General features: G+C 39.5%; 1 protein-coding gene across 1 annotated transcript; it reads right to left on the reverse strand.

Annotated features, from left to right (window-relative positions):
* Positions 1-31,345: 31,345 nt before the first annotated feature.
* On the reverse strand, positions 31,346-56,828 carry LOC136878839 (BTB/POZ domain-containing protein 2). Its single transcript, XM_067152367.2, has 5 exons — positions 56,444-56,828; positions 56,215-56,351; positions 50,151-50,352; positions 43,532-43,697; positions 31,346-31,838 (listed from the first exon to the last, which is right to left on the reverse strand). Exons 1-5 carry the CDS (start codon positions 56,555-56,557, stop codon positions 31,573-31,575), a joined length of 885 nt encoding a protein of 294 aa, XP_067008468.1. The 5' UTR covers positions 56,558-56,828; the 3' UTR covers positions 31,346-31,572.
* Positions 56,829-72,089: the final 15,261 nt, after the last annotated feature.

Consider the following 72,089-nt stretch of genomic DNA (forward strand, 5'->3'; position numbering starts at 1 on the left):
CACTTTTCAAACATTTTCTTCGCTTCCTCAGTCCACTGAATAGGTCTATTGTCCTTCTTTCTTGCTCCCTTAAGGTAGTCGTGCAGAACGGCTTGAGTTTGTGCAGCGTCTTTCAGGTAACGTCTGTAGTAGTTGACGACACCAAGAAACGTACGGAGCTCATGGATTTTGTCAGGTAACTTGTAATCCAGAATTGCTTGCACTTTCTGAGGTAGGGGACGAGAGCCCTCTGGCGTTATCCAATATCCAAGGAAGCCTAATTCATTTACTCCAAATACTGACTTTGAGATATTGATACGAAGTCCATACCTAGAAAGTCGTTCCAGGACTAGTTGTAGATGTGACTTATGCTCTTCTATACTGGCTGATGCAATTAAACTATCATCCAAGTACGGGGACACGAAATCCAGTCCATATAGAACTTCATTTATAAATCGCTGAAATGTTGAAGGTGCATTTCGAAGGCCAAAACTCATAACGTTAAATTCATATAGTCCAAACGGTGTGATGATAGCAGTCTTAGGCTTATCTTTTTCAGCTATAGGTATCTGAAAGTATGCTTTGAATAGATCAATTTTGGAAAATATTTTCTTGCCTTGCAGGATACAGTGGAAATCTTCTATCCTGGGAACAGGGTAACGGTCTGGAACTGTTCTTTCATTTAATCGCCTATAATCACCACATGGGCGTACTGTGCCGTCCTTTTTGGGAACCATGTGAAGAGGACTAGCCCATGAGGATTTAGATGGCCTAATAATGCCATTGTCTATCATGAATTTGAATTCTTGTTTTGCCTCTTCCATACGTTTTGGATCTAGCTGTCTAGCCCTAGAAAACACGGGTGAACCTTCAGTGGTAATATGATGTTTGATATCATGCTTAATTTCACCAGGAATTAAATTCGGCTTAGCTATATCTGGGTACTGCAACAATAGGTCTGAAAATTTAATGTTTTGACTCATAGAACTGACAGCATTTTCTTCTGAGATTGGCATAACTTCACCCTCAGTGCAGAGCTTGGTTACACCATCTATCAATCTCTTGTTGCGCACGTCCACTAATAACTGTAATTTACTCAGAAAATCAGCTCCCAATATGGCCTTATTGACCTTTGCTACAATAAATGGCCACTGGAAATTGTGTTGAAGTCCTAAATCAATAGTACGTAGTTCAATTCCGAATGTAGGAATTTCGGTCCCGTTAGCAGCATATAATTTATAAGTTAAATCAATTTTAGATTTTGGTGTAGCTGGTACCAGTGAGACATCAGCCCCACTGTCCATTAAAAATTGCAAACCCGATTTTTTGTCCGTGACAAATAGGCGAGTTTTGCGACTATTAACTTGAGCAGCGGAATTCGCCGCTAATTCAGCTGCGATTTCCCGTTTCCCTGATCTGACCAACTACATGGAGGAGTACATTTTTCTGGTTTACAGTGGCGTCCAAATCGAAAATGGTAGTAGCAATATTTGCCTCCGGGGTTAAACCTCTTCCTGGATTTACTACGGCTATTGCTACGACGGCGATGTTCACCCCTATGCTGAGATCTACTCTGATGACCGATGGATAATGAAGATATTTGTTCCTCCAGTCCCGAAATTCGAGCCATGATGTCGTCCATCGTAACAGGGAAGGCAGGATGTTGTTCTCGGTCACCATGTTTAACTGAATATGATTCATGACGGGGATTCATTTCCATTATTTTATCGGCCATGATAGCCACTTTATCAAGTCCTTCATCACTAATAATCAAAATGTTCTTAATGGAATCAGGGAGTTTCTTTAACCACAGAGTTTTTAAGACCTTATCCGACACATCTACTCCGGCTAAAGCTTGCATTTTGCGCAATAACTGACTAGGCTTCTGGTCTCCTAGCTCAATTCCAGTAACTAGTCTCTTAATGCGTTTATCCTCACTTTCCTTAAATATATTTAATAGTCGTTCCTTAGCCAACGAGTATCTGTTCACATCACTACCCTTAATAATGTCCCATAAATTTTCTATATATTTAGGATCTAGTTGAGACACTAAATGGTTAAATTTAGTTTCTTCTGCCTTAATTTTACAAATACTAAACTGAGCCTCCACTTGATAAAACCAAATTTCCGGTCTCTCTGTCCAAAAAGGTGGAATTTTTACGCTAACCTTATTTGCTTCTGATCGATCTTCGGGCACGCTTTCGTTATTCGCCATATCTTCTCTAGATCACGTCGGGGTCACCAATATGTACCACTCTTGTTGATATTATTGTCTGGATGTGGTCCAATATAATATTCACGTCCACCTAGACCTTTTATTACTTTAAATGTTTACACTGACACTATTAACAACTCATCATTAAACAAGATTAACACGCTTGTTGCTATGTACATATGTTACTAACTTCAACAAACAAAAAACCTTAAATAGTAAAGAAAAGTAGTTCAAGACTCCGTGTCCTTACAAGCCATCCAAAGAAGATATTACTTCACGGGTGTTCAAGTACCCGCCTCTGTGCGATTCATCCAATAAGATCACAAGGACCGCAATGTAATCCAAAGTATCTGGCGAGATTTAGCGACAGAATTAGGAGCAGACGAAGGTATGCAAATAATGTTATTAAAGTGCATTTAATTTAATATTGATATTGTATTTAATTAATTTTAACTAATATTTCAAAATGTGTCCGCCTCTGTGGTGTAGTAGTTAGCGTGATTAGCTGCCACCCCCGGAGGTCCGGGTTCGATTCCCGGCTCTGCCACGAAATTTGAAAAGTGGTACGAGGGCTGGAACGGGGTCCACTCAGCCTCGGGAGGTCAACTGAGTAGAGGTGGGTTCGATTCCCACCTCAGCCATCCTGGAAGTGGTTTTCCGTGGTTTCCCACTTCTCCTCCAGGCAAATGCCGGGATGGTACCTAACTTAAGGCTACGGCCGCTTCCTTCCCTCTTCCTTGCCTATCCCTTCCAATCTTCCCCATCCCCCGCAAGGCCCCTGTTCAGCATAGCAGGTGAGGCCGCCTGGGCGAGGTACTGGTCATTCTCCCCAGTTGTATCCCCCGACCAAGAGTATGAAGCTCCAGGACACTGCCCTTGAGGCGGTAGAGGTGGGATCCCTCGCTGAGTCCGAGGGAAAAACCGAACCTGGAGGGTAAACAGATGATGATGATGATGATTTCAAAATGTAATAATTCAGTATAACAGAAGCAGAATGTATGTTTACAAAATGCAAGCACATTGAAGGTGTTTATTGTTCTATTTCTATAACAAACAGTACTGCCATGGAATTTCTCCCTCGGGACTACAAAAGTACTGTGTGAATCTCTGCCTTATCAATTTCGCTGAAGTGGTATAACGGTTATGAGCTCTTGTTACTGGAATATGGTCCACAGATGTTGTCTCATCGGGCAAATTATCTGTTGGTGTTACACCGTCATGAGTCATCACAATGTTATGAAGTAAACAGGCTACTTTAACTATTGACACAGATGTTTCTACACTTGTTTCTATAGCTGAATTAAGCACTCGCCATTTGGCTGTAAGAACTCCGAAACTGCATTCGACCATTCGACGGGCTCGTGCCAGTCTGTAACTTAATTGAAAATTGTTTCTGAATCCCCCAGTGATTTTCTCGGATATGGCCTCGTGACGTGTTCCATCAATGGATAAGCTCCGTCGGCTACAAATATGTACGGTGTTTTACATGTTGTTTCCGGTAAATACTCATCTTCAGGAATATCCAGGCAATTACTTTGTAGCTGATCGTACAAAACAGATCGTCTGAACACTCCACGGTCACTTTCACTACCATAGGCACCAATATCCAACACAGTAAATCTATAGTCCGCATCACTGACGGCTAATATGTTGATGGAATAGAACTGCTTGTAGTTATAATATTTCGATCCAGATCGAGGGGGGCACTTGATAGCTACGTGCTTGCCATCCAGGCTGCCTAGGCAGTTGGGAAAATTCCACTTTACCCAATACTGTTTTGCTATGGCAAGCCACATATCAGCTGTCGGTGTTGCAATATACATACCACTTAACAGGTCCCATAGTACATCACACGTTTCCTTTACTATTTCTGCGACAGCACTTTTCCCCATGCGAAATGAGAATGCCAGTGCCCGAAACGAACTGCCTGTAGCCAGATACCTGAAACAATTTTTTTTTTTTTTTCAGAGAACCTCAAGATGAAATGGCTTGGAATACGGGACTATTACAGAAAGGAACTGAAGAAACTGGAGAAACCCCGATCGGGTGACGGATCTGATAGCCATTCAACCTCCAACTGGCCCCTTTTCGCTCTGTTATCATTTTTGAATGATTCAATGTCTACTCGGCCCAGGACAACAAATCTTGAGTCAACAAGGAGTGAAGATTCACTGGACCCAGCGCAAGAAACTATTGAAAATGCTAGTAATGTCTCCGTTACGGAAATCAGTCAAAAAGCAGGACCCAGTCAAGACATCATACAAAACCCTAAGTCATTATCTATAGAAAGAAACACTCAAAGGCAAGACCTAAAGAAAAGAGGGGCCGATCTGTACCGGCAGTCCATGTTGGCGTTTGAGGCTAAAAATGTTAAGCTTCTTGAGAGGGACTTAACTGAGGTTGAAGATGAAGATTTATTATTCTTCAAAAGCATATTAAAAGATTTCAAATCCCTTCCGAGAGAGAGAGAAGAATGTTACTAAAGCTTAAATTTCAAGAGATGCTGTACAAGGAAATTACCGGTGGCTCAGTAGCTGACGGATTAAACCAACAACAATACTCCACGTCGCCAAGTACAACATTATCAACATGGAGTGAACAGACTGACACTAGTATGGGTGACTACCAGGCACAGTTCTCTTTTATTAATAACTAGCTGATGTACCCGTGCTTCGCTACGGAATTCTACATTGTATACAGAATTGTAGTTTAGGTAGAGTACACGTTGTCAGCAAGACTGTATTAAATTGCATAGCTCTTACTGTTACCCTAGAAACGCGACGGATAAATCACCAAACGTCTTTTCTCATATGAACACTGCGTTAGGGAATTTTCATTGTAATGGTAGGCTCGCTTGCCTACCATCATTAACAATCAGGTTGGAAAGTTTTCATTATAATGGCAGACACTCACTCTCCATCTGCCTTTTTACATCCTCAGAAAGACTGTCTTAGTGGTTTTCCCAACTGAAATGACCATAGGTCATTACAATGACGTCAGTAGGAATGGCACGAGTAAGAGCAATGATTTCACATGAAATACTCGATCAAATGAAAAACCACACGTTTTCGCACTTTTAACGAACAATACTACGCTGCCGATCTAACAGTCCAAAGTTCCAGAGCTGGAATGACCAGGCCGCAGACATCCGTGATACGTAAACACTCTTAGTCATTTTTCGGGGGCGGGGGGGGGGCGAATAGTGAAGATTCCCAGAGCAAAAACTATGCCCTTTTACTAATCTGTTTCCTAGGAGTACCCGATGAGTCGGAAAATCTCAATTCACTACACCGGCGGCGGAAAAATCTATCTGACTTGGAGGCAATTTTTTCCTCCATGCCAGAGGAGAAACCCCCTCTTCACTGCTAATTTCGAATAAAATGAATGTAGAATTTAATAAAAGTGAAGAGGTAGAAGTTCTTTTTAAGAAAAGGCTCTTTTCAGGGTTGAATTTTGAGTTACTTAGCGAATTGTGGTGCTATAATTTGGAATATACCTAAATTGTAATTCTAGACCAGGCCATACTACTACTAAGTGAGCCTTTGCCTTAACAGCGCACACTGCTCATTCAAACCATCACGTCAGGGTAGGGATCGAATAGCTGGAATACTATGATGAACCAGTGAGTTACGTACCAGCAGAACGGTATCAGAAAATGTATAAACCAGAGGAATGACATGCTAAAGAAGAAAGTTTTCTAACTCCCCAGCTATTTCCCGCCAGTATTCAGTCAGGCTGTTATACTCGGTATGCAGCAGTAATTACGTCTCTCCGAGTTGAGCGGCAGCATAAAAGACAAAGTACATCACCACAAACAATGGTCAATATAATGTTATTGTTGATCAATGTCATGCGTTTTCAATATTGTAGGCCTTCACATTTAGTTTTCTTCCGACTCTGGAATACCACTCTTATCATAGTTGGTACGGTGAAAATGAATAAAACATAAATGGTCGGAAATTGTGCAGTTCTTTTCGATAGGACCAATAACATGGGTATTTAAAAATTAAATTTTAGGTGCCTTCCCCTAAACTACAATTTCATACAGGGCGAATAAAATTCTTTATAACTTGGTCTAGTTTCTTATTCCCCAAATCTATACACCGACTTTCATTAAATTCTGCTAACCCATTTTCTCGTGGCTCGGCGTTGATATGGACTTGGCAACAAAAATACAAATTCATTAAAATCTGTGTTATCAAAGCCGGTACGGTAACAATGTATGTCATAAATGATCGAAGATTTAATTCTATATAACTTTAGGACTACTAATAATATAAATATTTGAGAATTACATTTTAGGCCTTCCCCTAAACTACCATTTCACTCAGCGTGAGTAAGATGATCTGTAGCCTAGATTGTAGCGGCTCATCCCCCGTCTTCACATACCGATTTTCATTCAATTCTCTTCAGCCGTTTTCTCGTGATGCGTGTACATACATACAGACAGATAGACAGACAGACAGACAGAAATTACGGAAAAGTAAAAAGTGCATTTCCTTGTTACTATAGACATGACCGATACAGAAATACCATTCTTTTCAAATTCCGAGCAATGTACAGACAAAACTCTTATTTTATATATATAGATGAATAACTCACAGTGAATTGCCATTATTTTGTATCTATCTGTACTTAATTTTTAAAAATAAAAAGTCAATGATAGTGAAACTCTAAAGAAAAGCCTTACCTTAATGTAACTACTAGCCTTTCCTCCGTAGAAATTGGATCACGGTAATTTAATTTGACTTTTGACAGTCTGTCTCGAATACTCTCATGAATAAAGGAGGTGCCAGCACAGCAGCAGGGCAACCTGCTCCCCAACGATCCCCAGGCCGGGAAGAGGGCCACAACCAGGACGAAGCATCCTCCCCAGCCGAGAAGAGACAGTCGCCGTCAGGACATAGACGCCGGCCCGCAAGAGGGGGCCACCCAGCCGCAACCCACGACTGCACCCAGGGTTCCATCAATCAGTCAGTAACTACTGATCTGCATTTAGGGCAGTCGCCCAGGTGGCAGATTCCCTGTCTGTTGCTTTCCTAGCCTTTTCTTAAATGACTGCAAAGAAATTGGAAATTTATTGAACATCTCCCTTGGTAAGTTATTCCAATCTCTAACTCCCCTTCCTATAGAAGAATATTTGCCCCAATTTGTCCTCTTGAATTCCAACTTCATCTTCATATTGTGATCTTTCCTACTTTTAAAGACACCACTCAAACTTATTAGTCTACTAATGTCATTCCACGTCATCTAACGTACCGCTTAGACGAGCAGCTCGCCTTCTTTCTCCCAAGTCTTCCCAGCCCAAACTATGCAACATTTTTGTAACGTTAATCTTTTCAAATTTCTATAGAACACTTTCCCGCCTTGTCAATACTTTACATATTTTATTATACCTAATACTCTTTTGTTGGAAATCACCCAGAACAAACCGAGCTGCTTTTCTTTGGATTTTTTCCAGTTCTTGAATCTAGTAATCCTGGTGAGGGTCCTATACACTGGAACCATACTCTAGTTGGGGTCTTACCAGAGACTTATATACCCTCTCCTTTACATCCTTACTATAACCCCTAAACACCCTCATAACCATGTGCAGAGATCTGTACCCTTTATTTACAATCCCATTTATGTGACTACCTTAATGAAGATATTTCCTTATATTAACAACTAGGCACTTACAGCGATCCCCATAAGGAAATATCACCCCATCAATGCAGTAATTAAAACTGAGAGGACTTTTCCTATTTGTGAAACTCACAACCCGACTTTTAACCCCGTTTATCATCATACCATTGTCTGCTGTCCATCTCACAACATTATCAAGGTCATTTCACAGATGTTCACAGACAGTCATGTAACTTATTTATTACTCTACACAGAATAACATCCAAAACCAAAAAAAAACCTTATCTCTGATTCCACTTCCTTGCTTATATCATTTATTTATATAAGAAAACATAAGGGTCCAATGATACTGCCTTGAGGAATTCCCCTCTTTATTATTACAGGGTCAGATAAAGCTTTGCCTAGTCTAATTCTCTGAGTTCTGTTTTCTAGAAATATAGCAACCCATTCAGTCACTCTTTTATCAAGTCCAATTGCACTCACTTTTGCCAGTAGTCTCCCATGATCCACCCTATCAAATGCCTTAGACAGATCAATCGCAATACAGTCCATTTGACTTCCTGAATCCAAGAAATCTGCTGTATCTTGCTAGAATCCTACAAGTTGAGCTTCAGTGAAATAACCTTTCCTAAACCCAAACTGCCTTCTATCAAACCAGTTATTAATTTTGCAAACATGTCTAATATAATCAGAAAGAATGCTTTCCCAAAGGTTACATGCAATGCATGTCAACTGACTCGCCTGTAATTTTCAGCTTTATGTCCATCACCCTTTCTATTATACACAGGGGCTAATATAGCAACCCTCCATTCATTTGCTATAGCTCATTCATGCAAACAATAATCAAATAAGTACTTCAGATGGGGTACTATAGCCCAATCCATTGTTTTTAATATATCCCCAGAAATCTTATCAATTCCAGCTGCTTTTCTAGTTTTCAACTTTTGTATCTTATTGTAAATGTCATTGTTATCATAGGTAAATTTGAATACTTCTTTAGCATTAGTCACCTCCTCTGTCTGGACATTATCCTTGTAACCAACAATCTTTACATACTGCTGACTGAATACTTCTGCCTTTTCAAGATCCTCACATACACACTCCCCTTGTTCATTAACGATTCCTGGAATGTCCTTCTTGGAACCTGTTTCTGCCTTGAAATACCTACACATACCCTTCCATTTTTCACTAAAATTTGTATGACGGCCAATTATGCTTGCCATCATGTTATCCTTAGCTGACTTCTTTGCTAGATTCAATTATCCTGGAAAGTTCCTTCAAATTCTCCTTACTTCCACAGCCATTTCTAACTCTATTTCTTTCCTATCTGCACCCCCTCCTTAGTATCTTTATTTCTCTGTTATAATAAAGTGGGTCTTTACCATTCCTTACCACCTTTAAAGGTACATTCCTGTTTTCACATTCCTCAAGTATTGATTTAAACCCATTCCAGATTCTGTTTACATTTTTATGTACCATTTTCCACTGATCATAGTTACTTTTTAAAAACTCCCTCATGCTGCTTTATCAGCCATATGGTACCGGTACTGCCTGATAATCCTACTTTTAAGATGGTCCTTTCTATAACATTTATTTTTAACTAGACAAAAACAGCTTCATGATCACTAATACCATCTATTACTTTGGTTTCTCTAGAGAGCTCATCTGGTTTTACCAGCACCACATCCAGAATATTCTTTCCTCTAGTTGGTTCCATCACTTTCTGAATCAGCTGTCCTTCCCATTGCCATTTTTTGGTCATGTTTCCTGTCATTCGCATTACCTTCTCAATTGACAATTATTCACAACCCAACTCAACTAAATATGATACAAGAAGCTCAAACATTTGAATAATATTCCTGAACCTATCAAACTAATTAAAATTCTGAATGCCTTCAAGGCAAAAACAAAACAATATTTTTGGATGCCTATTTTGTATATAAATAAGGTATATGAACTAGTGCCAGTATTCAAATTGTATTACTGTCATTATCAGTTCGTTATTTCATGTTTATGTTCTCTTCTCTAACATCATTTGGAAATTTGACAAAAAAACAAAATGATCTGTACTGCTCCTCTGTGTGTGTTTCTAGCATGATGAGTGCTGATTAATGAATAAATAAATTTAAAAAGCCATACAGTTTGCTAAATGTGACAGTAATGAAGTCATAGGTAATATTTTCTTATCACTGAATTTCTAGATGAATATAAACTTGCTTTTCACTAGCTTACAAAATAGTCTTAGTGTTTCCTGTTTCGAGTTTGGAAAGTGAGTGTACCTACTTGTGCACGTATCTTGTAAGAAACTATACATGCAACAGAATGTGTGAGGATCGCCCTAGAAAATTTGTTGTTTGGTAATTGAGAAGATCATAGTGGAAATATTAGATACAAAGATGCTAATGATTTGGCAGAATAGCAGGCTCCATAGCCTGAGTCACAATATGTAAATAAAGGAATAATAATACAATCTCAATGCAAAACATGATAACAACCGCATAGCACTAAAGTAACATCACGCTATACCAGGCTAAGGAAATGTTAGAAATATACATTGACTTACGAGTATAATTTTATAGACATATTAATAGCATCTTCTAGTGTATATATACTGTAACACTGCAGCTGTTCCCCCAAATGAAAAATCCAGGCACTGTCACTCTTTGCAACATGTCACTGAAACAGATATGTGCTGATGATACTCTCATATGAAAGCAAAAATAGAATATTCTATGCATGATTTATAGTGAAGAGAAGACTAAAATGCAGGTGGCAGAATACTTTAAAATCCCAAGTCCACTCTTTCATTGATTATTAGCTCAAGGCAGAAAATAGAGACAAGACCAGCAAGCTGTTCATTTACTGCCAATAGCATGTGCATAATAATTTTCTGTAGCTGTTGCTAGCCTGGTGCAGCCCTTGTGAGGCAGACCCTCTGACGGGGGTGGGTGATAACTGCCATGTATAGGAAAATGCGTGTTATTGTGGTGGAAGATAGTGTAGTGTGGGAGATTGCGGACAGCACAGCACAGCCAGGCAACATGAAGATGTAAAAACTTCACTCTTTGAATTCTTTGAGCACATGTGTTCATATCAAGTCCCACTCTCTGGTCCTCCGATTCAACCAAAGGCTCGTGACCTCACCAGGAAAAAGGGTATTTTTGAGTTTGTGTTTTCTGAGGGCTGGCTGAACAAAAGGCTTGCGAAATTGTCAAGAAAAGTGTATTTTTGGGCTTGTGTGCTCTAAGAGCTAGCTGTGGCGCTTTGAGAAGAGACATAAAATCTACGCTGACAGTGTCTGTAGGGAGGCAAATAAGGTAAACAAAGGAAGGGGCCAAAGAATGATTGTGGGGTTTTCAATCCAGACTCCCTCACTACTACCCACACGATGCTTAACATGAACAATGCAAAAAATAAAAATATAATTGTACCGGGAGGTACACCTCTATGCTGCACATTTAAATCTTGCGCCTAAAAGAACTCCTCTGCTGAAGAAATCGTGAACTTGAAACTAGTCCTACTTCAACCTTTACTCAGAAAATGTCACTACAGTAATTGGACGTAATTTTCTTATTGTGAAGTTTCATCTACTGTATGAAATTCAACGTGTTTTGTTTACCAGTCATCAGGAAGTTTGGACCTTTTCAACAGATATCACTGCTAATAAACTATGATCATGCACCCTGGTGCAAAGAAGAAGAACCCTTTTTGAAGAAGTTTTGTATTCATAAGTTATTTTTTTACTAAATTATGTTCATTCATTTTTGGGTTGGCAATATTGATGTTTCTTTCCGCCAGTTTTGAATTTAGCCAATCATGAATTTCTGTAATTAATTTTCAGCCTATCACAGGCTTCTTCCTCGATTCTGAGTGTCACTTTTGATGTCAACCAATAAAAGTGAGAGGGTGTGGCTGGTTTATTCATGAAAGGTCTCGGACTTTCCCCGAGGGTTTATAAACTGCAGATGTTCACGGCTCTTGGCCGTTTGATCAACATCTAAGTGTGTGTGTAAAGCAGGAGGCGGGAGGCACCTCTTTCATTAAGCAGCAGTTCTTCAGCAAGGTAATGGCCTATTAACATCTTTGTTTCTTGCTAGCTCTGCGGTTTAACTAGAGGGGGAGGTCCAAAACTTTAACTATATAACCTACCTTTCTGAAAATGTAATTTCTGCCGGCTTATGTTAAAACTTCATAATATCTATAACTGTAAATTGGGGATAGAGAGTGAGGTACCCTCTCGAGCTCCCCTTCATATTGGTCTGAGGTGACTAGGTTTTGTAACTGGTTTTCTTTTTTTGCTAGTTGCTTTACGTCGCACCGACACAGATAGGCCTTATGGTGACGATGGGACAAGGAAGGGCTAGGAGTGGGAAGGAAGCGGCCGTGGCCTTAATTATGGTACAGCCCCAGCATTTGCCTGGTGTGAAAATGGGAAACCACGGAAAACCATTTTCAGGGCTGCCGACAGTGGGGTTCGAACCTACTATCTCCCGAATAACTGGTTTCCTTCCTCTCCGTAATGTTTTAAATTTCTTTCTTATATGAGCCATCTCCATAGTTTGGGAATAGCCCCTCTTTCATCGACCTAGTGTCTCTTAGGTTTCTAGAATGCATTTTTAGGAGTGCAAGTACTCGCCTTCATTCAATTTGTGTTCCGGGCGATTTGCTTAACCTGTTTCTTTCCGCAACGGCCCAATAGGTTGGGTACTAGATGCCCGTTTCAAATTTGCAAGTTGTGCCTTGATGGCACGTGTTTGTAATTTTCTGATATCGCCTTGCATAGGCTTTCAAAAACTGAGAGCACGTCTGCTCTTTTCTAGTGTTGTAAAAGTGCCTCTGGGAGGCTTGATATTGTGTGTTGGGAGCAAGCGCTCCTGGTATTTTGGGGATTTCTGCCCTTTCGTAAATTTATGCCCTTCTGTAAAGTTTGAGTTGGAAGCTCAAAAATTGTAAAACTAGGGGCTTGTTTCTAAATTGCTAGGTCATTGTTATCTCACTAAGTGAGAATTTGTTAACTTGTTGTTTTTTGAAAATATAACCTTCCATTTCAGTTTAAATTCTTTCTTGACATAGTAGTTAGACCCATTCACCCCGGCACCTTCTTTCACCTCTGCTGGTCCACGGGTAACCTCGTAACAAGTGGTAGCAGAGCGTGGTTGAATGTGTCTCAATTAAGCCCCTTTTGACGGCTAAAATTTGGATTCAATTTGTACTCTTGGCTATTTTTTCTCAGTCGCTGGAATTTTTCTTTTCCTATTTTCTAAATTTGTAAACTTCTGTCATCATGTCCGGCCCTCGCGAAGTCCTCCATCCCGGCTACTTGCGCAAGGAGGAATTAATTTACGAATTATCTATTAGAAATCTTCAATCTGGAGGCACAGTTGCGGCAGATACAACCAAACTGAAATTGAGTCATTAGAGTTACCAATTTGTATCCCAACCTTGGGAGAGAAGGACATTGATGAGGCTCTCTCCACTATCACTGACAACACTACTGAGTTAGCATCTGTAGTTAGCTTTTTTGAAGTAAGTGATCCATCTCCAAATCAACTTAAAAGATTGTTCAATTTTTACTATAGAGTTAGCAATCTATTGTCTCTTAAGTTAAACGACGTTCAGGGTAAGGAGGCAAGTAATCTTGTTGAACACCTTTCCAATATATCCAGCGAAGTTAGTCAATTGTTAACTGTTACTGCTACTCCCAAAACCGACCAAGCCACTGTTGTAAACATCGTAAGGCAAGAAGACCCGTCCAAGAATGTAGAAAGCGGAAAATCCGTAGCTACTCAACAAACATCTGCCCCATTAGGAAATGAACCTGAGCGTCTTAGATCCATTCCACCTTTCTTTTTAAATAATGCTGTGTCTGGGGCTTCTTCGTCCCGTAGGCTGTTACCTGTTATGTCACCTGGCTTTACTAGTTTGCCTCATCCTTTGGCTATGTTGCTTAGGGGAATTTCTAAATTTTCGATCAATTCTACTAATGATATCATTTCATTTTTAAGATTTTTAGTTGAGTTTCAAGATCACGCTCTAGTGTTTTCTCTTTCTCCTTCTCAAATTCTTCAAATCATTTACCCTTACTCCATAGGTGTCCTCTCAGACAAAATAGTCAAAGCCATATCTGAACAATCCTCTATAGAAGACTTCCATGCACACCTTCTGGCGAATTTCATTCCGGCTCGAGCTATGTCATCATTAATTCAAAGGTAATATTACAGAGTACAGCGACTGGATGAAAATCTTGCCGACTTCATCCAAGACATTAAGTTCTACACTAGGGTATTTGCTCTTCATTTCCCAGAAGATCAAACTGTGCAGGCCATTGTGGAAGGTATTTCTACAGGTCATACATACTTGTGTTTTGCGTCGCGCCCTCAAACTTTTGCCGAGTTAGAGGCTTTGGCTGTCTCAGTCGAAGGAGTTAGGTACGCCGACACCCTATGAGTCGCCAAGGAGCCCCCTCCGTCTTCGAGTAATTTTCGGCCTAAACCTCGCCGAACTTTCAACACCCGCAAATGCTATGCTTGTGGGTCGGCAGATCATCTGCGTAACAAGTGCCCAGTAATAAAATCGAGTGGCACAAAGAATTGAGCAGGGTCATCACAAGGATGCTTCAAGTGTGGCTCATTTAACCACCTTGCCAAGAACTGCCATAATGCCAATAGCACCCCCTCCTGTTCAACTTCCGGTGCAACCTCCACCAACTCAAATAATAGAAAATGACTAGTATCTCCGGCTGAGTCAGTGTGTTCATTTTTTCAAGGCTCAGCCCCTGTTAAACCGTCCGAAAGCTCAGGCTCGGAACAAGGTAGAAGTTCCTCTAACTCCACGCTCGAATGCCCCAAAGAATGCCTTAGGATTGCAGCGGAGTCCCCCGCACTTGTACCTTTTCTCAAAATTGAGTTGAATAATGAACCGATTACTGCTCTATTAGACTCTGTGAGTGTTTGTTCTATTATTTTGGCTGAATGGTACTCAAAATTAAAGTCTGTCTGTAAACTTTCTGATTATTGTTCGACTTCAGTTCAATGCATTTCGGCCAATTCTTCTCCATTAGAAATTTTAGGATTTATTTTCGCCAAAATTTTTGTTTCTAAATTCACCTGGAAAGTTAAGTTGTTTGTGGCTAAGCGCCTGTCTTGCCCAATAATATTAGGAGCAGACCTCATGTCTTCTACTGGTCTAGTGCTCGACATTCAGAGCCAGTCGTGCACCTTCAAATTTGCTAGTAATTGTAAAATTCCTTTGCTTAAGTGTAGTTCTGCATCATGTTCATCTATTTCGCCTACCCAGGATTAGATGTTGTTAGACCTTAGACATCTACCTGAGGAGCAGGCTGATAGTATTCGTTAAGTTATGTCAGTCGTTTCCTGATGTCTTTTCTGATACTCTTGGTGTTAGGCCGGGAGCACATTGGAACGCAGGCGAAGCAGCTAAAGCAGCGCAGCGCAGGGCAGATTTTTGTAATCCACACAAATCATTGCACAATCGCAAGTTGACAGACAGGACAGGACAGAGCAGAGCAGGCCGGTTCTGCACCTACTTCCGCCTACCACGCGCAGTCTTCGAAACACAGTTTCCTGCGCACGTGTCGCGTAGTTAGTTAAGAAATGGAGGAGAAAATTACCACAGCCGTTCGGTCTCACCATGTTTTGCAGGTACTATGTGCATCATGTGGACTGCAAAGCAATATGTACGTATGTATGTACATGCATCGTGAGAAAATGGCTGAACAGAATTTAATGAAAATCGGTTTGTAAATTCGGGGAATAAGGCACTACAGTCTAGGCTATAAATCATTTTATTCACGCTGGGTAATAAGGTAGTTTAGAGGACGGCCTAAAATGTAATCCATGGAGCAAGTGGCCGTGCGGTTAGGGTCGCGCAGCTGTGAGCTTGCATTCGGGAGATAGTGGATTCGAACCCCACGGTCGGCAGCCCTGAAGATGACTTCCGTGGTTTCCCATTTTCACACTAGGGAAATGCTGGGGCTGTACCTTAATGAAGGTCACGGCCGCTACCTTCCCAATCTCCCACCCTTCCGTCGCCGAAAACCTTCGATGTGTTAGTGCGACGTTAAACAAACAGCAAAAAAATAAAAATTAATGTAAGCCTCAAATATCTATGAAACAATCCGTGACCCAAGTTCTCGCAATATAGAGTATTTAAGACAAAGATCAAATGCTGATTATGGTGAGGATCAACGCCGACTCCGTTGCCGTCATCCATCATCACATTTATGTGAAGAGATAAGTGCGGTAAATAATTTATCATGTCTTGTCAAATATAAATGCAAACGCGTTCACAACAGATTGCCAATGTTGACTGATTTTAGTATCTTGTGTCTTGTGCCAACTAGATGAAAATCTAGCAGTACATTTGTAAATGCATATTTTCTGCCTCTCCCCCACTCTGATCCTATTAATGAATTTACCATGCAAGTTGGTCGTGCGGTTAGGATCGCCTTGCTATGAGCTTGCATTCGGGAGATGGTGGGTTCGAACCCCACTGTCGGCAACCCTGAAGATGGTTTTCCGTGGTTTCCCATTTTCACACCAGGCAAATGCTGGGGTAGCTGTACCTTAATTAAGGCCACGGTCGCTTCCTTCGTAGTCCTAGCCCTTTCCTATTCCATCGTTGCCATAAGACCTATCTGTGTCGGTGCGACGTAAAAAATATAAAAAATAATCATGAATTTAGATTTTTTGCTTAGTCCATATGAACGCCGAACATCGCTAACATAGAAATAATGTTCAGGCTTGTAAACTGGCGAAGGTGGTTGTTTTTATTGCGATTGTCTTAAGGTGAATAACCGCGTTGCCATCAGCACAAGGGAAATTGTGAAGGAGACTATCAAAATGAGAAAAAACGCGAATGCTTGAAGAAAAAGAAAAAAGAGCCTCTTTATACTGGATGCCCCAATATCACAGAGTCTAAAGAAAACATGTTCTTTCTGAAAACCGATGAGACCCTGCGTGGCAATGTGCGCTCACGTCCACTTCGCAGTTTCGTAAGCTTCGCGCTGTCCTGCTCTGCTCTTCTCTGCTCTGCGGCCAACTGCTTCTCAATGTGCGCCCGGCCTTACTGACCTTATTGAATACAAGTTTGAGGTTACGGATTCGATCCCCGTTAGATTTCCACCTTATAGGCTATCTCCACCTAAAATGAAGGCCCTCAAGGAGATCATCGATCAATTGCTAAAGGATGGTATCATTCGACCCTCTAAGTCGGCGTACCCATCACCCATTTTCCTAGTTTCGAAACCTCCAGGTGGCTTCAGGCCTGTGATTGACTATAGGGCTTTAAATCGGAAGGTGGTGTTACAATTTGTGCCTCTTCCCGACCTACACTCTTGTTTTTCATGGTTTCGGAAAGCTAAGTTCTTCAACATCTTAGACCTTAATCAGGCGTATAATCAGATCCTTCTGGCCGAGGAATCCAAACATCTAACAGCTTTTGCCACGGATTGGAACTTGTATGAGTACAACCGTGTGCCTTTCGTGCTCCCCACGGGAGCAGCTGTGCCAACTAGACTGTTAGATAGGGTCTTCTCCGAAATCAAATTAGAATACTTATACCTTTAATTGGATGATGTCGTCGTATTTTCGGAGACCTTTGAAGAACATCTAGATCGTCTGAAAGAGGCCCTTAATTGCCTTCGTAAGGCAGGGTTAACTGTGAAGTTATCTAAGGTAGCCTTTGCTAAGCCTTCCATGTCATTTCTAGGGCATATTGTGTCGCCCGATGGTGTTTCCATTGACCATTCTAGAACAGAGGCCATCCGTGATTTCAAACCTCCTGAGGACATCAAAGGTATTGCCAGATTCATAGGCATGATGAATTTCTTCAGGAAATTTATTCCTAACTTCGCTAACAGAGCGGCGCCCTTGAACTTACTTCGTAGGAAAGGCGTCAAATTTGAGTGGGGACCTTCTCAACAAGCCACTTTCGAAGACCTAAAATTAGCTCTTTGTAACTCCCCCGTCCCTGCTATGCCTGATTTCTCGAAGAAATTCATCGTTCAGACTGACGCCTCATCGGCGGCGGTGGCTGCTGTGCTTCTTCAAGAAACTGAACTTGGAAGGCGACCCATCGCCTATGCGTCTAGGACACTCTCGGCTCAAGAAGCCAAGTATTCCATCTATGAACTTGAGGGTTTGGCAGTCTTATTTGCATTAGAGAAGTTCTGCCTCTATCTGGAACACGTCAAGTTTGACCTGGAAACAGATAACCAAGCCCTAAGTTGGGTCTTAGCTAGGCCGCGTCGTACGGGTCGCATAGCCCGTTGGGCCATCAGGATTTCTGCTTTCCAGTTTGAGGTTAGGCATATAAGAGGATCTGAAAACGAGGTGGATGGACTAAGCCGCATGTTTGCTAATGATGTGGAGACCTCTGAATTGGAAGATATTTCATCTCTTCCCGCGCCCATACCTTCTGGTGTAAATGCCAATCTAACTGATGCCCCCATGTTGTTTAGTGATATTGAAAAATATCAACGTGAAGATCCTGTGCTGGCCCCTATTATGGAAACCCTTTTTTCTGGGCAACATGTTGTCCCTTATGTGTTGAGGAATGGGGTTTTATGTTGCCCGTCGAGGCATGATCAAAAGATGAAAGTTGTGGTTCCAGCTGTTCTTGTACCTATGATGTTCAAGTACTACCATGAGACCCCATTAGGGTGGCATTTAGGCATCTTCAAAACTCGAGAAAAGATCCGAGAGAGATTTATTTGGAAAGTTATGGACGGTGAAATTCGTGAATTAGTGAAAGCTCGTAAATCATGTTGGCTTAGTAAGCCCACCTTGTCCACTAAGCTAGGTCTATTATCTTCTCATCAAGCGTCGCGCCCCATGGAACGCCTCTATATCGACTACGTAGGACCCTTCCCCAATTAAAGGGGAATGCCAACAAATTCATTCTTGTGTGTGTAGAAGGTTTCACAAGACTTTCCTGGTTATTTCCGAATAAGCTGGCTACCGCTCAGTCCACCATTTCTTGTTTAAATACAATATTTGCTTCCTTTGGTCCGTGTCAATATATAGTTTCTGATAATGCTAAAGCATTTACCTCCAATCTCTTCTGTAAATTCTATTTTGATCTGTCCATATTTCATGTAACTACGTCGGCGTATTATCCTCAACCATCTCTGGCTGAGCGGTCAATCGTAATCTGAGATCGGCGCTCATCGCAAAATGAAGATCATTCTAGATGGGATACATCCCTGCATTGGTTGGCCTTTGCTTTGAATTCGGCAGTTCACGAGTCTCACGAGTTCACTCCTGCTTCTCTGATGTTTAAATTTGTGCCTAACACGCCGCTCTCTAACCTTTAGTCACTTAATGATATTCTACCAGAGACAATAGATCCCAATAATATTACAGATCTATGGAAGAAGGCTAAGGCCAATCTTAAAGTTTCTCATGAAAAGGTTAGGGAAAGATATGATCGTGGACGGAGGCCCACCAATTTAAAAGTAGATCAAGTTATGGTAAAAAACTTTGTTCCCGCGGGCAAGCTTGCCCCCAGATTTCATGGGCCGTGCATCATATTGGTTTTTTTTTTGACACCGGTTACCTTATTAGTAACCAATCCAGCCACAGAGTGGATCTTTAGAGTCCACATCTCGCAAATAAAACCTGTGTAACGTCATTGTTAACTTAGCCATCAACATTTAGCAGCAGTTGGAAGGTTATACTTTCTTTTTGGTGGCCTTCTGCCCCAAATTATTTAATTTTGTTTTATATATATTGTATGTACGATTTTCGCCTCTGGTTTTTCTGCTATCTATTCTTGAGTGGCCATTACCAAGCCCCCGTCTCCTGCAAATCCACACTATTGGCAAAAGCCTTCCACGCCACAAGCCCCCCAGCATCACCAATTAAGATCGTACCCTCTATTCTCATGTCACCAACAACACTTTTCTGTCGCCGAGATCTTACTGTTTCAGTGTCCCCGCAGCCGTTCGTCGCCGTACCACCACCGAGGTGGGGTACGGGCCCACTCCACTCCCGTGATGTCTACCTGTGTACGGCGCACCGGAGTCCATCTCCCGACAAAGGCTGATGTGCGGCGCCCTTACCGCCAACTCATCTGGGGACTGTACATACACTTCTGATCTGCGGCGTCCTTCACCACGACTACACCTCTCATAGTAGCGGGAGAGGTGTATCTGAGGGTATTTGAGGGGTCCGGGCGACCTCAACTGGACATCGGCAGCGGTGGCAGGACTTGCCGTCAAAAATATTCACTTGTACGTTACCTTCTATGACTACAACGACACTCTACAGCTAAAGTTTAACAAGTTTCTACACAACAGAAAAACTTAGAATTTTTTTCATCAAATGAAATAATAATTTTTTTTCAAAATTCTTCTGTGTCATCCCTTGGAAGGACATTTGTGGGGGAGGTACACCTCTATGCTGCACATTTAAATCTTGCACCTAAAAGAACTCCTCTACTGGAGAAATCGTGAACGTGAAACTAGTCCTACTTCAACCTTTACTCAGAAGATGTCACTACAGTAATTGGATGTAATTTTCTTATTGTGAAGTTTCATGTACTGTATGAAATTCTACGTGTTTTGTTTACCAATCATCAAGAAGTTTGGACCTTTTTCAACAGATGTCACTGCTAATAAACTATGATCATGCACCCTGGTGCGAAATAGAAGAACCCTTTTTGAATAAGTTTTGTATTCATAACATTTTTTTTTTTTTAACTAAATTATGTTCACTCATTTTTGGGTTGGCAATATTGATCTTTTCTTTCCGCCAGTTTTGAATTTAGCCAATCATGAATTTCTGTAATGAATTTTCAGCCTATCACAGGCTTCTTCCTCGATTCTGAGTGTCACTTTTGATGTCAACCAATAAAAGTGAGAGGGTGTGGCTGGTTTATTCATGAAAGGTCTCGAACTTTCCCCGAGGGTTTATAAACTGCGGATTTTCACGTCTCTTGGCCGTTTGATCAACATCTAAGTGTGTGTGTGAAGCAGGAGGCGCCTCTTTCATCAGGCAGCAGTTCTTCAGCAAGGTAATGGCCTATTAACATCTTTATTTCTTGCTAGCTCTGCGATTTAACTCGAGGGGGAGGTCCGAAACTTTAACTATATAACCTACCTTTCTGAAAATGTAATTTCTGCCGGCTTATGTAAAAACTTCATAATATCTTTAACTGTAAATCGGGGATAGAGAGTGAGATACCCTCACGAGCTGCCCTTCATATTGGTTTGAGGTGACTACGTTTTGTAACTGGTTTTCTTCCTCTCCGTAATGTTTTAAATTTCTTTCTTATATGAGTCATCTCCATAGTTTGGGAATAGCCCCTGTTTCATCGGCCTAGTGCCCCTTAGGTTTCTAGAATGCATTTTTAGGAGTGCAAGTACTCGCCTCCATTTAATTTGTGTTTCGGGCCATTTACTTAACCTGTTCCTTTCCGCAACGGCCCAATAGGTTGGGTACTAGATACCCGTTTCAAATTTGTAAGTTTTGCCTTGATGGCAAGTGTTTGTAATTTTCTGATATCGCCTTGCATAGGCTTTCAAAAACTGAGAGCACGTCTGCTCTTTTGTAGTGTTGTAAAAGTGCTTCTGGGAGGCTTGATATTGTGTGTTGGGAGCAAGCGCTCCTGGTATTTTGGGGATTTCTGCCCTTTAGTAAAGTTTGAGCTGGAAGCTCAAAAATTGTAAAACTAGGGGCTTGTAACCCAAGTGTGTTAAAGTTTTGAAATCTTGGATTTTTCTAAGTCTTATTTCTAAATTGCTAGGTCATTGTTATCTCACTAAGTGAGAATTTGTTAACTTGTTGTTTTTTAAAAATATAACCTTCCATTTCAGTTTAAATTCTTTCTTGACATAGTAGTTAGACCCATTCACCCCGGCACCTTCTTTCACCTCTGCTGGTCCACGGGTAACACCGTAACAATAATAATATAATAATAATAATAATAATAATCAAACACTAAATGTCAAGGGCAAAATTTGACAGCGTGGAAAACGTAGTATGATTTTGTAATTTAGATGGCTCTGAAAGTTAAAAGACATTGGCAAATATAAAAATCTACAATGCTAAAAATATCAACGCCTTCAATTAGTCATGTCACAATAAAAAAGATAATAAAGTGTAGATTACCACCATTTTCCTCTGCAACTAGCTTCTGAAGGGATAGAAAGAAATGGCTGTGCAGAAGAGAAAGAATTTGGTGACTCTGAATCACTGCTTGGCCCATTAGTTTAATGAGCTGGAATTACTGGATGTAGAGAAATTTATACCACTCAAAATGATGAACCAATGGACCTGGACATAATCGCCTCTATATTTTTCATATGACTTTTAGCACCGGTAGTGTCCGAGGATATTTTCTGCTCGCTTGGCATAGGTCCTTCTATTTGATGCCCATGGACGACCTACAGGTCTGGATAGATTGCTTCTATGAAATGTAATAACAGACGTCATCTTGCTAAAGTTGCTATCAGAGCAGTTGCAAGAAACAATTTCTACTTGAGAATATACCATATCTGCCAGGATCCAAATGATAATACTGTTGCAGTATGGGCACGAAAGTGGATTCAGGTGTTGATCTCCTATGGACTTATGCTCAGTTGGTACCCTCCTCCATCAATAGTATGGAAGAAAGAATGGATGTAGGCAGACTACAGTGTTTACATTGCTGAGGAACCCCCTTATTATTCCTCAGGTGAAATGACTGAATCAGTACCATTGTTAGGTATATAAATTGTTCTAATTTTTCAATGGCATTTTAATGTACTGTAAATGCAATCATTTTTCATACATTTCGATTATACATGTTAATGCTACCAATGATGTAGATGAGCAGGAAAGCTCTTTATTGTCATCTTCTGAAGAAGATGAGAATGTGACCGCTCCAAACCTCTCTGAAGTTGCAGATGCATTTGCTGTCCTACAGAGATCTGCGGGCAGATCTGATGTCTTCACTGCATATCAAACAGCTCTGGATATGGTCTCTTCAGAGTGTGTCAGCATGTTGCAGCCAGTAGTTTGTCAGACAGCAACCAATGAATTTTTTAAATGATAGGTGAACACTACTGTACAGTAGGGTGACTAGATTTTGAAAACGATTTAAAAAAAGGGATACTCAGGCGTGTCATGTGGACCTATAATTTGGCAATCATGCAATATTTATATTTCATTTCAAAACAATTATTTTATTTACTAAAACATGATTTGGTATATTGCAATTCTTAAATCACATTGCTATAGTTTCTTTCAAACATATTCTACAAATTATTAAACTTAACAAACAAATTTTAAAAAATATGACTACCATGTTGAATCCTTGCCTAAGAAAACCTACTCACATCCACTTTCTGAGTCAGTCTTTCTTTGTTACTGTAAAGTTTTGAGTTTCCTTGAAAAGGTATGAGTGTTCTAACAAAAACTACAGAAACTTTTGCAAGATACCACATGCAAATGTGTCTTGGTTATGATCATAGCCTTAAGAGTTTCAAAATTTAGCCTGTTCTTTTCATCTGACCATACACAATTGAAAACACTCTCTTTAAGTCTCCATTAGTTCTTGGAATCACCAAAGCAAAAGTCACAAGACACACAGCGCATGTACATTTGATGCTTTCACTGTCCATAACACTAAAAATCTCAACCCATTCAGTTGCTGTACACAATCTTCCAGTTTTCACTCTTTGCTTCAAAAACGTTTTGCACATGTCCTACTTCACCAAACAGTTCATCTGTATCAATTACTTTCTCTGAACCAATGTTGATTTCTACAATCCACTGCACACACTGCTGAACCTGGTTCCACGATGGAGAACTGTTCAGCTGAACTCACTTAAGTTCTTTGAGTTTATCACAGGCACTTTATTAACACATTGCGGACCGGGTGCCCTTCACCCCATGCACAGCCCTGTTCCCGGCCACTTTCTAACTACCTCCAAACTGGAGTGCATGCATTCAAATAAACTGCCAAAACTTCACTAGCCTTTGAAGGACTACTGTGTTTTAATCTGGAGGCATTCCTGATTAGTAGTTGAAATGCAGTTAGGTAAGTATTTGCTGAAATTTATTTCGGCTCATAGTTTTCCGAAATATATGGTTTTCTATTAGGGGATCGGTTGGCCAGTAATCTTTCAGATATGGTTTCTTAACCTGCCCTATCAATATACACAAAACAATTTTTTAATTTCCCTCCTAGGGACATTAGTCCACTTTGGGTTTTACGGGATACGCTATGAGAATGTGAATTCTGCTCATAGTATAAGTTTGTCTGCTCAGCTACATAATGAAAAAGTCCTCTCAAACATAAGTACTGATACTTGTCCTACGTTTCCAGGTTCATTAGGCCATACCTTTATATCAGGAGCACGTTCAAAATCCTCTAGCCTTGGTTTACTGTTGTCCATAACCTAGTTGTCAGAAAACACTATATTATTTACAATATTTAGAATATTTACACCCATAACACAATTATGAGACTCGTCCTGTGCCACACGAGTTCCACACCTTGAAGATAAGGATATCTACTCGTCATCACTTGAAACATTTCCGTTAGAATGTATTTCATCATCGAACTCTAAATATTCAGCATCACTTCGACATTCTGAGCCTGTATCAGCACATAATACGCGAATAATTTCATCCCTGTCTAAACACGTGCGATCCCTGAGCGCTGCCATCTTGCATGGCTCTTCAAACTTTGTAAACATGTTGTCAGGAAATGCAAGGAAAAGCTATAATATGAAGAATAATCGAAAAAAAATGCGACTATCGATTGTGTAGAACCATACAAAAGAGTTTTTTTTTTTTGCTAGGGGCTTTACGTCGCACCGACACAGATAGGTCTTATGGCGACGATGGGATAGGAAAGGCCTAGGAGTTGGAAGGAAGCGGCCGTGGCCTTAATTAAGGTACAGCCCCAGCATTTGCCTGGTGTGAAAATGGGCAACCACGGAAAACCATCTTCAGGGCTGCCGATAGTGGGATTCGAACCTACTATCTCCCGGATGCAAGCTCACAGCCGCGCGCCTCTACGCGCACGGCCAACTCGCCCGGTATACAAAAGAGTTCTAGCACCCTTGACCTCCAAATAGTTCCGGTATATATCAAAAGATAGCACTAAACTTCAGTCTGCTGCTAACACGAGATAACTCGGGACCGGTCCGCAATGTGTTAAGTTAATGGTATTGAATAAGTGGACCTTTCACTACAATTTTATATTTGAAGGCAAATGTTATAAAAACTGTTTGTTGGCTCTGTAAATTCATGATCATTGATCAAACCATTATATTGTAATTGTTTTAGTAGAGAGATCATAATGGAAGTTTAAAAATCCTGGTTCTTTCTGCACACTAGCTCATTTTTCAAGACATATAATTCATCAGCAACTTCACTGCCACATATATTGTCTTTCTCAATTTTCTTTACTGTGTTTACACATGCACACCTTGAGTTGTGAATTAATAAAATGAAGTCAAGTAGGGATTGTGGATTACTTAAAAAGTATTTGAGCACTCTAGGACACTTTGCTTGTGAATGAAAATATGTCTTAAGACCATCAAACATCTCGTCCAAAAGACAGCAGTAATAGGCTGTATTCACTGTCCTTTGTTCATGTAAGAAATCCACCAGCAAAACGCCCGCACAGTCCCAAAAAAAAAAAAATTTTAAAAAAATAAAAAAATAAAAAAATAAAAACGGTTGCAAGCACTTTCCAGCCTTCACACTGGCTTAGCTGCACCTCGTTTCCACCACTCCATGCTTGCTTGTTTTGACTCCAGGGTGTAATGGTGAACCCAAGTTTCATCATAAGTCACAATGAGATGCAAAAAATCATATCTTCCTCCTCATAACAATTCAGATGCCTCAGACAAACAACCTGGCAGATTTTTTATTTTATTTTTGTTCCTAGATGAGTAGATGAGGAACCCACAAGAAACACTGTTTCCAAAGGTCGAGTTCATCACTGATGATGGCTTGAACACTTCCAAAGCTTATTCCTACGAGTGAAGCAATTTCGGAAATTTTGATACGCTGATCTCCTTCAATAAGGGCACGTACAGAACGAATGTAGTCTGCAGTGATGCTTGTCCATGGTCATCTTTGGTGGGGCTCATTTTCTACCTCTTCCCGTCCTGCCAAAAATTGTTTGAGCCATTCGTACACCTGGGTCTTTGAAAGGGTTGCTTCCCCAAACTGTGCATGGAACCTTCAAAATTTCTGAAGCTTTGGTGCCTTCTTTTGCCAGAAACTTGGTGATGCGCTGGGCAGTGGATGAATGTACCTCTTACTCGCTTATGGCGTACTGAAGTGAGCGGTCGCTCTGCGGTGTGTGCTTCGTCGACACACCTACTTTAGACATCTCCAACCAACATTCTCTCAAAGCCTCACACATTTCCGTTTGCTACCAGAGCCGCTCATTTTAAATTTCGGTTTATATTTGATGCACCTCGTATTTTTCCAAAGATGCAAAGAATGTGGTTTCTTATCATCTCTGCTGTTTCCCCAGAAAGGTTTTGAAACTCAAGCAATTTGCTTTGCCAAAAACTTGATGATGATATGCTGCGCAGTGGATGCATGGTATGAAATACCTTACAAGTACTAGAACTAATTTAAAGTTGTTGTGGTTTGAAGTATCAACCACAACTGATATATATCTGGCATTTGGCAAGTCACTGGTTTTTTCATGTAATTCAAAAGGAGCCACTCACACTTGGTTCTCCCACATGTAAATGTCTTGTCACATAAACTACACGCAAGAGTTGATGTGCACTCTACCAATTGGTAGGAGTGGTTATGTTTAACCATATGGAATACAGACAAACCTTCAGCAACAAATTTTGTGAGAAATATTCCTTTCTTTCTTTCTCCTGTTTTCCTTCCGTCATCATGAAGGAGGCTTGAACTGTTATGCTGCCGTCATTGAGAAAACCAGTCTTGACATAATCGTGAGCTCATGCTCATGTTAACACTTATTGGTTAATGCTACTGCTGAACACCTGCGTGGAGACATAAAAAAAGTTCATTAGCCAGATCATGGCACAGTGCGATCCTACATGCAAAATATCCAAAATATAATTTCTCAAATAGTTTAAGTCAGAAAACTATGCAAGAACCGATTTGTATTAATTGTCATTAATATAAGCAAGCAGTGTAACTCAGTTCAATACGGAACATTATGAAATTCTTATCTTTAAATGCTTGCATCATGTGCATTAAGTTGGAACAGATTTTGGTTATATTTACCTCTTCTTCTGATGATGAGTCCTGTGTTTTGTCCACCTTGATAAAAAACTTTTCGGGAACTTCGCCTTTTTCGAAGAGATCTTCTCATAACCGCGTCCTCAGTGATTTCTACTTGCCGTTCGTCAGAAATTTCTCATTGCGAGTTTGTCTTTAAGTTGTTGTACAGACATATCTTCCAGTATCACTTGCATTTTGTTCTGATACACTTAGACTCATATTCCGAAATTTATTCTTCAGTCCTTGCCGCGGTTGCCAATGATGTTTCCACAAAGACACATACAAAATGCTGTCAACTGTGTACACTGTTTAATTTACAAGTTATTTACACAAATTCTACGCACACTCACTAATAAACTGACATATTGAAACAAAACACTGCTACGAAGAAGTAGAAGAAGAAGAAGACTGCCATCTTGACAAACATTTGACTGCTACAGTAGCATGTCAACAGAATCACAGCAGAGTTCATAACAACAACAACAATTCAACTCTACTCCCAAGACTGACTCGTGTGCTAAGTTGGATGAAACGCAGGTAACCAAGAATGAGTTAGCTGGAAAATTTATAATGTCCAATAACGGACCATTATAGTGGTATTATAAATTAACTCATTCAGGACAAATATTTAAAGTTCCCTATGGGAATCAACATCTATATCATCTGATGGCCAGGCAGGCATCAATTTTTGGAAATGAGACATATCTCTCATAGTGCATTGCCACTGCTGGTGGCTTCAAATAGCCTATGCAGTGGCCTCCACGGTATGCACTAGCCTTGCGTCTTGGGAGGTGTGCTAAGTCCCAACTGACGAGCCCAACTTAGCACACGAGGGCGAAACGCAGGCAACCAAGAATGAATTAGCTGGAGAATTTATAATGTCCAATAACAGACCATTATATTGGTATTATAAATTTACTCATTCAGGACAAATATTTTAAGTTCCCTATGGGAATCAACATCTATATCATACAACTTAGTTCACGTGCAGTGTTTGGTGCACAAACTATATTTCATAACTAATCTTATGCCCAGCTACTTCACCAGTGTCAGTAAGTGTGGAAGTATGACTAAGAAAGCATTCAACAGTTCCCAGAAGTGCAAGTAGATATATTTGAAATTCCTTCAAGAAAAATACATTCACAGTGAAAAGACAGTCAAACTTTACCTCATGCCTATATTAACCCACAGCAGTTTCTGGCTTGAATCAGCTGTCTATATACAATATCTCTGTGACCTGGCTGAGTACTTCAAAGAGTTAGATAGTGTCAGTGATGCTGCGAAGTATTCAAAAGATCTAAGTAACAATGAGCAGAATGCTAAATTATGTGAAGCTACCCTGTGCAAACGAATACTGGACATCAGTATCTCAATCTGAAACAGTACTAGAAGGATCACATTATACAACTGCTTATAAACTCACCCCTAAATTAGACATCATAGTTGGAGGGGTTGATTAAATCATAAAGTTAGTGTAAGGAGAAGTAATAACTGTTGCCCCAAATCAGCTTTAGGAGAAAGGAAAGATAGATAAGAGAGAAAAATCAAGAATCTGGCAAGAATATGCAGACAACAGCTTAAAAAATTATCAAAGAGGACTGGGCGAGAAAAAATATTTCAAGCAACTGCAGCACTCTAAATGTGCTCAGCAATGAAGTGAACTCAACTATCGTGGACTCTTTCTTGTCTGCATATCTATAAACAGTTTCTTCCGTAGCTATGTGACGTTGCAAAATGCAGTGCAAGCACATGTGGGAGAGGAGAAGAAAGAAGATATTGTTAGTGAAGTTTTGACAGGTTTGATAGAAGACCACATTGAATTTGCATCCAAATGTTTCCGACATCTAATGTGGTCAGCGAGAGGAGCTTCTCTGCTTACACAAAAACTGTTGCATAACTCTGCATGCCAATAATTAGGGCCCAGATGTTTAAGACATGTCACTTTTTTCTTTATATTATTTTCATGGAAAATACAAGTGCAATTTTCATGGGTCATATAAAGTCATATTTTGGATTTTTTAAAATGTTTTTGTCATTTTTTGGTAATTTTTCATACTATGGTCATATTTCCCCATGAATTTTCATATTATTGTCATATTTTTTGTCTTCTTCTTTTATGACCACACAGGATCACTTTAGTCAGTCCGTCGTTCAGGTCTCTTTGAAGGCTTTGTGGTTCTCCCAGTACTTCTTCAGACGCTCCGATCTTCGTGCCCTTTCCTCAGTTGAAAATATGCATGTTGTGGGTTTGTTTTGTGTAAGGGTTAAGCAGAAGTTTCTATTCTTGAGTTTATTATTCAATTTTATCTTATTTGTGGTGTCTTCTGTTGTAAGGCCTATTTCCTACAGATCCTCTCTTACTTCTCTGATCCATTTACATTCTGTTGTGGTATTTTTTGAGATGAGATTGTGTTGTACTAGTTGTTTCAGAAGTCTTGAATCCTGCATCCTCATGATATGTCCAAAGAATCCCAGTCTCCTCTTACGCATAGTATCTGTAATGGGTTCTAGCTCTTTGTACACGACTTTGTTAGGTATTAACCGCCACTGTCCATCTTTCTGGTATTTTTTGTTGATGCAGGTTCTTCCAATCCTCATTTCAATTTTCTGAAGTCTGTCAGTCTTTGATTGTTTATTCAGGTAAAAAAGTGTTTCTGCTGCATATGTAGCTTCCGGTTTTATAACTGTGTTGTAGTGTTTTATTTTTGTATTTACTGATAGACATTTCTTTTTGTAGATATCCCATGTTAATTTTTGTGCTTTAGCTAATCTATTTGTTCTTGTATGGAATGAGATTTTTTCATTTAGGTTATGTGTTATTACTTCTCCAAGATATTAAAATTGAGTTACTATTTTGACTTTGTTATCATTTATGATAACTTCTTTTAGTTGTGTTGGTTTTTGGGTCATAATTTCTGTTTTTTGAAATGATATTTTGAGGCCAATTTTATTTGCAACGTTTTGAAGATTTTTTGTCTATTTATTCCATTTTCTCGTAACTGCTTGCAGTTGTCTCAAAGACAGATTTTTCACCTCTCCTAATTGTTGTCTGTAATTTCTTACAATTATCTTTCTTACAAATATATATTTATGTGAATTAGGATGGTAAGCTGTACAGATAGCAAGTGACAGAAAGGTGAGCTTCAAGTGAACTCTAATGATTTGACGTACTGTATTTCAAATATGTCCCAAGAACATCCTGTGATGTTGAACAGACTTCTTCCCGTTACAAGTCAATGTTGCGTGAAAATAGAAGACTGTTTCTATTTGAAAATTTAAAATGTATGTAATTTTCTATTGTAATTCTTTCTGATCGCCCATCAAAATGTGAGATTTATTTCATTCTGTGAAGAGACGAGAGTTACTTCTGGATTGAGTAATTAAATAAATTCAAAATATAATAATAAACATGCCTTTGCTGGCAGGACCTAGTGTTTACAGTGCACTATGTCTTCTGGTATAGGCTAGAGCAATTTTGTCACTTTCATAGATCTGTCTCTGCCTTATCCTTGGCTTTGACAATATGAAAGTGACTGAGGTATGAGTGATGCTAGTAATAACAATCCTGATGCAGCCAGTCCCTGCTAGGAATGGTGTGAAAATGTTGCTCATAGGGTCGGTTGGTGTATGCATTTCAGTGGGCTTGGCAGAGTGATATGTAATAGCAACTCTGACTCGGTGAGGAAAGAAATGAGAAACTACCTCACTCCTCACTTCCCTAGTACGCCTCTTGAGTGATGCCTAGGCCATCTATGACAGCTGATGGCAGAGCTATTGAGGATCCCACCAGCGGCATCGCTGACGGACTGAACATACATACATACAATAATAAACATTAATGTTATTACTTAATTACTATTATCATTATTGAATGTGCTCAATTTTAAAAGTATATTTTCAATAATATTAATTTAAACAGTGGCAAGATTTTGAAGATTTTGAAAATGTGACCAAAAATGTTTAAAGTCATATTTCTAACATATTTGGGTCATAAACATCCGGCCCCTACTGATAATGTTGAAACTATGCTTGGTTTGTACTCTGGAGACAAGTAATTCAATATGTACACAAGTATGTATGAAGACATATTACAGGGCAGATCTAAACAACTTCATTTCGAGGTATCAGCGATTTAAAACATTATTTTTTATTAGCTACTACTACTGTTTTTATAACATTTTGTACTTTTGTTTGTTCTAAGATTTAATAACTAGGATACATTGTATAAGTTCTTTCTGAAACCCCTTATCATGAAATTAGGTAGGTTAGGAAGATTTCACAAGGAACATTGATCAGTATGACAATTTATTTCACAAAATACTGGGCCAAAATAGAGTCAGTTATAACAATGAAATCTACTATTTTATTTCACAAAAAAATAAGGCTCCTAGTTATCTCACAGAATTCACACATACATAACAACAAAATAAAGTCCATAACTGAAACAAAAGTTCCTGCAGGAAGAACAAATCTAAACAGTTCACAAAAGGAATACAGAAAATTACAAGAATCAGCCTATGATGCATCAATATATCCATCATATGTTACCTCTAAATAATAATCATTGATTCTTGTTGTTTTAACTGGACAGAGCCCAAAAGGGGGAGGAGTTTTGCCTCCTGTAACTAGGAAACTGAGAATGCTAAGAGATTCTTCTGCAATCAGAATTCCAGTCCTCACTACTTCCAGGACAAATTCTTCAGGCTCCATTGCAAGGAATCGAATGTATTTCAAAATTTCTCCTAATTCACTTCGCAGGTGGTGTCCATTAACTGCCAAGCCTGGAAAAGTGCAAATTGAACACAAATAAGAATTCTTTCACCAGATAATGTACAGCTTACTGAAAATTTCTTTAGGAGACCAGTCAATAAATGAATCAAAATAGTTTTCTTTAGTATGTGAAATAGACTTTCAGCTTATTAGGACGTGTTTAGTACATATAATACTTGCTGAAGAGATGTTAAATGCAGAATAAAAATGGCCAACCAAACACCAGTAAAAGCTGAACCCACAACCAATGGATTCCACGTCCGATGCTCTCCATATTGAACTATGGTGGCATTGGTCATTGCTGCATTTTTGGCAAAGAAGACAAAGTGCTTATAGCTATTGCAAATGCTGCTTCATATAAGATGCCTGCGATACAAACGATCTCCTCAGTCAAGAAAGTCTTCATAAAACCTCCATTAAGAGGTGCAAGCTTTTCGGCAAAAACTTCCAGATAATTCTCTCCCTACACAATCTGAGCTCACTTGGAGAACATGTATGAAGACTCTCAACTACTTCAGGGAACATTTTCAGGAAATCAAATGACTTCTAACTTCTTTCGAAGATGGTACAGTTTGTCAAATCAAATTACTTCTAACTGCTTTCGAGGATGATGCAGTTTGTATAACAGAAGCTAAGGCAATTGTGAAAGAATGTAACGTTCAGAATAACCTCGTGTATATTAAGGCCCACTTACTTTTTACTTTCATTGCAGACACTATTACTACTCTTGAAAGCAACAGGAAAACCATCAATGAGCAAATTGAACTTCTGAACAGGGCATAGCAGAAGCTTGGTGAAGCACCAGGCACCACAGGAGACCATGTCTGGAAGAAGTTGGAAATGGTGCTTAAAAAGAACACAGGATTAAAGTGTTTGTTTGCTCATGCTGCTGATATTTTGTCAGGCAAGAATTATGGAGCTGAGGGTGAATTTCCCATCAATCTTCTTCCAAAGCTGAAGTATTGTCCAGTTTCCTCAGTTGATGTGGAACACCAATTCTCAGCACATAAATATATTAATTCTGAGTGACAAATAATATAACTTTATAAATTGAAAATTTAGAAAATGTGCTTGTTGTTGATTGTGAAGCACCCTATGAGAAATATACTGAGTAAGGTACATTATGAAAGGACATCCATGTTAATTTGTGAATGTATTATTTTAAAATGTAAAATATGTTAAGTTTTTCCCAATAAAACCGGTATGGAATAATTTTTTCAAATTCTTTTTGGTAAGTACTTTTACTGTATTTATTGCATCCAGAGAATCGCAAGGATCCTGATGGGTGCACCGTTCATGAATCCCTTAAGTAAATGTCAGTGCATTAAAAAGGGAACATCAAAGGATACAAATGAAAATACAGGATATCGAACAACTTCATCCTATTATAAATCAAATCAAGGTCACTGTATATAAGTATGTGGGTTTTTAAAATCCTTTATTAACATCCTACCCGGCTTGCTGGAAGGAATTCATGATTATTATGATGACTGTGAGGGTAAGATACCCCTGGGGAGGGACAGGGGCGACATGATTGTAAAATAATTTAAAAAACAACCAATGTTAGCATGAACTCCATAGTTTTCGGAGTTGCTGAAGAGAATAGTGACACAGATGCCGTTTAAGTCCAAGTTCATTCCCCATCGCCATGGGAGGGCTGGGTGAAGAAAGGGTGATAAAGATGCCCAAAATGACCAAAATCATGTTTGTATGTATGTATGTATGTATGTATGTATGTATGTATGTATGTATGTATGTACATACTGAACCCATGACCTTTGTGTCATAAGGAGCCAGAGTCCTAGTCATTACACGAGATCCCATATAAATTCCAAGTCATGAGCTCTAGCTACATTTTTTTACCTCTGACCAGCGACGGCACGTGGAGGAACAGGTGGTGGTTCTCATTCTCACGCTAAAGAAATTAAGTCACCCGCACATGTAGAAGGGGCATGGATATGTCGGACTATTTTTTTCTAATAAAAAGTACATTTTAGGAAGAGTTGGCAACAAAACTGCTGTAGTAAACATTAGGAAATTGTAATTGTAAGTGAAACAATTTGGTTATTAATGGTAAAGATTTTAGGCTACTAAATAGCTCCCGAAAGAAATTTGCTGAAAAACGCTTCTGTTCGTTCGAACTCTGTTACATCGACCAAATATAGTGCCTATCTTATGAGGTAATTTAACCATTCAGTTGGTCAAGAGAAACCTAAATGCTTGTCATCAACACCGCTACTAAACTAAACAACTAGGTGTTACGTCATGATCTGCCATCAGTACATCTTTATGGCGTAGGAAAAAGTCTGTAAAATTTTGGCAGTAAATGCAGAAGGCATGAGAATGGGAGTAAATGTTATAAAAGAACAGTGTGCCATTTTGCAATCCCGGATTGTGTTCAGAGAATTTGAATTGACCGCATGCTACTCAGAACAGTAAAAATCGGTTGTGTAGACTAAGTCCACATAGGAGGGTAGTTTGGCCAAAGGCGGCTGTATAATATCTCCAAGTGGAGAAAAATTGTAAGTCAAGTGAATGGTATTTCCATGTGGAACCGTCATGTAAACTCATATCAAGGCAACAGACGGTCATTATAATGCTGAAGTCCTGCAACTGAATTAACCCATAGTATTTATTTAACTTCGCTTGCGTGTACGGATCGGTGTCTTGACGATCGTGTTTGGTTCGCGAGGAAGAGAACGTGTGAAGGGCATTTTCTGTTTTATGTCATTATTTTCAGGTGAATGAAATGACAAAGAAGGGAAAAATATGTTTTGTAAAGCCACTATCTGTCGAGATGGCTAAATAAAGAGTGAGAGGCTGGTGAGCCTGTAATGATGGGAGACGACGTACAACTACAGGTATGTGAATTAACACATTTATAAATTGCTTTTATTTATTTCATGTCACCATTTGTGTGTGTGTGTCCGTGACGCATTTTGGTCACCCTTTTCTTTTGCGAAAATGTCAGAGAAATATGACAAAAGGTAATTTTTTTGTTCCTTGGATAATCGGGGAAAGTCACGAAACTAGCATGTGAAGTGTTGTAGAGTAGTATATTTGATAGTTAAGAAATGTATATAATGTCTAAAGCAAAGTATCATTTCTGTACGTTTATTTTCTATATTTGTGGTTTGCCAAAGTTAAGACATTAATTTATCATAAAATTCTGTTCGGTGTAAAGATGAAATTCATGTAAGCATAATCCGTGGTTATTCATTTAGAGCTGGCCGTGTTCGGCGACATAAATTTTGTCAAGTGAAGTTACGAGGTGAGACCGATAAAATTTGTTACAGGGGATTGCTATTCCAAAGTCTGTTGAAATCTGTGTAGAATTGATAAGAGGAAAATAATGGTAACATTTTTGTAAGTCAAGATGTTAGTTTCAGTTTGGAAATATTAGTTCAGATATGCGAGGAGAAAAGGTTAGTTGTTACAGTGTTTTATGTAACAGCACTATGGGTCACCCAAGAGAGAGATTCCATATTATTGTCGTGTAGAGAACTTGTGATAGCGAGGGTTTCAAGTCTTGCAAAATTGGGAAGGAATGAAGAATTGTGGATCAGGTTGTTGAAAACCTGCAGTATTGATGTTGGGATGTTCAGTGTAGGAAAACCTAGGAGTTATTTTGTGTAATTTATTGAGATAGGAATAGGGTCAATCCATAGTTAGGATTCCACGTGAAACCGTAGGACCATGATGGATAAGAATATTTGAGTGACGTCTTTAATTAAATCTCTTCACATCATCTATGTGGGTCAAGAATTATATTTCATCTGAATTGCCAGTGAGGAGAGTTTTTTTATTTTATTTGACGCCAGTCAAAATAACATGTGTTTTGTCTAGAGATATCAGGGGAAGATCTAGTGTGTCCATTACTCCAGCCAGCTGTAGGTGGTGGAGCCAGCTTGCTGCTAGAAAGAAACTAATTGTAACTGAGATTTGTCATTTATGGTAAAATGTTTGGAATTAGATTTCATCATTTAGAAGAGACTCATTTTTAGAAACTTGAATTCGTCTTCGAAGCGATGGAAATGAGATGATGGTACAATATGTTGGAAATAACCATTCTCAGGGATGTCAAAATTTGAGAATCAGTAGTGATGATGTCTGATATTATTTGAGGGTTGTACAAAGTTTCATTTGAATGTCATAAAGTGATGTGACATGGATTGTTAATTTTGCATTGTGTGCAAATTTAATGTTAGGATTATCCCAGCTAGTTTCTTAATCCTTGTTAGTGTTATAATATATGCTTGTTGAGTGACGTCATGAATTAAATAAATAGTACTGGTAATTATGACAATGTATCCCAATTTCAGCGGCGATGAAGAAAAGTATTAGCATAAAACAATACTTTAATTAAATAACTAGGGATTGTAAAGAAACTACTCGTCCAGGGTACATAAAATTTGTTGTTAATTAGGATTATGAGATTACTTAATTTATTAAATTCAGTGAAATTGTATTTTGAGAATAGAGCTTAAAACCAAGTGACTAATTTGAAAATGTATTCTGAAAATCTGAGTTTTATTTGCTGGGAAATCTCAACTTATTAACGTAACGATTAAGGGGACATGTCCGATGGCAGAGGAACTTTATTGCCACAAGTGTTGTGAGCGTTTGCTGCTGCTGTTGTTGTTATCATTTTTTAATTTTGATTTGTTAAGCATCAGATGTGCTGGGGGATTTATTAATGTGGAAACCTTGGTCATCAACAACTGTAATGTAATTGTGTTCAGCCTTCAGCTTAGAAATTTGGATGGTCATGGGGTCATCAACCTCAGTGACTTAGATTTAGGGCCATCTGCTATTATGGCATCATTTTCCTTGCGGTCATCATCCATAATGACTTTAACGTAAATCACAAAGTTAGATGTCGGTCCATGACAGTCGCAGGTCACATCGATTCAATTAAGGGTCCATGCCATACAACCACTGTGTGGCACATACCAATTGGACTGCCTTAATTATACCAAGAGTCCAAACCTTGTGCTATGGGGGCTGGATCATCATGAATCATTATGATGGCAGATGCAGTCTCACATGGAAACCGATCTTAGGGATCTCCAGACTTACTTTATTTCATTCTTAAATTAAGACAGTGGTTTCTAGTAAGGATGCCCCTCAGGCAGTTGAGTTAAGGTCGCCAAAGCCAGTATCTCTCTCTCTTTTTTTTTTTATGGACAAGAATGAGTTCATTGTTTTTGCTATTTTGCTTTACATAGCACCGGCACAGATAGGTCTTATGGCGACGATGGGACGGGAAAGGCCTAGGAATGGGAAGGAAGCAGCCATGGCCTTAATTAAGGTACAGCCCCAGCATTTGTGTGATGTGGAGAAAACACGGAAAACCATCTTCAGGGCTGCTGACAGTGGGATTCGAACCCACTATATCCCAGCTGCGAGCTCACAGCTGAGCGCTCCTAACCGCATGGTCAACTCGCCCGGTAGGTCATTGTTTAGGACATGAGTTTCTTCGACCTCATCATCAATAACAAATAAATGTCGATTTCTTTTGACTCGACTCCTCACATTTAGTAGATAGTTTAAATTACTAAAATCCACCTCTTACCTAAGCAAGTGACAAAGAACCCATAGACGACCTAAGAGAAAGATCTCATGCTGATTTGCTAATAGGTAAGGAAGGTAGATATCCTACGAAGGATCTAAAAGGGTTCAATACCTGCCAACTTTACAAAACCAAAAATCAGGAGATTTTGATATGAAAATCAGAAAAAATCAAGAGAAATCAGGAGATACAATTGTTTATTCTACATGTCTTGTGCAATACAGGAGTCATCATCATTATCATCATCTTCATCATCAGTGTCCCACTCCAGTCGCCTGGGTGTGATTAACAAGCCTCCTCTACTCCTTTCCATCCTTCCACTTTTCCTGCTCCATTACTTCCACCACATCCAATCCAGCTTCTCGAATATCCTTCCAAATCTGATCCATCCACCTTCTTCTCGGTCTTCCAACTGGTCTCTTTCCCTTAATTTCTCTTTCCAATTCCCTTCTTGCTACCCGTTCCTTTCACATTCTTTTTACATGTCCGAACCATCTCAGTCATGCTTTCTGTATGTTCTGTACTAACGGTTCTATATTTAGCTCTTCTATGATTTTAATATTTTGAATTCTATCTCTTCTTGTCTTTTTAACCAATGTTCTTAAAAATTTCATTTCTACTGCTTAGATCTTACTATCTTGTCTCTTATTGGTTACCAGCATTTCTAGTCCGTATGTTACAATTGGTATGAAATACTGTTTATATAATGTTACCGTTCTCTTGAGTACTCTGTCATCCCATAAAAGCTCTCTGATTTGATGATAAAATGTTGTACCTTTACTTAGTCTGTTATTAATTTTGGGGTTGATTTCATTACTTCCATTAATAATGCTACCCAGATATGTAAACTGTTCTACATTCTCTAACCGTTCTCCATCTATGATCACTTGGCTTCTCTTTTTCTCTATTCCACAGTGCATGACTACAGCTTTCTTTTTACTAATCACCATTCCAAACTCCTTCAGATTTCATTCCAAATGTCCAATCTCCTTTGTACTACCTTTTCTCCCATTCCCCAAATCACCACATCATCTGCAAATACCAAAGCATTCACTTCCTCACTACTGATACTCTGTTTTACACGTTTTATGATTTCATCCATCAATATAATAAACAATAATGGTGACAGTGCACTTCCTTGCTTGAGACCTTTTTTTGTAGGTATAAAATGTTTCAGAGTCACCACTCTCATGATAAAACATTTTTATCTTGTTAATTAATGATTTTGGTACATTCCTTTTCCGTAGGCATTCACATACATGTTTTCTCTTAACTGTATCATAAGCTTTTTCCAAATCCAAAAATATGAAGATGATTTCCTTGTTCCTTTCCACATGTTTTTTCCATTATCATTTGCACTGTAAATATCAAGTCTATTGTTGATCTATTCGGTCTAAGACCATATTGTTCTTCCTCTAACTCTGTTTCTATTATATCCTTCAGTCTTTTGTCTATGACTTTCTCCATTATTTTTAGCCCAAGTGATAATAAGGGTTATATCTCTATAATTTTCACATTTCTTCCTATTTCCTTTTTTCAATAATGGTACAATGCTTCCTTGTTGCCAATCTTGAGGTATCCTTTCGTCCTTCCATATGGTATTGAGGGTTCAGTATAACCACTGTAGTCCAATGCTTCCTGCTGCCTTAATCATATCAGCATTGAATTTGTCTTTCCACTTGCTTTATCTATGGTCACTGCTTTCACTGCCCTTTCAAGTTCCAACCATGTTATTGGGTTCTTGTCTTTTTCACCATCTAGTATTTCCATTTTTTTATCTCCTTCCTTCGAGCAGTCATCTTCATTATAAAGATTTTCAAAATATTTTTCCATCACCTGCTGGGGCCTATTCCACAAAAGTATGGTCTTGTACATTACAAGTAAATTCTCTAGTAACTAGTACAAATTCCAGATTTTCTGTTCACAAAAGAATTTTCTACAGTTGTACTTTACTACTCCATACTTACAAATCACCAGTGAATTTTTATGGGTGTGTTCCACGAAAGTACTAGTACTTGTAACTTACTAGTGAACTGGGAAGTATTCTCTACCAGTGAAAGGACATTAATACGTAAATGTGCTAGTGCTCTTTAAATATGCTTATTACAGATACATTTTGATAAATATGTGTTCTAGCAGTAGTGATAGTGATGGTGATGAAAATGAAACTACCGTCTGTACAGGGCAAAGAATAAACTTCCAGTTTAACACTGTTTTTCAATACAATGAATGTTTTAGGTTAAGCACAATACAAGTGGAAGAACTTTTGATAGATATTGGGCATAGGTTAAAACATCCTACGAACAGAAATAAATCTCTCTCTGCTAAACAACAGTTACTAAAAACACTACATTGGCTAGGAAATGGTGGTCAGTACCATGGTATTGCAGATGTGCATGGGATGGCAAAATCTTCGGTCTGTAGGTCAATACATTCTATAGTAGCTGCAATAAAAGATATGAAATTTCCTCAAATTGTTCGTTGGCCTGAAAATACTGAAAAACATGTTCCAAGAAGGATATTCCTGGAATCATTAATGAGCAGAATATCTCTTACATAAATCCAAGTTTTCCCCTCAAAAGCTCCATGAGCTTTTCCCAAGTCAAATATTTCCATCCAACCATTTATTTTGTCTTGTTTTTTCAGACTCTCGCTGAATGCACTTCTTTCTATTTCCTTCAAAATGAATAACTTTGTTTCTCTTGAAATCATTTTAACAATTCATGCAGAGTTTGCAATTTCATAAAAATTAAGTTTGGCAGCCAAATATAGTTATTAGCGACAATTGATTCCTAATGACAGACCATATGCGAGGATCATGGAAAAGAGAATGGGTGATAATAACGGAGTAATTTCCTATCATCAAAGATATAAACTGCAAAATAACATCGTAGCATTAACAAATTCACAGGAATATTAGTTCTTTGAATCTTTGCTGCATAAGTTACCTTAAAATACGATATTACGATAAATGAGGCAAGCATAACCTAATTCAATGAATGGAATACGAAGATAAACAGCTAATTCATGCTATGACGTAGTACGTTTATTGATATGTCGTCACTTGTAAAACTTGTAACAATTCACTGGTAATATACAAGAGACTTTCAATCTTTTGTGGAACAGAAATGTACAACTCCATACATTACAAGAACCCGCACTAGTAATTTGTAATGCGCAAGACCATACTTTTGTGGAATAGGCCCCTGAAGACCCTTTTCATCATGTACTATGGATCCATCTTCTCTCTCTAATGCATTGATATTTTCTTGATTTATTCTTCTCGATATTATTACTCTGTATAATAGTTTCTGATTTCTTTGACTATCTTGCTCAATTTTGTTGGTAAACTTTCCCCTAACATTTCTCCTTTCTTCCTTGATACCCCCGAATGAATGAATACTGATCTGCATTTAGGGCAGTCGCCCAGATGGCAGATTCCCTATCTGTTGCTTTCCTAGCCTTTTCATAAATGATTTCAAAGAAATTGGAAATTTATTGAATGTCTCCCTTGGTAAGTTATTCCAATCCCTAACTCCCCTTCCTATAAATGAATATTTGCCCCAGTTTGTCCTCTTGAATTCCAACTTTATCTTCATATTGTGATCTTTCCTACGTTTATAAACGCCACTCAAACTTATTCGTCTACTAATGTCATTCCATGCCATCTCTCCGCTGACAGCTCGGAACATACCACTTAATAATACCAATATAAATGGTCCGTTATTGGACATTATAAATTTTCCAGCCAACTCATTCTTGGTTGCCAGCGTCTCGCCCTCGTGTGCTAGGGTGGGCTCATCAGTTGGTACCTAGCACACCTACCAATACGCTGGCTAGTGCATACCGTGGAGGCAACTGCGTAGGCTAATTGGAGCCACCAGCAGTGCCAATGCACTAAGAGACCTTGTCTCATTACAAAAATTGATGCCTGCTTGGCCATCAGATGATATAGATGTTCATTCCCATAGGGAATCTGAAATATTTGTCCTGAATGAGTAAATTTATAATACCAATATAAATGGTCCGTTATTGGACATTATAAATTTTCCAGCTAACTCATTCCTGGTTGCCAGAGTTTCGCCCCCGTGTGCCAGGCTAGGCTCATCAGTTGGTACCTAGCACACCCACCAAGACTCTGGATAGTGCATACCGTGCAGGCCACTGCGTAGGCTAATTGTAGCCACCGGCAGTGCCAATGCACTATGAGAGACATTGTCTGATTATCAAAAATTGATGCCTGCTTGGCCATCAGATGATGTAGATCCCGATTCCCATAGGGAATCGGAAATAATTGTTCCGAATGAGTAAATTTATAATACCAATATAAATGGTCCGTTATTGGACATTATAAATTTTCCAGCATCTACATCATCTGATGGCCAAGCAGGCATCAATTTTTGATAATCAGACAATGTCTCTCATAGTGCATTGGCACTGCCGGTGGCTACAATTAGCCTACGCAGTGGCCTGCACGGTATGCACTATCCAGCGTCTTGGTGGGTGTGCTAGGTACCAACTGATGAGCCCAGCCTGGCACACGGGGGCGAAACGCTGGCAACCAGGAATGAGTTAGCTGGAAAATTTATAATGTCCAATAACGGACCATCTATATTGGTATTATAGACGTATTTATGCCGTAGTTCTACATGAGCACCTATGTTGAACAGTTTATTGGAGACCAACTAAATGAGGCTGTTGAAATGTCATTAGACAATCTTCATCTGTTGAGCAATATTCCGTGTTGATAGTGTGCCTAGCACAGAAAGACATTAATTTCATGTTGTAATTCTGCTCGAGAACTTATATTGAATAGTTGATTTAAATTTTTTTTATGAGGACTGCTGAAATGTCATTGATTATCTTCTTCTGTTGAACAATATTCTATGTTGATGGTGTGCTTCTGTTGTTAGTGTTCAGATGTTGGTTTACTAGTTGAAAAGGGCATTCAAAATGTGGTATAAGTTATTAAATGTTGAGTTGTCCAAAGTTTACAAGCTCTTTAGTATTGTTGTGTGAGAGGTTTTTGAAATACTGGCTGTCACCAGCACATGCTCCACACGTGTAAATCTGTCGTGCAGTAAGATGCCATTACTTAGCAAATGCAGAGATTAATATATTGCATCACGTACCCGGGCGAATATGCAAAGCGCAATACTATTTTTATCAAGTAATACAATAAAATTTGCCAGAATTGTCTCTAAATAGCTCCTAAAATCTCTAGAAGTCATTAGTCGCTATCTTTGAAATTATGTTCCTAAATTACTAAAGAAGACTCTAAATCTAGCAACTAGTCTCTAGAATCGACTAGACTGATGTGAACGAACACGAACATAACAGGAGAGAACAAGAGATTATTGACAATCGATATACGCGTCGCGATATATAGGTTTCAATAGACATCGCACATTCGTGCACATTTCTGGCGTACAAAGTTGAAATGGGGAGATTTGAAAATGAATGTTTGAAGGTCACCAAAAAGTAAGCTAAAACCGGGAGAAATAATAGAATAAACAGGAGGGGGGAAAACTGTCGAAAATCGGGAGTCTCCCGCCCACGTAAAAGTGAACATTTATGATTATTTGCTTCATTTTGTGATATTTGAAGCTATTTCTTTTCAGTTTCAACTTAGTTAATTTATAACGGTTAGATTCTTAAAAATATTATAAATTAACTTAAGTTGTTTATTTTTTCAAGTTTTCATTTTCAGGTAGTTTCCAAACTGATTTATTCATAAATTAGTTTTGACAGACTGAAGAACCTAACAGTAAATTTTTTTTTAGTCACACCTCAAATGTTTTTTTTTAATTGACTTTATGTCGCACCGACACAGACAGGTCTTATGGCGACGTTGGGGCAGGAAAGGGCTAGGACTGGGAAGGAGGCGGCCGTGGCCTTAATCAAAGGCCCCAGCATTTGCCTAGTGTGAAAATGGGAAATCACGGAAAACCATCTTCAGGGCTGCCGACAGTGGGGTTCGAACCCACTATCTCCCGAATACTGGATACCGGCTGCACTTAAGCGACTGCAGCTATCGAGCTCGGTACACCTCAAATCTTTCAAGTCCTCTAAATAAATTCAATTATAGTTTCATTTTCTTTAAATCACAAGAGAGAGATTCAATTAACAAACCTTTCTCCTCACATCTGGCAGTGGCCCACTGAACACACATCCGGAAGACCAACACCTCAGTATGAATTCTGAGGATACGCCCTTTAACAATTGTCAGGAGACAATTCTGAGTTATGTTAGCAACGTCAGGATTCTCCACTATAGCATATGAATTATCGTGGATGATCTGGAAAAAAAAAAAGAAAAAGAAACACACATTTGTAAAACCTGCCAGATGAAGATTCCATGGTCTGTCAAATTACATACTATGAAGTTCTTTTTATGAGTTGGGACGTGTCAACATTTTTTGTACCTAAAGTACAGGTTGTCAACATTTCCAATAACACGTTCACTATTCTTTTATCAGGGCGACTGGAGTTTTCCTACCTGATCCACAGTTATCAGTCTCCCCATGCAGCTAACATAAACTATGAAGGTGGTCTCTGTTCCTACAATTTTAGCAGTCACATCCTGGAATCTTGAGAGAACCAAAAGGCTATATAAATAAACATCTGAACAACATGAATTTTGAGGAAGATTACAAAATGAGCAGTTCTCGGATGCCTATTACATACAAATTGTCCGGCTCCATGGCTAAATGGTTAGCGTGCTGGCCTTTGATCACAGGGGTTCCGGGTTCAATTCCTGGGAGGGTCAGGAATTTTAACCATCATTGGTTAATTTCGCTGGCATGGGGGCTGGGTGTATGTGTTGTCTTCATCATCATTTCATCCTCATCATGACGCGCAGGTTACCTACAGGAGTCGAATCAAAAGACCTGTACCTGGCGAGCTGAACATGTCCTCGGACACTCCCGGCACAAAAAGCCATACGACATTCTTTATTTTATTTGGTTTATTTGGTCTAGCCCTGTTGACTCCCCCTCTAACGCTGGTATGGATAGCACACTGCTTACTACTTTTTCCTGTGGAATATCGTAGAATGTAACATCAATAGGATACAACTTGGCATTTGTATCATTGCTTCCATCCATTGCCAAAGAAAATGGTCCGTTCTGAAGGCACTTAACAACATCAGATGATGCATTTTTGCCATTTTATTTACAATGCATGCCGTTTTCGTGCGACCACAACTGTATTTCTTTGCAACTTCTGATACGGGAAACATCTTCTTAAATAAAGCACCAGCATGATCAGCCGCACTTAAAGGCACATTATGTTCCACCAAAAAGAAAGTAAAAGGTGTTGATTTTCTTGTTATCTTCCTTCGATTTAAGGTAACTTATGTGTTTACCGCACTTCACATGATCACTTAAATCGTTTCTTCCACCATGTGCAATATTAATATCACACCCACATACCGTGCAAAAGGCAAATTTTTCTCCCTTTCTTGATTTTAGTATGCATGGAAAATTAACAGAATATGATTCTTTATATGTCTGGAAATACTGTTTCTTGTTGGATTTATTCATGATAATCTATAATAGGAATATCAATCAATATTCTAAAGGCTAATGCCTTGTCGATGCAACCACTCTCTTCTTTCATTGGCTGTTCATTTCACTTCCATGTAATTGTCACAACCTGACCTCTTCTTGATGTCGTCCAGATACGTCATCCTAGGTCTTCCTCTCCCTTTCTTTCCCTATATCCATTGAAACATCGAAAGGAACCTGGATCACTGAACGTCACATAAAATTATAACATAAACACTCAAGGCAGTCAAACACTTCATTAAAACATGGCAAAGCACAGAAAGTCTTAAAACCATTAAATGAACAGGACGCCAACCTTGTGAACGAAGAATATGCACATGGTAAAAAACATACACACGTGGAACGAATGTAATTATTATTATTATTCTTTATAATTTAACGGGCTTTTCTAATAGCAGTATGCCCAGTCACTGGAACAAGTGTAATTAGTCCAACAAATACAGGAAATGTGAAGCATGAAGTTACAACAAAAAAAACTCAAACCCTTCATTAAAATATGTCATAACCTCAAAAGGACAACCAAGAACAACAATCACATGGTCAAAGAATATAGGTTAAATCACAAGCGAACGGAACAGAACAGAACAAAGAATTTGCACAGCAGAGCCTGTCGACACCTAAGATTCATGTAATTAATCTCATAATAGAACCGTATTGAGGACAATATATTAAAATTATAAAATCCTTTTAATCACAACCACCTACTCAATACATTATATAATATTATATATATATAATTATATAATATTATATAATGTATTGAGTAGGTGGTTGTGATTAAAAGGATTTTATAATTTTAACCTAAGATTCACACGGAAGAACTGTTATCCTGGCTTTAAATTCAATTCCAATAACGACACAAACATCACACAATAAAAAATACCAATCATATCAGAGAATGATTTATCGAATATCGTGGACTTGCCTTGCCTTCGACCAAGACCGAGTGTGCTTCGACCCACGCAAACATTATTATATGAAGTGGAGCAATTATCTAATATTAACATTTCAAATTTTTGTCCGCAAAGTCGTAAAATGACACTGTCCATCCGTAAAACTGTAAAATGCTGCAATTTCCGTAAACTTTACGGAAAAACCGTAAAAGTTGGCAGGTATGTCTCCCTCGTTCAACTTTGATAATTGGAATTTTGAATTGAGGGTTAAATGCAAAATGGTTCAAGGTGAACTTCAATCACAAATGGTGCACTTGACCATAAGGTGCAACACTAGTAGTGATCGGATAAACTAATACTTTGAATAATTGAATGAGTTTCAAATAGCATTTAGTTGTATCGCATAGAATAATCAGGTACGTCATGAATAAAGTTAAAAATAGGAGAGGATTTCCACCAATCAATACTTATTTATTGCATACATTAAACTACAGGACCGGTTTCGACCTCATATTCAAGGTCATCTTCAGCTGAACCATATATACATATTAATATAATGAAGCTTTGATTAAGATTGTGGTGTTGAAGGAATGCCATATGATGATGATGTACATTTAGTTACATACAAATGGGGCACGTCTTAGCGTGAGCTGGCGTATATGTCATTCTGTGCAATATTGCAACTGTATGTCTAAAATGTTGAAGGTCTTAAAACTAGTGTATAAAACACGTCTTTTCCTAAACTAACTTATATATATGTACAAGATAAAAACAATACATAAAAACACTTCATGTACATGAACATTCGTTCTTGCTTGGTGGTCAATACATCGACTAACTTCCGTATTTAAGTCTTATTCACAGTTGTACACTTCAGCTGCTATTCTTAGAGTTTGTAAAATTGCATGGATAAAAGTTTTGTCTTCCTGTGCGTATATGAGATAAAACACTTTCAATTTAAAAAGGGTGCCAAATGTATGGATGAAATTCAAGTAAAATATGTTCAGCTCTGCTGTGTGTGTTGCCCTTTTATAAGAACCAATTCATGTTTTCTTATTGGCGTCCGTAAATTTGGGTGACATTGGTTTCAAAGTAGTGGCTCCTTTCCCATTTGTAGCTGTGCAATGATGTTATGTTAATTGTTGTTGGTGTAGCTGAGTTGTGTTTGACATGCGAGCTTGTAATGTACTACCAAGACTAATAAGACTTAAATACGGAAGTTAGTCGATGTATTGACCACCAAGCAAGAACGAATGTTCATGTACATGAAGTGTTTTTATGTATTGTTTTTATCTTGTACATATATATAAGTTAGTTTAGGAAAAGACGTGTTTTATACACTAGTTTTAAGACCTTCAACATTTTAGACATACAGTTGCAATATTGCACAGAATGACATATACGCCAGCTCACGCTAAGACGTGCCCCATTTGTATGTAACTAAATGTACATCATCATCATATGGCATTCCTTCAACACCACAATCTTAATCAAAGCTTCATTATATTAATATGTATATATGGTTCAGCTGAAGATGACCTTGAATATGAGGTCGAAACCGGTCCTGTAGTTTAATGTATGCAATAAATAAGTATTGATTGGTGGAAATCCTCTCCTATTTTTAATTGTGCAATTGTCAATACGGAAATGAAGATTATAGATTACGATGAATAAAGTTTTCGGTTTAAGAGTGTCGGATGGATAATCGGTTGAAATAAGGTAATAGTTAAACTCTTTGTATAGGAGAAGTCATTCATCAACACGGAAATTAAAATAATAAACAATGATAGATGAACTATTATGAAAAATAGAAATTAATCTTTTATTTTTATTTTTCAAATGACTCTCCAAATGTTGAAACTAAATGAGTGAATGAACTGTCTTATCTGTATAATAAAGTTCCTTTTACATAAATGTCTTCTGACAATATAATGAAAGTAGAATACGCGAACCTTTTCTTGATACCAAGTTCATGGCCCTTGTCTTTCTTTCGCTGATAACTTCCATTTTTCCCTCTGATTAAGCTGTAATTATTCTTTAAACGGTAATACCACCATCTTTTCTGTCATCGTTTTCATCCCTTATTGATTTGTATTGACTATTTACACATGTTCTTGGCTGGGGAAATAACCATTATCACAAAATATCATCATCATGTGTTGCCAACTCTAGCGATCTGGAGTCATTTTGAAGTAATTTAGGCAACAGAATTTCAAAGGCAGCGACTAGCGACTCTGCCATTTAGAGAAAATTCTGGTGAATTTAAATTTATGACTTGATAAATTTAGTGAGCTGTGCGTAATTGTATGGGCACATGATGCAATACATTAATGTATGCATTTCAAGTAATGACATCTGAGTGCATTCACATGTGTGGAGCATGATTTTGTATTATTTTTGGAAGGCTTATCAGAGACCGATTGTCCCACCCACACACTTCCTGTAAGGGAATGGAGAATGGTAATTTCCCTGTGATGAGATTGATGAGTTAATGACAGACAACATTTGGATCACTTTTCATTAGATTATTTGGAAAACACACACTATTCCATGAGGCAAGGACAAACATGAAAAAAAACACACACATCTTCTTACACTGCTGTCTTGAAGAAGACATGATCTTGTTGGGGGCTGACAAGGAAGAGATGAAGAAGAACTGTGATTGATGAGAAAGCCTCTTGCTCTCTCTTCCTATTCAGACCTCTCATTGTATTTATCATATTATGTATTATGTACTAGGTTATTTGGAAACCCCATTCAAAATAATCATTGAAAAAATAATCTACTGGAAAAAATAATCACATAAATTTATATAATTGAATAAGCAATTATTTTGTATTTACTGTAATTATCCCATCAATAAGTATTAGCAGTATTATAATCATGAGCAATTCCTATGGCTGAGTAATTTCTATGTATGGATGTTGAGTGCACCATAAATCTTCACAACCCTTTCGCTCTCATAATTGAATACCTTGGTCAGGAATGACCCCAAATCCTAGAATCATGACCAAGCACTGACCCAACGAGGCAACTACTATCGGAAAAGGTGAAATAAGGAGAGAATCATACAAATACAAAAGAGGGGAAATTTAACAGGTATTAGAAAACTCAGAACACAAGACAAACATATAAGGAGAAAAAGAACATACCTGATTTCATATGCATAACTGAAAAGGAACAATGAAAGTGTGAGAATAAATACCTGAAGGAAGAAAATAAAAAAAGTGACAAATCAAGTAATATATTTAGAAAGATAGGTACATGAAAAGGAACACATGTTAGGATGAACACAATAGCAGTCCATAGAGGAAGAGGTAGCAGCAGAAAGGGAAGACAAGGACAAAAGAGAAAACATAAAAGTACAACAACAGTCTCCTCACTCTTTATATATCATCACCCTACATTAGATAGGCTCTCTACTCACCAAATGCAGTCCTACATTCATCACTACTCAGCCCCCAATGAGCTTGCTTCTGCCTCCAAGCTTTATCACTCACTGAGGGAGCATCGTGACAGATCTTCAGCCTTGGAGTGGCAAGTGTGTGTAGGACAAGAAGAAAGCCAGATAAACACAAAAAATGGAAGAGACAAAAAGATGAAGATGAATACAGGTGGTAAAAGACTACAAACACCAGATGAACACAATAGCAGAAAAGGTCAATCTAAGTACCGGAAAGGGAATGAACAGGTGACAAATCACGTAATATATAGCAAGACAGAAACATGAAAAGCAACACATAACAGGACAAATGCAAAGAGAGGTCCATATAGAAAGAGAGAGGAAGAGAAAGAGGGGAAATGCATAGGCTGTCTCATCAATCACAGTTCTTCTACATATATTTCTTGTCAGCCCCAAACAAGCTCATGTCTTCTTCAAGAGAGTACTATATGAAGATGTGTCAGTGTTTTTTTTTTTTTTAACATGTTTATCCTTCCCTCATCTTTCTGCTGTTCGCAATTCTCACAACGACCTGTCATTGTGTTTATCCTAATGTTGCCTTTCTTGTCTCTTTCTGTCTATAAAGAGAGAGCAATAGGAAGCAGAGAAAGTTAAACATAAAAACACTAAAGTATGAGGACAAACTCACATATTCCCCCACCCACCATCTTCACAGTTGAACTCCCATCGATCTCAGGTCTTCATGTTCTACATCTTTGCTATTTTAAGGAATTAATTTCTGCTTCTCAGTTTAATTCTCTCCTCTGCTCTAGCATCCTCTCTTCAGAAGTGTATTCTCTCACTTACGGTGTACCATTTCGATTATATAAGGAATATTATTTCAATTACCTGAATGGCAGCATTTCTGAGCTTCTCGAGGGAGTACAGGTTAGCGACAAGAAGGGCTGTCCACACATTCTCCACATTATTGGGCCAGAGGTATTCCTCACAGCGAGCTAGCAGCTCAGCAATCATATATTTATTGGCAGCATAGCACAACTTCACAGCCTGGTCATTGGACTCAAATGACCATTTACACCCATAAATAAATCTGTGAGAATACAAAAATCACAGCATGGGAACTTGTTTCTTACATAAAAATAATCACGTTTATGTCTCCAGTAAAATACACCACAATTTTGTTTTAAAAATGCTTAGCTGTGTCATAAGTTCTGCCTTAGTATACAAAGATAGCTATAGTATGTTAGGTTGACATTCCTGCAGTGGTCTATGCAACAAAGAAATATTATAATCCTAGCTCCTATAAAAAATGGAGTTGAAGGTAGTCAACATGAGGGGAATTCCTCAAGGCAGTATTATTGGACCTTTATGTTTTCTTATAAATGATGTGAGTAAAGAACTGGAATCAGAGATAAGGCTTTTTTCAGATGATGTTATACTACACAGACTAATAAATAAGATTCAAGATTGTGAGCAATTGCAAAAAAGACCTCAATAAACAATGATGTGAGATGGACAGCAGGCAATGGTATGACAGTAAATGGGATGATTAAGTCAAGTTGTGAGTTTCACCAAGTGGAAGAGTCCTCTAAGTTTTATTTACTGAGTTGATGGGGTGAAAGTTTCTCAAGTGGATCACCATATAGGCCTAAACGGGATTGTAAATAAAGGTTATGGGTTGTAGTAAGGATGTAAAGGAGAGGGCATATACGTCTCTGGTAAGACCACAATTAGAGTGTACACTGCCCGACAAAAAAAAGAAATTAATAAAAAGTGGAAACGCCCAGAAATGGTCGGATGTCAATGTAACTTTTCTGCGACAGGTAGAACAACCACCAGAATGCATTAGTGTTGTTCATGTTTAGTGCTGTTACCAGGCCTGGTAGGGTATATAAGGGGCATGAACAGCATCAGATGTTGAGTGATCACTGTGAAGGACACAGAGATGCCACATACTCGTGTAAGACAGCGTTATCAGCATCTGACAAAAGTTTGAAAGGGACCTCATTGCAGGTCTCCATTTGGCCGGCTGGTCGAATTGTGCAATATCCAGATTTGTGGAGTATTAGGATGTGACAGTGGCCCGATGCTGGACTGCACAGGAATGTATGGGCAGGCATGCTCGTTGTCAAGGTTCCAGTTGATCATGTCTGATCACTTCAAGGGAGGATCGCCGTATCGAGCACCCAGAACATTATAACACCTTCACATCTGCACTTGCCATCCGAGAACAAGTAATGGACTCCCTGCAATATTCTGTTTCATCCCGCACCATTGGTCGGAGACTAGCAGAAGCCGGACTGGGGAATTACCATCCCATGCATAGGCTGCCGGTAACATCACAACATAAATGGCAGCGTTTGGAGTGGTGCCATTACTGGGAAGCATGGACTGCTGATGAATGGCATCACACTGCATTCAGCGATGAATCGCAGTTCATTGCATGTTGTAAATCTCATTCCGTTTTGACGGTTATCACTTTACAAATAAAAAAAAGTCTTATATTGTCCTCCTTCTATATTAGATGGGATAATATCTATACATGTTTCAGCCTATCTAAAGGCCATCCTCAGTAGAAACTCAAATATTACATTTATACAAACAAATAAAAATGTATGGAATTAACACAATCAACATGATGAACATATTAAAAAACATAATAAAAACATGTAGAGGTATATAGAATTCCTCTTATCTAAAAACTCATTTGGTTGACACAAAACTGGGTAATCCTTTTAAAAGTGCAAATCTGTGTTGTGCAGTGTAGCGAGACCTTCAATAGGGGTATAATGAGTGTCAATAGAGACACGACACCGACAAGGTCGTACCACTCGAGACGACAGCCTTCTTATGAATGATGCACACTCATTATCTCCTTACTGACTGTCTCACTATGCTGCACAACACAGATTTCCACTTTTAAAAGGATTAGCAAGTATTATGTCAACCAAATGAGTTTTTAGATGAGAGGAATTATTTCTACCTCTACATGTTTTTATTATGTTTTTTAATACCGGTATGTTAATCATGATCATTGTATTTTAATTACACACATTTTTATTTGTTTGCATAAATGTAATATTTCAGTTTCTACTGAGGATAGCCTTTAGAAAGGCTGAAACATGTATAGATATTATCCCATCCAATATAGATGTTCTTTGTAATCTAAAGGAGGACAATATAAGACATTTTTATTTGTAAAGTTAATCACAGTTCTGCACTACCCCTGATGACCATTATCTGCAAGTATGGCAGTGACCTAGGGAGATGTCCCATTCTTCCAATGCTTTGGAGAGGCACAGAGGTGATACTCCTGGCGACATTGTGTGGGGAGCCACTGGGTATGACTTTAGGTCACAGCTGGTAATGACTGAGGGAATTCTGACAGCACAACGGTTCGTCACAGACATCCTGTGTCCTCATGCGTTACCTCTTATGCGACAGTATCGTGATAACATTTTGCAACAGGACAATGCTCGCCCAAACACAGCATGTGTCTCTATGAACTATCTGCGTGATGTTCAGGTACTTGTGTGGCAATCTAGATTCCCAGAACTGTCCCTGATAGCATGTGTGGGACCAGCTCAGACATCAACTCCGTACTAGTGCCAGTATCTAGGATATTAAGGACCAGTTACAACAGTTGTGGGCCAGCTTGCCTCAGGAGAGCTCAGTGCATGCAACCAGGCCAGAGGGGGTGCAACATCATGCAGATAAGTGGGCTCGTACTGCCAAGTTCTTTGTAAATTTGACTTTATTTTGTAGGACATCACTGACACATTTGATAACTTACTCTAACTGAGAATCACCTCATTGTCCTTCACAAATATTTGAAAATAATGCTATTTAGAGTTATGTTATCTTCCTCACAGATAAGAATTCAGAAAACATGCCAGCTGGAAATCTAAACTTATTACACTTCAACATTTTTAATTAATTCAAATTTAAATTAATCTCTCACCTACCCAATTATGTACAGTACTTTACCCATAATTTAAAATTTAATTTGTATCTCAAATATTAATCAATGTCTGTTTAGCCATTCGACCACACGACCGTGAGTGTGTAAGTCAGTGACAAACTGAACATTTTTTGCATTTGTTGTATTTATTTGTTTTCTGTCTTTGTTGATAACAGTAACTGGTGAACTATTCAGGTGACCCTGACCCAATGCATGTGAATACAATGATCCAAATTTTGATGAAAAGGTTTAAAAAATTATCGATAATCTAGGAAGTGATGTATCTGACTTAGATATTTCTGATGAAGAGGACGGTGATTCTATACATAGTGAACATGACTCACAGTCCTGTGAAAGTAGAGAGAAGATAGCCAAAGGAGAATCAGAAAGTGAAATGATAAATGACAGGAAATATTTTTATGGCAGAAATAGATCCAAGTGGTTGGCAGTGGAACCAAACAGAAATATAAGAATTCCAGCTCACAATATAATGAAGATCCCAGCACTTTGTCCCGAACTAAGAAGACATACTCAAGTTGTCCCACTCGTTGCTTGGGGTTATATTTTCAGTGATGACATGTTGAATGAAATATTTGTGAGTAGAAATAAAAAACTGGAAAACATTCAGAAAAAAATACTTAAATACGGAAAAGATAGAATTGAGATGTTGTACATTATGTTGAATGACAAGGTCTCTTGGCCTTTTATCTACCCTGCAGTATTCAAATCAAATAATGAAGACATTCGCTCTCTCCTCTGTACAGACGGGACAAGTCGTGATAATTTTCATATCAAAATGTTATCAGCAAAGTTTGCTGTAATTCTCAACTCTCAGATTTGATAACCCTGATGACAGGGAGTTACAAAAGATTTCTGATCAACCTGCTGCTCTAACAAACAATTTACAGAAAAAAATTCGCAGAGATCCTATACTCTAGGGACTAATACTACTGTAGATGGAATGCTCAAAGGGTGCTGTTAATTTAAAATGTATATTCCTTCCAAACCAGCAAAGTATGGTCTGAAGCTTCAATGTCTCACCGATTTTAAGACCAACTGGGTTCAACATTTACCTTTACTGCAGGAAAGGTACTGATGGAAGAGGACTTCCCCAAGACGAGAAGAAGTATGCTGTTCCTACTTAGGCTGTTCTGAGGTGGTACAAGCCGATTGCAGGTAGCAACCAATATTGTCTGCTTCCGTAGCATAACAGTTAGTGTTATTAGCTGCCGTCTTTGTGGGCCCCAGTTCGATTCCTGCTACTGCCAGAAATTTAAGAATGGCAGGAGCGAAGGTATGTGGTTGAAATGGTACATGCAGCTCACCTCCATTCGGGATGCGCCTGAAGAGCTACACCACCTCGGGATAAGGGCACGACTTTACTTTATCAAAACATTACCGCTAATAACTGGTATATTTCAACCAAACTTGCGGATTTACTGTGGAAGAATGGTTAAACCGTAGTGGGGACCATGAAAAAGAACTGAAAAGAAATTCCTGCATCTTTCTTGCTGTTGCAGAAACGTAGAGATGAAACAATATTGTATACAATCACCAAAGACATTATACTACTTTTCTATGTGTCTAAAAAGGGAAGAGTGGTGATACTAATATCAACAATGCATCACTCCAGAGAAGATGACGTGGAAACAGGAAAATCTTGATAATATAGGCCTAGCCCACTATTATAACACAAAAGATGGTGTTGATACTTGTTCAAACTGCCGTACACAGCACTGGTCCATGGCTGTTTTTTCTCGTGTCCTTGATATGAGTGTTGTATGTATGTATGTATGTATGTATGTATGTATGTATGTATGTATGTACATACGTACGTACGTACGTATGTACGTACGTTGTCTTCAGCCCGAAGGTTAGCTGGATCCTCAACAGCTCTACTGTTAGCTGTCATAGATGGCCTAGGCATCACTGAAGAGGCATACTAGGGAAATGAGTGAAGTAGTTTCCTGTTGCTTTCCTCAATCAGCCATAAGTTACTAACACATAACAGTCTGCCAAGCCCACTGAAACTCATGCACCACACCATTCATAACAGGGACTGGCTGCGTAAGGAATGGCATTACTAGCATCACTCATACCTCATTCACTTTCATACTGCCAAAGCCAAGGATAAGACTGAGACAGATCAATGAAAATGAAAGTAACAAAATGACTCTAGCTCATACCAGAAGACACAGTGCACCATAAACACTAGGTCTCGCCAGCAAAGACTTATCAACGCATATATCCTTCACCAGTCCTTCAAGGAGAGAACTGTACTTAGCAGGATGAACTTCACAAAAGCTCTCATGAAACTACTGGTTGAACCTTCACTGCAAGAAAGAATAGTTAACAAACACATTCCATGAGAACTGCAATTTTCTAATGGTCGAGTTGTTGTAATCAAAGTATATTTCACTGAAGACCTGGACCAGAAGGACAAAACTGCTGAGGGATGTAAGGAAGACGTGTCGAATTTGTCAAAAAAAAAAAAAAAAAAAAAAAAAAGAGGAAGGCAAGCTACTTGTGTGTCACAAGTGCAAAGTTACAATTTGTTTGGAATGTTCAAGTAAGATGTGTCCGCAGTGTGTGTAAGGTGACCGAGTAGCCTATGGTCACTCTGAGTTCGGAGATTTTTTTCTGCATCAATTTTAACTTAACATCAGCGAGTCCTGTATAAAATTCAATTACAATATAGTTTTCAGGAAGGGACTATGGTACCTTCAGCTATTATGATTTATGTCCATATGTGCAAATTTTTATGTGAATCTTGAGTGAAATATGAACAGATAATTTTCACAGCGGTGAAACTACAATTTGTAAACCTGTTGCCATTTATGATTTATTAAGGAATAAATATGTAAAAAAAATTGCGGTGTAGTTGTATGCGAAATATTCACGACTGAGGTCGAGGGTTAAAGCAGGTGCTAATGAAGGAAATAATTGGACTGAACAGTCCATCGTTTAACACTTCGCTTACAAGAAACTAACCTCAGCATTGTTTTAAATACATCCGGCTCTATGTCAGGTACTTCAATTGGCTCCGTTACTTGAAACTGGCTGAAGAACATGCGCTCGAACACAGGGCTAGCGCGAATCAGGAATGCTTTGGAAGCATCGATGATCACCTGAAATAAGATAAAGATTTTAACATCAGGCGAAGTCTACAATGTTGGTAACAGAAGTAAAAAGCATACGTATGAAACGTTTTTAACCTCACTTTATTTTTATCATCGCCAACAACAAATTTGCAATCACTTCCCAAACCAGTATCAAGCAAGCTTTGAGCTCTTTCTTCCATAGTAGAACCTGTTATGCTATCTCTTTCTTCCATTGTTTGTATTAACTTAATATTGAATTGAAACGAGCGTGTTCTAACAAAGCTCACTACGAGAAACTGCAAGACACACCAAAAGCCGTACACCAAGCTCCATCAAAATACTATGCTATAAATAACTTCTACACCGCTCAACACATAACACGACTTTGCAAATTCGACACTGAACCAAAGAATATAAGAGGTTAACACCACATCACGCGATTTCTTCTCGTGTTCTCGACCAAGTCTGGTCGAACTGCCTGCTAACCGAAACCGATAACCCACGGGGAACCACAGCCAAACCACTGTTCACAATGTTCTTTCCCGTTAAGTGGGCTGGATATCCTATGGTTAACTGTTCATAGTATTGATGCGAAAAGTGTGAAATGTTTTTATGGCAGGAAAAACAAATGTCATGCATGCAATATAAAATGTAAACGAAACTACAACATTCCGAATGATATTACGTTTACATTTTAACGCATGTTGTATCAACCTCGCACCAATTATTGGATAAATATTCCTTCGATATTACCTTTTAGGAGTGAAAATAACAGTAATTATGTGAAAAAAGTTCTTACAATTCAAACATTCAAAATGAAAACCACACGTAAGCATATTTCAGGGTTACCAATCGTATAACAAAATAGGATAAATGTGATTGAGCGGCGAAAGAAGTAACAGCAAGGTGCGCTGAGTTACCATAGTTACCTCCCCCTGCGAATTCATCCTTTAAAAAGATGCAGTGCTTAATAACACACGTAGCCAAATGGAATTTAAAAAATCTTTGATCCATTCCAGGTTCGCAGGTAACACCACTGGTGGCTAGTCCCAAACATCTTCAAATCTGGATTGCCCAAGCTAACAGGTTTTGGAAAACAACCTACACGCAGGGCTCACGAGAGTTGACATGACATTTAGCGCTAGCAACGAGAGAAAAAAAAAAATGATTAACGCTGCTCGAAAAACGGCCTGTTTCCATGGTAACGATGCCACATTTTGAGGATGCTATTGCCACGTGGATTGGCTCGCTCACAGTCGCTTTTGTGAATCATTCGGAATGGCAATGTGTTCCAGTAGGGTAGCCAGGATCGGCCGATTGGGGGCGGGTAACAGAATGCTGACAGAACATAACGAAGGTGCTTGTGCGTGTGTGACCCTGATGTATTGAATTTATCGCTCTACGTGTTTATTTTCGAAATATTATTTGTGTTGCTAGTTTATTTTTATTAGTTATTCAGTGTCTAGTTTATTATGTGAATGCTTAATATCTCCAGGTTCATATCCTCCTCTTCCGGATAATGTCCGTTGTTTTCCCCACATGCGTGTATAGCGCATGGTAGTGCCTTCTCTTTTTTTCACTATTTTCTTTGACTGGGCCTAAGATTTTTCTCAGGATCTATCTTTCTTGAAGTATGGTGCTCTAATTCCAGCGAGGTCGGAAAAGAAGAAGAGTTAACCAAGGGAGGATGGATAGGATAGATAGAAGTGAGGAGTCTCACAGAAGTAAGTGGAAGCAATGTCAGGACTCAGCTGAGGACCCCGCGGTCACTAACCTACGCTCCCAAGTTGAGTGTCCTTGGGCCCATTTTAGGCGCCTCTTACGACAGGCAGGGGATACCGTTGATGATATTCTACCGCCCCCGTCCACAGGGATATCAGTGCCCAGAATGAGTGATCCCATGAATATCTGGATTGGCGAGGAACGTTCTAATGAATTGTGCACGATACCAGTTCCCAACTAACACTAATACCTGGATCTTCCAGAGCCACATCCTTGCATTTGCTATCAACGATAAGTCAGGTTTTACACGTAGGAATTTTTCTGTTTCTGCCTATGAGATTTTGTCCTGACCGTTACTAACAAGCTCTAACACCATGAACCCGATACCATGCCTGGCAGAAAGTCTGACATGGAAAAAGGCCGATACTCCTAGGCCCTAAGTATGGTGAGATTCAAAGAGTCTGACCCCGACAGTATCATGTTCCTGAGGCCTAGGGATTCTTTCATTTTCACGCCCTTTGTACCTCTTGTCTTTTCGGCTGATACCTTCAATTTTCGAAGTGTCGGATCCGTTCCATTTTTCTCCCTGATTAATATTATATAGAGGATTGTTGCCTAGTTGAACTTCCTCTTAAAACAATGACCACCACCACTTTTGGGCACTGCGGCGACTATCGCGGGCCTTGCCGGTTGCCAAGCCATGCGGCGAGAGCCACTAAGGTCTGCCGTACCGCCCGCCCCCTTGGAGTCCCTGGTACCCAGTCTTCGATCTCGGAGAACGAGGCTTCGCCGGCCGATGCGGAGACCTGCTGGATGGTTGTAGGACATGATGCCGGGTTTCCTTCCTCTCTGCCCGGGCCATGGCAAATGCGATGAGAGGTAGAATGACTCCCCGCGCAGTTGGTGCATACCGGTGCCTTCCTAAATGTAGCGCAGGCCGTTTAGTGGTAACCATACCCACAACGGTCGTACCGCACTTGGAACACGCAGGTAACCAAACGGTGGCCCCACCTCAGCCGTAAAGGGGATGATCTCATCTGGCTGCCGCTTCCCGTTAAGCCCTGTCCTGAATAGCTCCTCGCTCGACTACCTTCCTGGAAGCAATCCTAGGCTGCGGCTGTGTGGCCCACTCCTGTTGGACAGACGTCCTCTTCTTCCTGGTTTGGGGGCGTTGTCTGCTTCCTATCGGCAGTCTCTTCTCGGCCGGGGAAGAGGCCTCTTACTGGTAATGGCCCTCCTCCGGGCCTGGGAACTATGAGGTAGTGGGTGGTCCCACTGCAGTGCCGACTGCTCCTTCCTCGTTTACGTCGGCCGCGTCAGCGGGTATCCTAGTCTGGTCCCTGTCCTATTGGGCACATTGGGACGTCCGCTTGGAGGTAGTGGTGGTCAAAGGCCGAAAGGCCTGAGTTGTAGCCTCGTAACGCCCGGGGACGTTCTCCTCCTTTTGCATCGCGGTCATGGTCCGCGCTCGGGGGACGGACCAGTCCTGACTAGTCCTGGGTGGCCGGTTAAGGTGGGTGACGTTCCGAGTCGTACGCCTTGGTTTGCGTCAACGTCTCGAAGCGTGGCCACAGAACCCGGTTCACACATTCGCGTCGCCAGGGTGCGTCCATCCCACCGCTGTGCTGGCGTCCTTGACTTCCGTCAGGGCCGAGGGGCTAAGCCGATATCAACCGCCTTGTTCCTCAGCCCATTGTCCCTTCTGGGCGTGTGCGTGAAGGTTGCTCTGATCTTTATCTTCCTGAGGGCGTCGGTGTTCGTGCCTGTTACGCCATCCCTCCCTGGTAATCGGACAACCTGAAATAGACTGGAGAGCTCGGTCTCGACATCGCGCACACGCTCCTGGTCGTGATACCTTATGATCAGGCCTCCCGGTAGGAATAGGGTGACCAGATATTCAGAGACAAAAGGCAGGACCTGATCGTAAATATAACCTAACAGCGAACTTGATCGCCGACTTTTCTCGTTCCTTTTAAGCGATACCAAGCGTAAAAAGCATAGGTACAACGAATCGTACATTATTACTCACCACAGCATGATAAAACTTAAAAAACACTCTGATTTTTAGATGCTATAAAAAAGAAAGTAATGTGTTCCAATAACAAAAATTACCAAATTATATTAACCTACTAACCTATTATGGTATTGCATTTGTTTACATTACAACTCACAGTGTTACATTAACACGTTGCAGTGTGAAGTCACTGTGACAGGCTCTCGTACTTTTCACTTGAATGAATTGTCTTCAACAACTTTAAGTTTCCACGCAATATGTCATAAAACTCTACGCAGTTATAATCTAAGTTGCACCTTTTAATGGTGATTACCGCGTGTTTTACATTTTCAGGCTTTAGCCTGGATTTTTCTTTGTCCAAAGATTGTTCATTAATGAAAATACACGTTCTGTAGGAGCATTTGAAGCAGGCAAGCTTAACACAAATTCTACAATACAGGGGCGATTTCTCCGAGCATGCTACGCTTGCTGCGCAAGCCCAATATTTTTCTAAAGCAGGCGAGTTAAAAAAAATTACAATATGTACCATATCTGTAATAGATCTGCATTATACATTATACATTATACAAATCGCGTGTTGCATATACGTATCTTGGCGAGTCCAGCGAGGCTTGCTCGTCAGCGGAGCTGTCGACACAGCGAGAAGTGTATGCGCGCGCAGGTTTCTTCTCTCCAAGGCCGGTTGCAAGCTGTTACGTTTGTAATGTGTAGTTGGAAGCTCTGGTCTGAGAGCTACACAGAGCTAGTGTGTTGTGTCAGTGAGTAGTGTACTGTAAGTTCCTGATCATCTATTCTGAATTATTTGACGTGCTGCAATGGGTTCCGAACCGTGCATTATTCACAGCTTGTTATCAAATCCATTTTCTCGGAGGACTATCCAAGAGAAAACAGACTTTATTAAGAATGGCAGGCCCTGTCCGGCGCTGCCAGATTTAAAGACACAGCACAGGGAGAAAAATAGAGAATATGTACGTTCGTTCTCTGTATCTCAATATAATAATACGCACTGGTTGATAGGGTCCAAGAAACCGAATAGACTGTTTTGCTGGCCGTGTTTACTATTTTCTGCTGATAACGGTGTATGGTGTAAAAGTGGCTTTGACAATTTGAACACCCTGACACTGTCCATTACAAGACATGAGAAATCTGCAAACCATATGAAGTGTTTCTTGCAGTTAAATAGCTTTGGGCGTACAAGGATCGACCACCAGCTGGATGAACAGAAAAGCATCAGTGACCAACTTCATAATGAAAAGGTAAAGAAAAATCGTGACATACTTAAACGACTGATCAATGCAGTATGTGGTTTTTTTTAGCAAAACAGGAACTACCATTTCGCGGACATGACGAGTCTGCAACTTCCGTAAACAGAGGGAATTACATCGAACTTCTACAAATTATGAGTGAATATGATCCTCTTCTGGCAGCTCATTTGAAAGACTCCACCATTTTAGAGGGACGTCGTCTGCAATCCAAAATGATTTAATAGCAGAAATAAGTTCAGTAATTGTGAGAAGAATAAAAGAGGGGCTCAAACAAGCAATTTTTGTGGCAATAATGTTGGACGAAACGTCCGATATCATTAATATGTCACAACTCTCTACTTTACTCCGTTTTGTAGATGAAAGTGGTGAAATTCAAGAGAGGTTTCTTGGTTTTGCTGACGTTAGTAAAGATCGCACTGCTGGAGCCCTCTTAAATCATGTTCGTGCTGTATTAAAAGAGTTCAGTTGTGAGGAAAAGATTGTGGCTCAAACGTATGACGGTGCTGCTGTCTTAGCCGGTCATGTGAATGGGCTTAATAAACTACTTCAAGACCAGTATCCATATGCGACATTTGTGCATTGTTATAGCCACCTATTGAATTTAACACTACAGCAGTCTGCTTCAAAAATCAAAGAATGTACAATTTTCTTCCATACAATGTCAGGACTTGCGGCTTTTTTTTTTCAAAGTCTACAAAGAGAACAGCTGCTCTTCGAGATTTTGTTCAGAAGAAGTTGCCAACAGTAGCACCAACGAGATGGAATTTTGCTTCACGTCTTATTAATACTGTGAAGGAATATTATGATACGCTGGTGAAATTCTTTCAACATGTACAGGATACTTCAGACGACTGGGATGAAGACACTACATTGAAAGCACAAGGATTTTTGTTCTTCTTACTTAAGAGGCGGCCGTATTCGGCTCAAGATCCATCTTTTATTTCAAAATATCGCCACTAGTCTCGTTGATGTCGACAACCAACTCCACTGATAGTTACATCGCGGGTGCATAGATGGCAGTAAGAAAGGCCAAGGCCGAACGAGCGATTCCCCTCTCACCCTCCAGCGTCACATAGTCTGTCACCAGGAAGTTGTGATACAGTACTTGCACGGAGCTGATGGTGTTGACATTTGTACGGAATGCGAAACATTCCAGGAAATTATTGAGCATCGGTTAGTGCTGAGCAAAGCAGTCAAAATAAGGTACTGTTTCCGATAAAAATAAATGAAATGGCGTATGGCTTTTAGTGCCGGGAGTGTCCGAAGACAAGTTCGGCTCGCCAGATGCAGGTCTTTTGATTTAACTCCCGTAGGCGACGACCTGCGTGTCGTGATGAGGATGAAATGATGATGGAGACGACACATACACCCAGCCCCCATGCCAGAGAAATTGACCAATTATGGTTAAAATTCCTGACCCTGCCGGGAATCGAACCCGGGACCCTTGTGACCAACGGCCAGCACGCCGGACACTGTTTCCGATGTTGAAATGAAGTAGTGCATCAACCCCGTCCCCGCCTCACGTCTTTCCCTGTACCGGCCAGTAAGTGATACATAATATAATTCTATCCAATGAAAATACAAACTGATATAACAGAAGAATTCATTTGCGCATTTTTAGTCACGCAGTGATACTTTGGACATACGATAAAGATTGTAACGCGACCAAGAACGGAATTTTCCAACAACCCTGAGAAAAAAGAAAGCCTTACAAATTTATAACCGTTTTTTTTTTTCTTGCAAACAAACAGTTCTGAAATATATAAACAATGTATAAAACATCCCATTGCATATTGTGTTAAAATTTGAATTCCATAAAATAACTTGTTTTCGGAGACGCAGATGTGGCGGAATGTTGTCCCGCAAGAGTTCTTTAACGTGTCGACCTTCCAATACCACCGCACTGAGCCAGGATCGAACCTGCCAAGGGGCAGAAGGCCTGCGTTCCAACCTTCGAGCCGTTGTGAGAGTCTCTTTGTCTTTACAAAGACGGATTTGAAATCGTATGTTTTCGTATAAGTTTTAAATAATAGATGTTACAGCATCTAAATATCCATTAGTTCTGTATTTCATGACTTGAGTGGAGTGTAATTAGAGTAACTATTAAGCTCAAAAGAATACCACTTCATTCTCGCTTTCGGTGACGTCAGGCGCTTTAGCCAATAGCAACGCTGCTCACCGGAATGACCTATCTGACCTGTGAGTTATTCTAGTTACGTTGGAAAACCCTATTTCCAAGAAATACAAGGATTGCAAACGACGGTTTTGTATACCTACCCGTCATGAAACTCTGAAACGGTGCTGGTAAAGAACGCCACAGCTGAAGGGCACTGCAACTTCCCTCTGTAGGTAGGGGTAGTAAAATAACACCCACAGTATCACCTGCCTGTCGTAAGAGGCGACTAAAGCGGGCCCCATGGGCTATGAACTTGGGAGTCTGGGTTGGCGACCACGGAGCCCTTAGCTGAGTCCTAGCTTTATTTCCACTTACTTGTGCCGGGCTCCTCACTTTGATATATCCCTCTTCATCAAGTGTCATCTTTTTTTTTTTTTTTTTTTTTTGCTAGTTGCTTTACGTCGCACCGACACAGATAGGTCTTATGGCGACGATGGGACAGGAAAGGGCTAGGAGTGGGAAGGAAGCGGCCGTGGCCTTAATTGAATCGATTATTTCAGAAAGCAGTCAAGTGCCAAAAAATGGAAAAATGAGTTAATGGCAGAATATGTTACTAAGAGAGTATACGCACATTTTGGTGCTGAAACCAGTCAAGAAACGTTGTCCTATAATGGTCAGGCATTACGTTGAATTTCGTATTTAGTTCAGAAACCAGTTAAGTGACACCGCTTGGTTGGTTTCTGCGGTAAACTGCTGGTACCTTTCCGGTTGGCGCTGCTGTTCTGAATCCAGAATAACCAGCTGTTCATCTGTTTTTGTTGTCATTGTTGTGTTTCTGGAATCGCATGTTCCTAGTTTTGTGAACAAATGATTCAAAAAATATTTATTTTGTTTAGTACAGTGTTTTTAATATTCTTAGTGATATGTCTGAAAATTCAGAAGCGGGTTCGAATCCCACTGTCGGCAGCCCTGAAGATGGTTTTCCGTGGTTTCCCATTTTCACACCAGGAAAATGCTGGGGCTGTAACTTAATTAAGGCCACGGACGCTTCCTTCCAACTCCTAGGCCTTTCCTACCCCGTCGTCGCCATAAGACCTATCTGTGTCGGTGCGACGTAAAGCCACTAACAAAAAAAAAAAAAAAAAAAAAAGAATTCAGAAGACGAACCTGTATCTAAAAAGGAAACGAGGAATGGTAGACAAACAAACTCACACGTGTAATATTATTCGGAATGCAAGGGTAAAAGGAGAAGGTTACATTTCCTACTCAGACAAGGAAGTACCTGGTCTGAGCCCTACATTAGGCCTATTCTTTGTTACTGTTTGTTTTAGGTGCCCATCAATATCAATAAGGTACGTGAAATAAATGCCTTAAAACCTTACCTGATGGAATATGAACACTTCTATGACAGCATTTTACAATGGCTTAATACAGAAACAGAATGTGCTGTGGAGTTTGTTTATGAGGACTGATTACCTCTTGTCATGATGAGCAGGCATTGCTGATTTCATCCTTTTGTATCAGCAATACAGTCTAAACCTATTAAAATATGTTTTTTTTTTTAAACAAATATTGGGTTTATGACAAAATCCCTCCAAAACTCAAGAATTATCCCATAAAAATATGTTTGCAACACTCGTTTATTTCAGAAACCAGTTAAGTGGAAATATTTTCCGTTTTTTATAGCAAAGTTAATAAGCACAAAATATTTTTCCTTAGATAGAAATTATTAAGAGAATACTTTCGTGCTAAAATATTAAAACCCCTACCATAACATTTTGTCTGATGCTAGACAGTTTTTTTCGTTTTCCAAAAAATAACAGACTTGGCGCCTGACTGGTTTCTGAAATAATCGATTCAAATAAGGTACAGCCCCAGCATTTGCCTAGTGTGAAATGGGAAACCACGGAAAACCATTTTCAGGGCTGCCGACAGTGGGGTGGTGATTATTGTATTCATCTGGACGCATATACTTGCACAGTTTTCACTACATTGTACTTGTGTGCTCATCATATGACTCAGGTGGTGGTAGTGGTGATTATTGTTTTAAGAGGAAGTACAACTAGGCAACCATCCTCTATTAACACTAATCAGAGAGAAAAAATTGAAGGGATCCAACACTTCGAAAAATGAAGATATCGGTCAAAGGAAGACAAGGGCAACGAAGGGCGCGAAAATGAAGGACTCCCTAGCCCTCGCATACCTACTAGCGTCGGGGTCGGAAGAGAACAAGAGTAGACCAAGGGAGGTCGGATAGGATGGATGAACGTGAGGAGCCTGGCACAAGTAAGTGGAAGCAATGCCAGGACTCAGCTAAGGGCCCCGTGATCGCCAGCCCACGCTCCAAAGTACAGAGCCACTGGGCCCCCTATTAGTCGCCTCTTACGACAGGCAGGGGATACCGTGGGTGTTGTTCTACCACCCCCACCCACAGGGGGCGACAGTGGGGTTCGAACCTACTATCTCCCGAATACTGGATACTGGCCGCACTTAAGCGACTGCAACTATCGAGCTCGGTTCATTTCATTTCAGAAGATCGGCTACCATAATAGAGATTCTTGCTTTGGATGTTGCTCAGTAGTGGAACAGTTGAACCAAGTTTTCAAATTATCAATCCAAGGAATGCGCCTTCTTCCTGGTCATCTTTTGCCTTGTATCTTCCCTTGAATAACCAGCTGCAGTAGACGATATTCTCTTCTCTCATCTATCCTATCCGACCACATTTAGTCAACTCTTGTTCTTTTCCGACCCCGACGGTATTACGTAAGGAGGCCTATGGAGTCTTTCATTTTCACGCCCTTCGTGGCCCTTGTCTTTCCTAGGCCGATACCTTCATTTTTCGAAGTGTCGGATCCCTTCCATTTTTTCTCTCTGATTAGAGTTATATAGCGGATGGTTGCCTAGTTGTACTTCCTCTTAAAACAATAATCGCGACGTAAAGGCCCTAGCAAGAAAACCAAACAATAATCACCACCACCGCACTGCAACTGAAAAACGGTTATATTCTTGTAATTGTTTCATTCAACAACGGTTGTGTTCCCGAAAGTTGCGTTCTATCTGTCCCAGCTGTAATGGGTATTATAAACAGTGACACATGCACGGAGCCTCAAGGAGGGTTGTAATGCAGAAACAGGGGAGGTCCGCCTGCAAGCCTCGTATCGAGAGCAAGGGAAGCAGTGCAGCGGTGAGTTTCCGTGCACACTAGTAACAAACGTAGATTTAAACCCATATCCAGTGGCGATTCTAGCCCTGGCGGGGCTGGGGGCTCAGTTTTAGTGAATTAATTATTTTAAAATTCCTTGATTAATAAAGAAATTGATAATTTACAGATATAACGTATTTGAAATAAACATGTTAATGGTTGTGCTAATGTTGCCCATTGTATTTTCATAAACATGGTTACTTTTCTTTTGAATTCCGTTACCAAGATTTTCAATTCCAAACAGCCCCTCCCCCATTTAACTTTTTTTTTTTTTGCTTTACGTCGCACCGACACAGATAGGTCTTTGGCGACGATGGGAGAGGGAAGGGCTAGGAGTGGGAAGGAAGCGGCCGTGGCCTTAATTAAGGTACAGCCCCGGCATTTGCCTGGTGTGAAAATAGGAAACCACGGAAAACCATCTTCAGGCCTGCTGACAGTGGGGTTCGAACCTACTATTTCCCGAATACTGAATACTGGCCGCACTTAAGCGACTGCAGCTATCCAGCTCGGTTTTTAAGTATCTAGAACCGCCACTGCCCATATTGTAATAGGCTACAACTGAAAGAGGAACAACGTATATTTATAGCAATTTATTCTTATTCTACTAGCAACTACTATTCAGTATGCGGATTCTCAACCATTACTGCATCTCTGTCTGTAACGTTACACCATTTAGCCATTCTTTTAGTAAGATATGTTGTAGCTTATTCGAACTGACGATTCACCTCCGACCTACAATTACCAATAAAAATAAGTTAATTGTCTTATTTTGAATAGTACGCATCATTGCGTCACTAATATAACAAAGACAATTCATTAAAGTCAGGTAACATCTACCTCAGATAATGCAGCTGTTTTAAGTTCATTCGCAATTTCATGGTGTTTTTCACTAACATATTTGTCATATTCTTCGGCGTGTTTTAAAGAATAATGTCGATGAATGTTAATATATTTTGCTAGTGGTTTTACGTCGCACCGACACAGATAGGTATTATGGCGACGATGGGATAGGAAAGGCCTACGAGTTGGAAGGAAGCGGCCGCGGCCTTAATTAAGGTACAGCCACAGCATTTGCCTGGTGTGAAAATGGGAAACCACGTAAAACCATCTTCAGTGCTGCCGACAGTGGGGTTCGAACCCACTATCTCCCGGATGCAAGCTCACAGCCGCACGGCCAACTCGCCCAGTGTTAAAATTGTTAATAAAGTTTAAAGTCTTATTACAAATCAAGCATTTTGCCATTCCATTGCACTCGGTAAAAAAATATAACGTGCTATTGAAAGGTCATACCACAACCAGCGAGTAACGAAGTATTGTCAGCGTGTCCACTGCTGCTTGTTATGAAGCAAGGGTGAGGAAGCAACTGATAGCAGCTGAAGATCTCACTCACCACATCCCTGCATGGGTAAGAGCTAATCTGTCATCACTCATCATCCCTCTTCAAGGACAAGGCTTTGTGACGCTGCGGCATCTGACGGAAACTGGCTGAACTACCAGCACTAGAATTCGGCCGACACTCGGAAGTCAATAAGCAGAGCTTTATTAAAATCACGATTAAATATATAAAGAATCCCTAATTTTGAAGCATGTTAAAGTAGCCGCTTAGAGAAAAAAATAAACTTCCCTACGGTATAGTTTGCTTCTAATTTGAACACCATCTTGACTTAAAACAAGTTTAGGAAAACCGCGGTTCAGAGCTCAATTTCATATGGAGATTTCTTATTTTAAATACCATTTTATAACTACACTTGCATTTCTTTTTAAAATTCTTTTACACTAATGAGAAGTGTATCACAGACTACCGTACGCTATAAAAACAAAATAATTTTACCTTGTTCCGTTTCCTTATAGAAACTCTTACAAACTTTTGACCCATGTTACAACAACTACTGAGCTGGTGGCCGGCCGTTCCAGCTCCGGCCGCCTCTTAAGTTCAACACTAGATTTCTGCTGGCAGTGTTCTCCAAGATTTTTTCATTCTCCGATACTGTGTTCAGTATTTTATAAACAAAAAGTCTGGATATTCAGTACTGTGGCAACAAGGTTGAGGAGCTCTTTTTAAATATCCAGTCTATGAGAGATGAAGATTTTGATAGTTTGTATAGACATGTTGATACTGAAATTGGTGTTTATGGAGGACAGCCGTGCTTTAAAATTCGAAGAATTAGTGATGAACCAGAAAAATCAAAATACAAACGTCTATTCAATGAAATTATTGACAATGTACTTGTACAAATAGGAGAGCGTTTTAAATGCATTAAGAAATTTGTATTCTCGCTGTTGGATTGTGATTTGTTTGAGAAGCACAAAAATAGGTTTCCAGACAGTGATGTTACTGCCCTAGAAAAGACCTATGGGTCATTTTTCGACATTGTTCGCTTAAAAACCGAATTAAGTGTGATGCATTCATCCTCTGATTTTAAAGAGAAAAGTGTTTCAGACTAAACGCAGTTTATGCATACTAATAAATTGTACATGGGTATGCCAGAAATTTTCAAGCTCATCAAACTTGTAGCAACAATTCCTGCTACTACATCCTCTGCAGAACGTTCTTTTTCAACACTGAGACGCATTAATACATATTGCAGATCGACTCAAGGTCAGGAGAGGCTATCATCATTAGCTACATTGTCGATAGAAAAATGATTGCTTGCAAAAATTAGATTACAGTCCTCTTTCTATGATGAAGTTATTGATGGTTTTGTAAAGAGAAGCCGCAGAGTAGAGTTTGTTTTCAAGTAGGAAGATTTAATAAATAGTAGCAATTTTTCTGTGTACATAGTTTGACGTTCAGTGGCTTGTCATGATTTGTTAATAATTATAAAATGTGTCTGATTTTTATTCTTTTGGCCATTCTTGAAGGTGTGACGTAACCAGTTTGAATGCATTTTCATGTAACCGATGATTAAAATGTTTGTGTGATTTAGCGATTATTGGGTTTATAAATTTTATTCATTCAGAACTATGCATGTCCCACCCCACCAACTTTCACGAATAGAAGAGCAAGCCTGACTTTTATGACAGCATTCGCCCCTGCTACAATATCACTTATATTCCTGAAGCCAATATTCCTATCTTCAAAATTAATGAATATTTCCACCCACCTCAAATGAAATGGTGTACGAGCCGAATTCCATTCCTTTACTTTAATAACTGTGACATATTCCCTGACATAAACAATCCCATCAAAAAGCATTGTATCACATATGTATTTCCCGGTGTACTTAAGTACAAAATCTAATGACCTTTGTATATCACTCCATTCGAACACAGAATTAAGATCTGCCCAAATTAACACACTGAGTTCAGAAAAATGAAAGGTCCACTGGTCTAAGTATTCCAAGCAAGTGGAGTAAAATGTTTCAACATTTTTCTTGAAATGTTAAAAGATTAACTAAGCCATCATTTTCAAGGTTCTTTAGTTTAGATTGAACAACTGAGGGTACAAACACACAGTCTAGCCAATTTGAGAGCTTTTTCCTGAGATCCTCATGTACTTTACAAGCATCCAACATAAGAACATGTTGCCCCTCTAATAACTGAAGAACACTGTGAAAAATTGCTGCTCTAGTATGCACAAAATTCAACCACACCTCAGACAAGGGACCATCAAAGAACGGTTTGATTACAGTTGGACATCTGCTTCAAAATATGATTTCAGGGGTGGATACAACTTCAGTACTCGTTCAATGGTAGGTAACGAGGAAAGCCACCTTGTTCTACTGAAACCAAGAACTTTGGAATACACTATTTCGTGACGAAATCACAAAACTCAATCAAGGAGGCCACACGTACAGTGTAAATGTGAAAATATGAGTAGATTTTATGCACTACACTTTGAACACAAACTGGAAGACAGTCCACAGCAGTTTGTATTGCATTGTTGGCAATGTGAGCACTGCAACCAACACCAACAATCGATTTCTCAAGAGACTTCTGCACGATGGAATAAACATTTTTAGAACCTTTCCAAGATGAGCCACCGAAGTTAGTATTAAGTGCTGTCTGCACGAAGTCCAACCACTTTACTTTCAAGATGAAAATCATTTAGCGTTTTCAGGATAAATGACGAAATAATGTCAGCAGTTTCCCCTACCTGTACTTCAAAATCTAACAATTTTACCTGTACCCCTTGTTGTAAATAAAATAGCGAACAAGAAGGGGGAAAAATTTGGTGGATTTATGATTTGAAGAGTCTGTGTAGACCGAGACATAGGTAGTTCACATTTTCTAAGTTCCTTTTCATTTCAGATATCGCAAATGGACTAATCACATTAGTGACAATAGCTTCACACTTTGTCTTCGCACACGAATATTTTGGTCCGAAACACTTCTGAAGCAGTTTAGACGTGCAGCCTGTCGAGCGAAATGTTTGGTTATAAAACTGCCTTCAGAAGCTGCCAATTTCTGTTCAGCTGATCCCAGTTCAGCTCCTCGAAAGAAAGTAGTGAGAAATGAGCTGGATGCAGCAGCATTGTCAGCGAGTTTGTGCTTCTTAGTATCCAAATGTCGTACAATCTCGCTTTTCCAGCCGTTTGCTAGTGAAAACAAAGAGAGCATTTGGTGCAGCGAACGTCGCTTTTCGATTTATCTGGTACTATAAACGGGTAGAGAAACTGCAATTCGGCATTTAGTACACATTTACATTTAACTTTCGGCATAATTACCACGGCTAGCCTAAACTACTTCTCTTTGCTGGCAAGATGTAGTCTAGTGTTTACAATGCACTATGTCTTCTGGTATGGGCTATAATAATTTTGTTACTTTCATTGACCTGTCTCAGTCTTATCCTTGGCTTTGACAATATGAAAGTGGCTGAGGTATGAGTGATGCTAATAATGCCATTCGTTATGCAGCCAGTCCCTGCTATGAAAGGTGTGAAAATGTCGCTCATAGGGTCGGTTGGTGGGCTTGGCAAACTGATATGCAATAGCAACTTCTGGCTCAGTGAGGAAAGCAACGGGAAACTACTTCATTCTTCTTTTCCCTAGTACGCCTCTTCAGTGACACCTAGGCCATCTATGACAGCTAATGGTGGACCTGATGAGGATCCAACCAGCCGTCTGGCTGAATACCCAACATACATACAGCTTAAACTACACTACCTGATCATCTGGATAATCACCAGTGCCGTTGCCTACGTTATAGTCAAAGCTGTGAAAGAGCTGTTGTCACAACGCCAGTACACAACCACAATGTTCTCAACTGCTCTTCCCGTCGTGAAAGTGACGACCGCAACGACAACCGGAAACGGGAGTGTTTATATTTGAAGCTGTAGCCATCTTAAATTAAATACTCGTTATTTCTCGTTCCCTTTCATTCGTTTAAAACATTAATAATTACAAATACCACATTCGCAAGTTGCTTTACGTCACACCGACACAGTTAGGTCTTATGGCGACGATGGGAGAGGAAAGGGCTAGAAGTGGGAAGGAAGCGGCTGTGG

The sequence above is a fragment of the Anabrus simplex genome, chromosome 8 (assembly GCF_040414725.1).
Source record: "Anabrus simplex isolate iqAnaSimp1 chromosome 8, ASM4041472v1, whole genome shotgun sequence".
NCBI classification, from domain to species: domain Eukaryota; kingdom Metazoa; phylum Arthropoda; class Insecta; order Orthoptera; family Tettigoniidae; genus Anabrus; species Anabrus simplex.

What these genes read in the sequence shown, in the direction of transcription:
- LOC136878839 (XM_067152367.2), bottom strand. Translation starts at nt 56,557, where the DNA reads ATGGAAGAAAGAGATAGCATAACAGGTTCTACTATGGAAGAAAGAGCT. An exon ending in TTGGCGATGATAAAAATAAA is followed by an intron (nt 56,352 to 56,443) that starts GTGAGGTTAAAA and finishes ATCTTATTTCAG; the next exon opens with GTGATCATCGATGCTTCCAA. An exon ending in TGCCAGATGTGAGGAGAAAG is followed by an intron (nt 31,839 to 43,531) that starts GTTTGTTAATTG and finishes GCACTTTTCCAG; the next exon opens with GCTTGGCAGTTAATGGACAC.